This window comes from Adiantum capillus-veneris, chromosome 6 (genome assembly GCF_014529385.1).
Source record: "Adiantum capillus-veneris isolate H3 chromosome 6, ASM1452938v2, whole genome shotgun sequence".
Lineage (NCBI taxonomy): Eukaryota > Viridiplantae > Streptophyta > Polypodiopsida > Polypodiales > Pteridaceae > Adiantum > Adiantum capillus-veneris.
The window spans coordinates 9,264,982-9,330,151 of record NC_140936.1 but is presented as its reverse complement, the minus strand read 5'-3'; the positions used below and the strand labels follow the sequence as shown (position 1 = coordinate 9,330,151).

The following is a 65,170-nucleotide window of genomic DNA, read 5'->3' as shown; positions in this document are numbered from 1 at the left end:
TTGCATATATGTATTTTGATGGAAATGTTTACTTGAAATAGCTTCTGACAATTTTTTCTTGCGTGTGTATGAGGAAAAGAAGCGAGTAGACATCAAACCATCCTGCAAGAAACACTATTTCAAATTCATGCCAATCATATTTCATTTGTACATAAATCATCTCCTTCTCGTTAGGTCTTTCATTCCCGAAGTGTTCTATGTTACCACGGTTAACTCCTACTTTGAAAAAACGACTTGATACAATTTTGAATAGATACAATATATTGCCTTTGATAAGTTTTTCACGTTACATCTGTGTGTGTGTGTGTGTGTGTGTGTGTATTCCCCTCCCTCTCCCCCCCGCCGACACCCCCCCTTCTCTCTCATATTGGGTATGTATTCTTGTTTTAGTTAGTAGCATCACGAACGGCCTCAGACTCGCTGTCTCTTTGTACACATGGTGACGGTCGTCCATGGAAACGTTTGGATGATATCATGTTGATAGTTGAGGTGCATAGCAGGCAATGAATCAGCAAGCGTCACCTCACCTGCCTTTCAGCTTTTGCAAGACGATAGCCAATATGCTGCTCTTCCCGCGTAGTGAATACCTATGTTTTCAATTGAAGAAGGGGGTTATTCATTCCGATGGAATCGTTCACATAGACATTCATGTGGTGGGGTAAGCTGAGTCACCTGCACTTTTCTGTCGAACGGGGTCACGAACAGCTCATATGGGCAACACCTCTCTCTTATGCTGTGCACATGGAGCGTTTGCGAAGCCTGTTCGGTGAAAAAGGGAGCAAAATGCACATCAACAAGTCCCACCACACCCCTTCTCTCAAAGAAAGGACTTGCTATCGCTCATACTGCAATGGACCCCCCCCCCCCCCCCCCCCCCCCCACACACACACACACACACACCCTGCGCCCCCCTTTTTCGTCATCACACTTAGCAAACGTTCGCTACATTTGCATAGCGAGAATTAGCTTGAAGGTGTTGCAGGCTTGAAAAAGCTCCGACACAGCTTATGTGGAGCTCACTGGTTCCCTTCGTGCTTTGCACCTTGAAGGTCATCATGCGTCATCTCGAACTTTGCATGAACAACAGTCATCATGTGTGCAAAGCAACAACCGATTTGAGGACGTTCATGGTACCAACGATCGCACCACAAACGCCTTGTGCATGTTACATCTCTCTCTCTCTCTCTCTCTCTCTCTCTCTCTCTCTCTCTCTCTCTCTCTCTCTCTCTCTCTCTCTCTCTCTCTCCCCCCCCCCCCCCCCAACCCCCCAGGCTACGCACATGCAAGCCATCGACGGGAATTTTTGATGGAAAAGCCTAATGAGCCAACTAGAGACCCGTCACGCCCCTGTCAGAGAGCGATTGACCTCTTGCAATCGGCACATCGCTAGTTTTGCCTTCACGTTCAACGCCGATTGTAGCCGTTTGAGTGGTGGACCAGTTTTGATTCGGCCTAGATCTTTGCAAGTATCTCTCTTCACTTCTCTCACTAAAACGGTAGGCATGTGCGCGTACTATCGATCGATTGCACTCGTTCACCCATGGTATAAGTGACACACAACATTAAGGGGGGGAGGGGGGGGATAAGGGGATCGACGGCCCGAAAATGGACGTGGGAAGTCCGAGGCAGATTAAACCCGGGCGCGCAAGAATCAAGGCAAAATGAGGGCAGGCCAGTGTGAAAAAATGAGCCGTCGTCAACCTGATTTGAACCCAGGACCTCGCTACCTAGATTGAGACGCATGGGCTAACCATCCCACCCATACACACACGTTGTTACCTTGCGTCGTTTTTATTGGGTTCTATTATTAAAACACAGGCGTTGCCCGGGTTTAATTTGTGGCCAGGTTTACTTTTTAAGTTTATATCTACAGCTGCGATCTCCCTGATTTATGCGCGTGAACTTCTCCGCCGTTGATCCCCTCACCACCCCGCCCCCCGTCTTTACTGCTATGTGTTACTTAGTCCTGAGACTCGTTCACCCTCACTGCTACCTCTCATCGTTGCTTGTGCATGTGCTCTCTCTCTCTCTCTCTCTCTCTCATCCCCTTCCCGGTCAGGTCTCAAACAACGTGAAAGATCACGATGGCCTGCAAAGAAAGTGATTTGATATGATCTACATTAACAAAGTCCATCTACTACCATACTAGAATTCCATGATTAGACTTAAATACCCACCGTAAGTACTTCATTAGGATTACTTATTTATCATGTAGGATTACCATAAATAAGTGAACACTTTTCAAACATAGAGTTATTGTGAATTTGCAAAACTGATGGGAGTCATTTGCAACAAATTAAAGTTAATGATTGCATAACATACTTGGAGCCTCTTATACTACATAAGCAGTGGAATAAACAAGGCCACAAACAATTGGATTTGTGCTTACCATACATTTCAATCTACAAATGTACCTTAAAAAAATATAGGTATGATTGAGGTTGATACAAGCTTGGATTTTGACCTTCATAAGCTACATCTATCATATAGAGTCTTCAAGTATGTTTTGGTCTTTTTGTTATTAAACCTCCGGGTTAAAAATCATGTCAAACTAATGCTCACATATCTCACTAATACCACAACCTCCGAACGAGTAGGGGAAGCTTGAAGTCCAAGATTTATGGGTAGTAAGGGTAGCAATGTTGTGTGAGTTACACTACAAAAGGTGCTCTATCTTGATCATCTACAAAGGGAATGTAGTACTCGACTTTGAAAACTAAATATTGTACCAAATGTTGAACATAAATTCATAGCAATGTACATAGCAAAGAAAAATCACAAATGATGAGAAAAAATCATAATAAGTTGTAAACAAAGCTATCCACTCACACAAACAGCAACAGAGATCACACTTTGTGCATGAAAGAAATAATGTTCAGGAGTGCACTAGCTTGTTGCATGTGTTGGAAAAGATGTAGATATGACATTTGCAATACATGACTTGTTTGTAGCAACATCAAAGATGCCACACTTCACTTACATGCCTTATATAGTGAATTGGCAATAAAGTCATTTGACTATGAGCATTATACAAGAAAATGTAAAAATTTGCATTGATGCAAAGTTGTGTCTGCTTTAAAAAACAAAAAGTTTCATGTTCTTAAATCCATGCTTAGAATAACCATATATCTTGGTGCACTAGGTGACTACAAGTTACCAACTCTCCCAACAACATGGTGAGATGACTCAAGGCAACCATAATGTGCATACATATGGATGAGCGACAGACAACGGAGTTGAGGAAGGTCCACAACATTCTTTGCAATCCGAGCTTCCAGGCCAGAAGCATGTTGAAGAGAAGGTGGGGGACATGGTGAGGTAGGCAAGCTTGGAGAGGGATGTGACGTTGGTGTGCCATGCCACTATAGGCAGTAGTTCTAGAACGGCATGAAAGTAGATCAAATCAGCTTAGTCTTGGATGCGGAGGAGGTAGATGTGTACCTAAATGGAGGTAGTGATTGGCCAGAATTGATTGAGAAGCTCTTGGAGACGTAGGCCAATGAAGTATTCAGGGTTGACAAACTCTATTCTATTCTAGCTTGCTTGGCTTGATTCTCATGCTGCAGTATTGCACTACCTTCCCATCACATAGAGAAAGAAGGGAAAATTAGACAGTACTACACTACCTTCTCATGCTGCAGTACTGCACTACCTTCCCATCCAAACAGTGGGCATCAAGCAAAATCCATGGAGGACAAGAATATGCTCTCACACATTCAGATGGAGAGACGCAAGCAATTGGTTGCTCTTATACAATTTCATGAAACCTTGTTACTGTGGCGTTCAGTAAATGCTGAGCGTGCTTATCAAGCTGGTTTTCGGAAGCCCGAAACATGCTCGTTTTTGCCTTTGAGTGCCCTCCCATCAAATATGAATGTGTAGCAATGCGGAAAAGACAACCGTTTTTGGCTTTGAGTAGACTCTCGTCACGCATTGAATGCTCTGCAAGGCGGAACATAGGATATGTCATGGCCCATGTGAGAGGAAAGCAAGCCCATGTCCCCTTACCATACCTCCCGTCTATGAAACACGCCGTGAACGAAGGCGCACATGAGTAGAGCAGCACGTGGAACAACACGCGAAAAAAAGACAATGCACCCTCCTTCACAAAAGGGGGCGCTTGCCTTCATCCACGCGCTGCAGAGGAGCCATACTTGCACCGACCTGCCTCGAAAAGGACGTGCAAATAATAAAACCCTAATCTTAACGCCGCTGCATCCACGTGCCACTCATCCTAGCTGTCGAAAATCAACGACTGCAAAATTGCATGATTTCTCCATGAGCCTCCCCATATATGGCCTCGTCACTATATGGCACGACTCTAGCCAGGGGGGATCTATGGTGCGAAAGAGAAGCGGGAATCACAATGCAATTTCAGTCTTTCGTCAACTTGGTGAACTAGGGGGTGAACTAAGGGTGAACTCGGGCCCCAAATTTGGGAGGGCGAGGCGGCTTTAATCTTAGCCGTCGGATCATGCAGTGAACTAGGGTGTGATCATGTGCCATGCCATATAGTGACGAGGAGGCCAAAAAAATACATGCCAATAGGCTAGCGAGGAAGGGACACGCAACTTGTTGTGCAAGGGAGGGTGCAAAATGCGGGCCACGGCAGCAGCAGCGCGCAGGCTGGTGTCGCACTCGCCGCTTTCTTCCTCCGCATTTAGGTCTCCGTGGGCGCGGCATGCCCATGCAGCGGCGCAGTCTGAACTATCAGAAACATGGAGTTCTACCCGTTCCCCCTCTTCCCGTACTGGTCCCCAATGGATCTTCCTCGGCTGTCCTGGTGTTGGTAAGGGTACCTACGCCAGTCGCCTTGCCAAGTTTCTAGGCGTCCCTCACATTGCCATGGGAGATCTCGTGAGACAAGAGCTCTCCGAACCCACTCCGTCGGGCTTGAAGGTTAGTTCCCTGTGTTTTCTCTGTGTTGACAGTTTTATGCTTGTGTTTGGTCACATAGCCGAATGCACATTGGATACTTAGATCTTCTGCGCTCACTGAAAAATAGGCTTTGCTGCATACTTCCCTTTTTATTGTGGTAAATTTTTTCTTTTGAGATTCTATGGTGTGCCCTTTCTTTATAGTGTTTGTGCTGGTTTTGGCTGACAATTGGGATGTCTGAGCAACTTTATATGAAAGACATTGATTCAATACATTGCTCGATTTCTATCACACGGAGGCATGTAGGCTTTAACATTAGTGTCTTTCTTGCAGCTTAAGCAGCTCATGAATGAGGGTAAACTCCTTCCTGATAATGTAATACTGGAGCTTCTAGCAAAAAGACTTGAAGCGGGAACTGTGGCAGGAGAGACTGGATTTATTCTTGACGGCTTTCCGCGCACAAGAAGTCAAGTGGTATTGTGGCTAGCATGATCTTGCTTCTCTTTTGAAGTTGTATAATCATGCTTTCTATTCTGTTGGGGTGCTGTTAACTCCTTGTTGTTAACTCCTTGGTGCTGGGTTACACTCTAGAGTCCTTTTATTTGACTTGAAAAACTGTCAAGGTATGGGGTTTGCATTCTTGAGTTTCCGGAACCACTAGTAGTTTTTTTATAAGTCTAGTATGTGAGGCAATTCATTTTTAATATAGCTTTCACGGGAATCACTCCAGATTCTCCTTCTCTCTAACCACTTTTATCTTTCTCTCTCTCACCTCCAATGCGTCTATTAGTTTGCATGGTCTCTCTCTCTCTCTCTCTCTCTCTCTCTCTCTCTCTCTTCATACACGTGCTGCAGAAGTTTTGTGTACCATAGAAGCCCTGTGACATGGGTGAGACAATTTACGATGAGATTGCTATGAAGGGTTGTCTTGTGTGTGGTGGTGCTTTGGTGGATCTGTATCCAAAAGAGATGACTTCACCTTTAGAATACCAATAAGCTGTGGAAGCCAGCCAACAGCATCCATGAACTCATGACGACACGCATGACGACACGAGAGGGAGAGAGAGAGAGATAGATAGATAGATAGATTTTATTATCGTCCTCGGAGGTCAAATATGACCTATGGGACCAAAGTTACATGTGATGTAGTATGTGTATGGCTGATGAGTGACTCTCGATGCTCCAAAATTGTAGTGATGAGAGTCGCAATGGAGAGTCCACACTTTGGCTGGGAGAGGAAAGTGTGTAGGTCTAAGTTATGGCTGAAAATGTGAGAGAAGCAAGTTCGGATGTGATCAAAAGCTGAGCACTCTAGTAGTGTGTGGTACTCAGACTCTCGAACTTGCAGTGAGTATAATGTGCACAATCGATTTGACTCTTCTCCATTGCCCCAACGCCCTATCTCGCATCGAAGGAAATGGGAGCTAAGCCGAATTGCTGCGATAGTGCGTATCGCGGACAAGGAAATAGGCTCAAGCATGTAAGTGTGAGTACGGTTTCCTCTCTCAGCGAAGAACATGGTTTTGTAGTTGGGGACAATATAGGTGGTGTAATGTATGAAGCGTGACCCACCGGATTTCTCCCAAGCCGTAATACATTGGCGTTGTAGAAAAGCTTCATTCACTTGAGAGTCAATTGAAGCATCATGTAGCAAGTGTAATGCATCCCATCTCCCAAACCACTTCTTTATGTCTTGCATCCATCCCGTGCTCAAGATCTTGCTTTTATGCGTCTTTTGAACTTTTTTGCTTGCTTCCCATGCAATTGTAGGAAGTCGATGTGAGGGGTTTTGACGCATCTTTATCATGTACTCCACAACCCTTTCCATGCCCATAACCTCAATTGGAAGAGATCCCGACTCAAGAAGTAAGAGCATATATGGTGTTTGTGTCTTAACTTGGAGAAAGTTTGTAAGAAAACGCTTTTGGACATTCTCAAACTCTTTCCAAGTAGACTTTGAGATGCTCCCGTCCTACACTTCAACTCCATAAAGAAGAACCGGTGTCACCAATGCATCAAAAAGATACTTCTTGAGAACCCAACACTTGATGTTTCCCGCATTACACATGTTCTCAAATGCATAATATGCTCTCTTTCCCGCTTTCAAACGACGCATAGCACATTCATGCCACTTGTGATTGGATGGAACCTCAAGGCCAAGGTACTTAAAGCTCTCAACAACTTCAAGCGTCTCGTTGTTGTACACAATGCATGGCTTCTCCTTATGGTTGGTTTTCACAAGCATAACCTTTGTTTTGGATTCATTTACAATCAGCCTACTATGCAAGCAAAAGTTCTCAAGGACAACCATAAGCTTTTGTGCATCTTCTATAGTGTGTGCTAGAAGCACTACATCATCTGCATACAACAAAAGCATGATTACCGCATTGCAAATAGTGACCTCTTCAATGCCTTCTTCTTGCATAAAGTCAAGTACCATTTGTTCCAATTGATCGATGGATAGACCAAAGAGAGTTGGTGACAATGGACATCCTTGTTTAACCCCAATAGTGCTTACAAAAATTTCTGAAATTTCTCTTCCCATGCGCAATTGACAAATCACCTTCTCATAGATTCGAGAAACCGCAAGCTTTCTTAAAGTCCACAAAACAACAATACAATCGCTTGCCTTTCAACCGACTTTCCTCCATGAGAACATGAAGAGTGACAAGATGATCAATGGTGCTATGGCATCGACGAAAACTCGCTTGTCCCTTTGCACGCTTGTCATTCTCTTCAGCCCAATCACTCAATTTCATCTCCATTATGCAACGCACCCAAACAACTTTGCCATAAGAGACCCAATCATTATAGTCCGGTAGTTGCTTACATTCTTTACATCCCCTCCTTTATGCGAAGGCTTAACCCAATTAGTACTCCAATCATAAGGCATACCATGTTGAAGTGCAAGGTTGAACATATCACACATCCAATTACTTCCCATCTTCTTCTCTTCTTTTGAATCAATGCCTTGTATGTATGCAAATGACTTTGATAGTTGTCTTTGTCCATAGTTGCATCAAGCTTTATCAAGGACTTTTGAGCATCTTGACATTCTTTATCAAACCACCTTTTGCGTGATCTATCTTTGTTGATACCATGGAGATGCTTTATGGCAAAGCATTCTTCCGCACAAGAACAAATAGCTTTCTTGAAAGCTTCACATTTAGTTTCCAATGGTACATCACATTGAAGCTTTGTCATCCATAATTTTTGCTCAACCATTTCAATGTACATTGGTGCCCGTTTGAAATCCATACATAGTGATAACTTCTCTTTCCTTTGGCTGAGATTATCATGCTTAGTTGCTTCTCCACATGAAAGGTCAATACATAAGGTGCGATGGTCGGATTCCGGGATCCATTGACCAAACATAAAACTCTTTATGCGATACATGATGGCTTCGGAGAGTAGCATATAGTCAATCACACTATCCCCATTATGTCTCCTACATGTAAATCCATTGGTTCCACTCCACAAAGATACACCGTTGGCAATGAGCATACCCGTGCTATTATACATGTGTAAAAGTAACTTTCCATAGTGATCCGGCTCTTTCTCATTCATTGAAGTACGATCATACAAGTGAACTTCCTCCAACTCCCTTGAAATGTATGACATATCAAATTGTTGAGTATCATGTTGCAATGTTTTTGTGCGAGCATTCATATCCCCAAATACAATAACATCACCTTCACCTTTGAAATAAGCAATGTCCTCTTCCAAATCAGAAAATGGTTGATCTCTATCCATGCAAGCATAAAAGGGAGAATCATGATGAGGAATGTAGCAACCGGCTACAAAAATGGGTGCTCTTTTTGGTGTCATAATTTTCAGCCATACATAACGTTTGTACTTGTCATCTTTCACAATTGATACAAAATCTTCCAATCCTTTCTTAACCATACATGCTAACCCTCCTTGTCCTCTTCGTTGCTTGAGATTCTTTGACCACATCAATGAATGTACATTGTAATCCTCCAAGCCGTTAATCCTTTGTGTATCATGCTCCCAAGTTTCAACAAGAAGTACAACATCGGCTTTGCTTGTTAGTTCATCAATGCCAAGCCCCGCATTCCATGGGTATCCATTACAATTCCAAAAGCATATTTTCAATTGTAACTCGGTCTCATAGGTCACGCATCCCTATTTGCTTGAGAGACTTGCCTCTTCCTTGGGCACATTTTCTTCATGAGAGATCTCCTTGTTTTTATTATTCTTTTCCTCATATGCCTTGCGACGCATGTTTTGTTGCTTAATAGTGCGATCTTCACACAAAACATTTTGTATCCCTCAAATAGATCCAACTATTATCAAGGATAATCTTTCGCTGGTCTCATCCGTCATGGTGCATACAATTGGCCGTTCTCCCGAGCGAGGAGCTCCTTGCTTCCCCACTCTATGTGCTCCATAGACCATAACTCCGGACATGCCAAAGTGGGTTTTGAAGAAATCTTCAATAACAATGGCAAGAGAAAGAGGTGTCTCTAACTTCTCTTCGGGAATTCCACGAATAACAATGTTCTTGGAACGTCGCTCCCGTTCCTTCAACTCCTCCACATCCACATTCTCAACATTCTTTGTTTGAACCATAGCTTGCATGAGTGAGGAATTAGAAACCTCATTGCTACCACATACATCAGCCCAAGACTTGTTTGTGCATACATTTTTCATGTTGCATACATCCCGGCTCATAGTGTCAAATTTCTCCTCTTTCAATACATGGTCATGCTCTACTTTGCTCATCCGCTCCTTCAAAGCATTCAAGTCCACAAAAGAGCGTTTACATTCCTTGACTTGCTCTTCAAGTTGCATCAAACGTGTTGTTTGCATCTCAAGTGTCCTCTTGAGATTCTCATTCTCAACCACAAGTACCCTTAGTGTGCCATTCTCCATTGCAAGTGCTCGTAAGTCTTCGCCTTGTTTGTTTACGGTCTCTTGCAATGATACTAAGTACGCCATGATCATGGTTTCCGATGTCGTTGGTTGGGTGGTTGTGTTGCTATCTCCACACTTAAGAGATTTTGGATCATTTTCCACAATGGTTGTGGACCTTGTTGAAGAAGAACCATTGCGAGTGCTGGAAGACATTGTATGTAAAATAGGAGATGAGAATCAATTTTGTTGAAACTGTTCACTTCGGAAATGCTGCTACAGAAACGCCTTCCATAACTCTGAAAATTTTTGTCTTTACATCAATGCGTAGAGGACTTCGTGCTCTTCGATTGAGGCTATAGATCACCCAAATCGGAGTTCGGATGAAGAAGTTATGATCAAAAGAGTGGACTGTTGTCTACTAGGTCAAAAAACGGCTGCGTTTTTTGAGAGAGAGAGAGAGAGAGAGAGAGAGAGAGAGAGAGAGAGAGAGAGAGAGAGGCTCGATGAGGACGCAAGGAGGTATATTAAGCTGCGGTGCATAGGCAAAGGAGGGAGGAAGTCGTGAGGTATGGGGCACAATAGGAGATGGAGGCTATGGAGCACCAAGAATGCGAGAGCAGGAGGAGAGAGGGAGAGTTCAGACGACGAGGGTACATGCAGCAAGGGAGAGGAGGAGCGATGGAAGCTTTGTGTTAATGGATTTAATCTTATGTGGAGCCAGAGAAGGTGGTTAGAATTTTTGAAAGGGAAAGAGCAGGAGTATCTCCCTAGGAGAATCAAGGGAGATTCTCCTGCGTAGTTGTGTAAATGAAATAACCCGTCGCCATTTTTGTAAAGCAAAGAACCCGCCGCCGAAGAAAACTGCAGTCATGCTCAGTGTGCATGGAGAATTGCATGCGACGTGGTGGGCGACTTGCATGCGGCAGTTCTTTTAAGGTCGTGGCAACTAACACTTCGTCGCACAATCATTAGTTTGATAGTTTTTTATAAGTCTACAAGTGTAGGAAGCCATTAGTTTAGTAGTTTCTACGAGTCTACTAGTGTGTATATATATTGTGTATCCTTTCTTTAGTTAAGTAGTTTTTATGACCAGAAAAATTCTAGTCTTCTATAAAGACTATGCATGCAATGTAGATGAACATATAGACGGAGTGCCAAACCGTTCATCAAACACACGCAAACAATGGAATCAAAACTTGTCTTTCTGATCTAAATCTATCAACTGTGGCAAATCACAATGGAAATGCCGATGCTTGATGCTCAATCCTTCTTGTGCTCTTTCAGATACTGTGTCATGCCAAGGAAGAGACATGGAATGTGAATTCCTTGAATGCAAACATTTCATCTTTTGATGAGTAATCCACATACATCTATGCTCATTCATGAGTGAATTGTGTTCATCGTGCAATATGTCATGCTTATGAAAAAGGATCACATAAGGAAGTTGACTAAAATACAAGAAACCATCACAAATGAAACACCCGAACAATGCGTGCTAACTAATCATGCGAACACATATTACTTACTCTTGAGGTTCTTGGGACCTCGACTCGAGAGCCAAGATTGGTTCTTGGTGATTGATCGAATCTGCAATGAGGTTAGCTTCACTAGAAAAAGCATCAACTAAACCATCATCCTTCTGAACAATCACATCTTTATCCTGCAAATCATCATGCTTATCATTATCATGCAATTCATCATGCTCGTGAATAATCACATGTTGATTATGCAAATCATGCGTGTCGTGCTTTGGAGAAGAAAAGACTGAGAGAGTCTCCTCCTCTTGATTCTTTTCAATCGGTGCCTGCACATTAGAAAATAGTAGGACCAACTGTTGCATGCGTTGGGCACTCTGCGCTTCACGCTCCTTGCGCTCGTGATCTAATTTTGCTATTCTTTCTTCAGCCGCCAAGCGTGCTTGCTCGCGCTCACGCGCTAAGGTTGCCATTCTTTCTTTGTGTTCACGCTCTATGGCTGCCATTCTTTCTGCTTTTCTTTCCTCGCGCTCGCGCTCCAAGGCGGCGCGTTGCGCTTCTTGTCGTTACTTCCTGTCCATCATCAACTTGACCAAAGCCTCCATAGGATTTGGTGCAATCCTTGGCGTAGATGGGAAAAGGGGAGGGTCAGAAAAACCTCCTGGTGAGGAAAAATTCTTCTTTGCCACTCCAAGCTCGCCACTTCCATGCGAAGTATCCATTCCGCTTCGGGTCGCTTCGGGTGATGACCATACATTGAAGTCTTGGGTTCTTAAGTTCACGAGGAACTTGGGTCTTGTGGTTCTTGGGTTCTTGAGGGTCGTCTTTAGCTTGCAATCTGTGTTAGAGAAGAATCTTCTCTTACCTGAGCTCGTCTCTTTCCCGCGGGCGCACCCCTTGGCGGCCTTGCACTTACACCAATTTTGCTTTTTCCCACCTCACGTCGATTGGCGGGCCGATAAGTGCACGGTTCGCTCTCAATGAGTAATCAAGAGAAACAAGGGGAGGCTGAAGAAGACCTTCTTTTTTGGGTTTCCTGTCACTCTTCAAAAACACGATTAGGAATCTACACGCCCAAGTGGACTTGGGTTATGTGCGACCGCAACAAGCAAAAAGAAAATCTGTGGTTCTTTCCTTGAGTGATATAGAAGAGTGCCAAAGCTCTGATACCAATGTAAGGTGCAGCGGATGTGAATGTTGAACCTTGCTCAAGATGAGTGCTCCGAGCTGTGCTCAAGGTTCCTTTTACTTACGGAAGGGAGAGCCTTCCGTTCCTTTAGTGAGAGAGTGCAAATGATCACAAACAAAGTGGCAAACACTGTGAATGAAGGTGCTGAGACTGAGAGATAGAGAGAGAAGAATACGACACCAGAATGCTGTCAATCCCTCCTCTGAAGGCCCCACTCTCTATGACGAGAGTGGTCTTTTATTGATTTCACAAATCTCTACAATGCAATGGACTTGCCAACGATGTCGATGACGACGAGACGGGCTGAAATCTGAAAATGTTAATGGCTGAAATCTGCAAATCTTGTATCTGTTGAATTTTGACTCTATGTCAGTGACGATGGCGATGACGACACGTTGAAAACGCAGATGCTGAAATCTGCGTTTTTCGGGCTAAATCTGCAAACGCGGGTTGATCTGACCTTGCGGCGAGGATCTGCTGCGGGAAGGTGAGATCTGCGAGGTTTGGGGGCTAATCCGGGGAGTCTGTATGCTGAAAACTGAAAACGCTGATGCTCTCTGTTGACTTGTCACCGAGAATCTGCAAAACGCCGAGATGCTCTGCAAGTTACAAAAACGCTAGGATGGATCTGCTGTCTGTAAAAACGCTAGGCTGATCTGTTGATCTGCTAACGCTAGGGCTGATCTGTGGCGGGGGAAATGATGCGGTGAAGATTTGCTATCTCCAGGGTCATGTCGCGATGTCGCAACGTTGAAATCTGCAAAAACGCTAGAGCTTGGGGCTGATCCAAAAACGCTAGGGCAGATTTGGTGTCTGTTGGGGGGTCTTGCTGAGAAGGTGCACTGTCGGACGTCGGGTCCTCGTTGCCTTTTCTACCAGAGAGTGCTAGCGCTAGCTTTTCTTATACACTGACTGAGTCAATTTGCCCTACCCAGTTTCCAAACTAAGTCACTTATTAATAATAAGTGAAAAATGGCTAAAATAGGGAAAATAGGTCTATGCACTGTAAAAACGCTCCTGATGGATTATGATGGTAATCTGATGATTATGCTGTGTGCAACCAGAGGAAATGCAACTATTCTAAGTGTCTGGACATGCACGGTCTGCAAACAGACTCACAAAGGTGCCAGAACACTTCCTAAGCTAACTGAACTAAACTTAACTGAACCCATGTCATGTAGTAGCTTGTCCACATACACATAGGGTTAGATGTGCACGTGACGTCTCTTTGTAATTACGCCAGGTATTACAAGACGTCTTAACATTCTCACCCCCTTAACATAGATCATTGTTCTCAATGATCAATTTGAAGGGTACAATTGGAAAGGAAAAATATTCTAGCAAAATGCCAAAATAAGCAAGAATTAGTTAGGGTCAACGTACCATTTACTAGATCGGTTTCTTGTTTAAAGTTGGACCTCATATTGCCCCTTGCAATATCTACCAACTATATTGCTACAGCGAGGACACTAATGAATGAGTAGTCACCTCATCAGAGATCATAGCTTTTTCTATATGAAGATTTTTTGAATGATCGTAAGGGTCCTGATGTCTGGAGTATTTGTTAGTCTATGACTTTCTGTGGAGTGGAAAAGTTTGTTACTACTGTCTCCACCCCTCAAAAGATGCCTTGTTCGCTATGATTGCTAAAGCTTGAACTTTTGCTTAGCACTTGACAGATGTGTCCCATGCCACACTAAAGCAATGCTCTCAGTGAAGTGAACTCAGCTCTCAAAGATCTCGGTGTGCTTGACCAAAACAAGGAAAATAATAATCCAACGAAAATTCTTATTCAATTGCATAGATACTCGACTATTGCGTCCCATACCACATTGTAAAGCAATCCATGTAGCTAAGTGAACTTGTCTTTCAATAATAGTGGTCTACTTGGTCAAATCACAAAAATGGTGTCATCGCACGAATCTCAATGACTTATTTACTGTATTGAGCTTGTATCCTTTTACTTTTCTTAGACAACTGTGGTCTAGATGAAGAGTCAAACAAAGTTGCTCTATCATCATTATAAAATATACTCTATATGCAAAGACCATGACTCAGTAGGGTCTCCCAAAGTCTGTTTCTATATGATTTTCTTGTTTCTTAGCTATCCTTGCCCATGTACTTCCTTGGCTAACTTCAAAGGAGAACTCTATTAAATGAAACTAATAAAACTCCATTATTTACTTTTCTATGCATATGTGCCTTTACTCGAGACCTCTTGTCCCACATGAGAGTGTAACGAGTTGATATGAAATTGGCCATTCACCTTTCCTTTTTAAAGAGTTGTGACTGTAGATATCGTGCACTAAACTCTTACTCGAGTCAATGACTTTGTGGAACTTTTAAGAAAGAAACCTAAGAACTGAAGAGGTTGGAGATCGGTTTATGGTATGAATTGTTGTCGCAACTGCCTCTTCCTATAAAGACTTTGGCAAGTCTTGATGCTCAAGCTTGGTCCGTGCCATTTCTACCACTGTCCTATTCTTTCGCTCCACAACTCCATTCTCTAAAGGTTATCCGGTATTCGCAAGCTCTCACTTGATGCCATGGTCCGCACAAAATTGAATAAAAGCATTGGAGGTGAACTCCCCGCCTTTGTCCGATCGAACAGTCTTCGACATTTGATTGCTTTCCTTCTCCTCAAGAGAATGCCAATTGTTGAAGAGGCCAAATGCCTCTTAATTGTGTTGTAGAAAGTATACCCAAGTAAAGCGATTGAATTCATCCAACAGTACCATGAAATAGAGAGCTTGCCGAGGGAAGGGGTCTTCATAGGTCCGATGTGAACCAACTCCCGAACGGCAATGGCTCGGCGGGTAGTAGCCTCTGAGTAGATTGTCGATGTTGCTTCCCACGAATGCAAGTAATGCATTTCCCATGCTTACTCCCACATCCCATAAGCTTGTAAGCATTTGCTCACGGAAAGCATCATTGTTCAAATGACCAAATCTGTAATGCCAAAGATTACTTGTAGGTATCTGTGTGGCTGAAGAAAGAGCATGGAGCTTGTAGAGTCCGTTCTCCACTGAGCCCCCTCTGACCTCCTGGCCGGATTGCCAATCCCAAATAGATACCGCATCCTTTGTAAAAATCACCTCCATGCCAAGCTTGCACACCTCATGCACACTGCACAGACATAAGATGAAAACCTAGCTTTGGAGCATAAAGTACCTTGGAGGTATGCATACCTCCTTTGCCATCGGTTATCAACTCCATAGATCCCTCGTTGTGAAAAGGAATTTCAGATTTATTTCCAATGAAGATGGTACCACATCGTCGTTGCATGTTGGACAAAAGATTCTTTGAAGGTGTCATGTGTCGAGAGGCACCACTATCCAGAATCCAATCACGATCATCTCGACTTGCAAGAGTCGACACAACCTCCGATGTCCCTGGAGAGTCCTGAGAGGGGAGAATCTCCAAATGAACAAAGGCTTGTGACTCCAACACTACCACCGAAGAAGTCAAAGCATCTTCAACTTGCTTTGGACACTTCCTCCAATAATGTCTCCTGAGTCCTCTCACCACAATTGTTGCAATGCGGTCCCGCCTTCAAGGCTTCCTTCTCGGCATCACTCTTCTCGTCTTTGGTGTTGTTACTTTTCTTCTTACCCTTCTGCTTCTTGTTGTTGGAAGAACCAATCAAGGCTTGGGAGCGTGAATTCTCCTCCGTATTGAACCGCTCCTCTTGGTTCAATACCATTGGAACAATCTCGTCCCAAGAGATGGTATTCAACCGGCCACTCGTAATCAATGAAGAATAGAAGTTGGTGTAGCAAGGAGGCAATTGGGCCAAAGGCTTGATGGTCATATCCTTTAAACTGATGAGCTTTCCCTTATGAATTTTCTCTTGTTGAAGCTCCTGCATCTTGTTGATGTGATTCTGCATTGAAGATTTCTTCGCATCCAAGGTCCTCAACTGCACCTCAAGGGCTATCCGCTTCATTGGAGAAACTCCATCATAAAGTGAAGAAAGTTGATCCCAATCCAACTTCGCATCTTTCATCAATCATATGTGGCTAGTAAATGGTGGTGTACTGTTGAGGATAATGAAAGAGTGGGTTCGAGCATTGACACACTCCCATAACTTTGCATCCGCAGGGTCCTTTGGCTTTTGAAAGTTGCTTGAGACAAAATCTCCAAGCTCGTAAGAGTGAAAGATCGCCATCATGGTAGCTTTCCAAATGGCATAGGTGTCTCCATTCAATTATTGATCCGAGAGAAAAGTAGAAAGGGCAGGTATCTTGATTGGTTGATCACCTACGCCCGAGTAGAATTGAGACCAATCTCCCCACTCCTCGTTGATGGGTGGTTCACCACCACCGCCGGTAGCATCCCTATGATGTACTTCATCATGGATTGAATTCATGTCGTAATCATCACTCCTCTCGATGGTGTTGGAGAACTTGGGCATGTGATGAGGATTGGTTGAGGTTGAAGTGAGAAAATTTGTTAAATCTGCCACTACAGCCGAAATCAACCCCAAATGAGTGAAAGGTGCAAGAAAAACAACAAACCGTCTCTTTTTGTCACAGAAATTCGACACCAAAAACTTGCACAAATCACCGATCTGATTCAAGAGCACGCCCGTGGCTCTAATACCATGTCAAAGGTGCAACGAAAAAGGGTGAATTGGTGATGAACTTGTTTGCAACCGCGAGCAAACCTCCTCTCCATACCGGGCAGCCAATAGATCTCGGATCTATCGCAATGGATCTCCTTGTCGTCAAGCTCTTAACGCGTACCGCCCATTGAACGAGCACGGGAACTCACTCTAGGCAATCTCACACCGAGAGGGTGTGCACACGGCAAGGGAGAGGTAGCGTTGCACATAGACAAAAAGCTAGCAATGAGAAAACGATAGAGAGCGAGTGTGCCCAAACGCTGAAGCTTTGCAATGATCACAACGCATGCCAAGAGTACAAGGGGAGGGTTTTTATATATATGCAGGTCTTAGATTTACCCTACCTATTCAAAACCCCATGATCCTGATAAATGGCTAATAAATGCTAATAAATAGGTAAACTGTCACCAGGAGGTGTATTTTTCTTGTTGCCTTCCGTAAATAAGTACTAGATATTTTTATTTATTTTTTACTTGTTTTTCCCGGAACCCTTGAAAAGGTGCAAGTGGACATTGCATGGCCAATGTGAAACGGCTGCGGCCGAATAGGTTTCTCACAGCGGGAGTCTAGGTCGGTCAGTCTGGGACTGGTCGGGCCTGTTAGCATTGAATTCTAATGAGTATGGAAGCCTGTGTGCGCCAAATGAAGTCTGGGCCACTCGGAAAGTCACTTATAACTTTATAAGTCAGTGGGAACTAGAAAATTAACTCAAAAGGGGCAAACTGGACACATGGCGGCTTTTGGGGAGTTTGCTACTTCCAGCTGAAGAGGGGGCGCCCAATTTGAGAGAGGAGGCTGATTTTTGATCACAAGTGAGCTACAGTGTGTGTGTGAGTAGTGGGTGCAGGTCTAAAGCTTTAATGGAAAGCTTGCCTTCTCCTCTGTCTCATGTAGCGCGATGATTTGCTCTCGTGCATCTCTCTCTCCCCTTTGGCACATATGGTAATGCCCCACTAGTTGGGCTACTCAAATGAACATGTACAGTTCTGGGGGTTTATGCGCGTTTGCCAAGGCAAGAGCCTTCTGAACAGGAACCGGATTAGCTAATTGCTAATCCCCCAGAGGTACGCACAATTCCATCGCGAAAGATTGCGAGTTCGGAGAGTTTTCTCGCGTGAAAGCTCGTCCAATTCACAGGGGAACTGTCCCATTGCATGCGGGAGCCCTTGGGACACGCGTAGGCGTGTTCGCTCCGCTAAAAACGATCCGAAACAGCGAATTACAGCCTGCTGTGTTTTTCTGCAGGTTTAGGGTTTCACACCTAAACTGCAAGGGAACCTCGGGGGAGCCTCGTGAGAGCCTTGGGATGCGTGTACAGGCTTTTGGGCACCCGGCAGTGAAAAACAGGGAATTACAGCCTGCTGAATTTCTGTGTTAGCTCACTAGAAAGCTTCCAGATAGCGAGGGAATCCGTCCTAGACAGGTGCTTTTGACCTACAGGGGGTTTTTGCGTCGTTATGTTGCCAAAATCAGGTGGAAAACCTGCGTTTTCAGCCCTCGCCAGGTATGGACAGCTTTGTGAAAGCTTGTGCGAAGTGGTCGGATCGTCTACTTTAATTTGAATAAAGAAATACCGAAAGGGGCGCCAGTCTTTGGGGCCTACAAGGTGTGGGTCTTGTGTGCACAGTGACATTCTAGTCGTTGGACGCAACTGTATGTCTCTTCCCTTCTCAGTGCTCTGTGTAAAGTTAACAGGTAATTGAAATAGTACCGCCCTCTACGTTGTACAGGTCGGTTATATGGTCCCATCGACGGGATAGTCACTTTTTCTTCAAAAAGTGCAGCGTGGATTGTTGTGGGTGAAAGCAACACAGAGCTTGTCGATATGGCAGAGAAGAGAGACCAAGTACCTGAAGAGGGATCTTCCTCACATGGCACAGAGAAAATTCCATCAACTCTTCAAGAAGAGGACAGGTTGTTTAGAACTCAACTGCGTTGCTCCATGGACATGTTTCAGCAGTTGGCTAACAACCCAAGGATGCAGGAGTTCTTACAGGCTCCCACATAGGGTTTTCAGCCTCCTACACAGGGCATGCCTGAGCCGTTGCAGGAAAAGGAGATTTCCAATGCGCAGAGAACTCATGATGCTCGATGGAAACCCCATGTGGTTGAGCAACTAGCGGTGTCCAATGATCCAAAGCAACTTGCTTTAGCTGGACAGGAACCGTTTTTGAATGGTCAAGGGAGCAATGAACAGGCTATGCTTCAGACCCTTCCATTACCTAATACTTATCCTGGTTATTTTGGAGGTGGTTCAGTGTTTCAAGCTATGGCTGGACCTTCCACAGGTTATATGCCAGGGAATGTGTTCGGGACAATGCAAACAGGCATGGGTAACCCTATGTACGCGAACATGGGTGTCCAACCAGGTTTTCAGGGTGCCTATAGCCAAGTTTCGAGTGCCTGGAACACAATTTGGTATGGCTGGTTTTTCGTAGCCATACGTACAAAATGCAGATATGACAGGGAAAACAATTGATGCGAGTGCTGGAATGAACACTCATGGAGCACCACTGTTACAGGCACCTGTTTATGATAATGTGGCTCCTTTGAGTTAGCTTAAGGATTACAAGGAAGGTGGGCAGGGAGTGAAGTTTGAAACTTTCAGAGGAACTGAAGACCAATTGAAGGCTTTGACCTTCATACAGCAGTTCGATGCAGCTTATGCTGGAGGAAACTTCACTGAATCTTCGAAGATACGCAAGGCTGCCACTTTCTTGAAAGGGAATGCGCTTCAATGGTGGACCGCATTGTTGAACCAGGGTCAAGCCCCAACAACGTGGGTCCAATTCAAACAGCTTTTTGCGCCTGCATGGCTGACAAACACTTTTGAAGTGGATGTGATGACAGAATGGCACGAGTTGAATGCTAAACAGTGTGCGAATCTGGAAGAGTACAATAAACAGTTTTGGGCCGCACTGTTGCCAGTCACCTCTTACAGGTTTGTGCCATTGTCAGAACAGATTGAGAAGTACTGTTGCGGATTGCCCAAGAGAATCAGGGACTACTGCACAAAGACTACTGTCATGAATATGTTTCAGTTGATAGAGAATGCAAGAGTGGCCAACAATCTGTCGAAGGGAGATTCCGATGGATTTAATAGCCACAAGAAAGGGTCCCAGGGCAAACAGTTTTCAACCAAGGGCAATGTTGCAGCAAAGCCTTCTGAGCCTCCCACAAAGAAGCCCTCCACTGAAGAAGGTGATACGTCCAAGAAGTAGTCTAAGTCTTCTTCGGGACGAGGACAAGAACAAAAGAGACATTTTTCTGGCAAAACTTTTGAAGAACGGAAAGCTCTTAGGGAGGCCAAGAAATGCTACATTTGTGAACAAGAAGGACATTTTGCGAATGAATGCCCACAGAAGAAGTCACAGGATAAGGATGACAAGTCAGACCATAAAGGGAAGAAGCCAAAGCCAAGTGCAGGACTTGTTCCAGATTTTGTTGGAGACCAGCCAAACATAGATGCCACGGAGCTGTGCAGAGCTTGGGGCAAAGTTAGGGACCAGACAGTGCTGGTTTTCTTTGATCCAGGAGCCTGTGCAAATTTCATATCACCAGAATTGGCATCAAAGTTGGGCATTCGTGCAGAGGAGATGGGTATGACAGGGGAAGCAGGTTTGGCATGCCCAGGTCATTCAGAGCCCGTTACTCCCATTTTGGGGAAGCTTCGTCTGCACATTCAGAGCTATGTGGATGCGGAAGAATTTCATATTATGCCACTTGAGGGCTGTGATGTGTTACCGGGTATCCCATGGTGTTACATGTTGCATGCTATGGTGGATACTTACAACAAAAAGATTACCCTTGTACATAGAGGAAAGACTCATGTCCTTGATGTAAAGCTTAAAGGCGAGTCTGTTCCAGTTGTTTCTGCTTCTGCTATTTCATCCGTAATAAAGAATCATCTTTCTGCATACTTGATCTTTGCAAAATAAGTACCTCAAGTTGTATCTAATTTGTCTACCTTAGATAAAGACAGGTCAACTTTTTTGAGTGGTTTCAGTGATTGTTTTTCAGACTCTTTGCCAGGGGAGTTACCTCTTGAGAGACCTGAGGATCATACTATAGATCTTGTGCCAGGTTCTAGTCCACCGAATAGACCACCATACAGGGTTAGTGCAGCCCAACAGAAAGAGATTATGAGTCAGGTCAACGAGCTTTTAGAGAAGGGGCTGATTCAGCCCAGTTCATCCCCTTTTTGTTCGCCTGTACTCTTAGTGCAGAAGAAGGATGGTTCATGGCGCATGTGCATTGACTATTGCGCCTTGAATAAGAATACCATCAAGAACAGGTTCCCCATACCGAGGATAGATGACATTCTTGATCGGCTTGAATGAGCGTCATTGTTTACAAGGATAGACCTAAAGAGTGGCAACCATTAGATACGCATTAGGCCAGAAGAAGTCCATAAGACTGCGTTCAGGACAACATTTGGTCTCTATGAGTTTCTTGTCATGCCATTTGGTCTCACAAATGCTCCTGCCACGTTTAATAGAATGATGGACATAATTTTTAGACCACATAGAAACTTCGTGGGTACCTTCTTTGATGACATGATTGTCTATTCGAAGTCTGAAGAGGAGCATAGGGATCACTTGACTGCAGTTTTCAATGAGTTACGTAAGAACAGACTACTCATTAATGCGAAGAAGAGTGAATTCTTTTTGCAAGAGATTCACTTCCTTGGGCACATTGTTTCAAAGGATGGGGTACGCATGGATCCCGCTAAAGTGGAAGCAATTAGATCATGGCCAGACTTGAAGTCCGTACATGACATTCGAAGCTTTCTAGGCTTATGTTCCTACTACAGAAGGTTCATCCGAAATTTTGCTGAGATTGCTTCTCCACTCCATGCACTAGAAGGAAAAGGAGTTACTTTCAAGTGGACAGCCAAGGAAATTTTAGCGTTCAAACACTTGAAAGAGAAGTTGACTTCAGATTCGGTAATCATTTTGCCAGATCTTTCGAAACCTTTTGTGGTTCAGTGTGATGCGTGTGGCCATAGTCTTGGTGCAGTTCTAATGCAGAATGACCGAGTAGTCGCATATGAGAGCAGAATTCTTTTGAAGACTGAGAGGAACTTGCAAGTCTATGAGAAAGAATTGTTGGCAGTAATTCATGCTCTCACTAGTTGGAAACACTATCTGCTAGGGGCTGATTTTGTTGTCCAAACAGATCATCAAACCTTGCGATATTTTCTTACACAGACGAAGTTGTCTGAGAAGCACAAGCGATGGGCAAACATCTTGTCAATGTTCCATTTTCAGATTGTGCATGTGCAAGGGAAAAAGAACGTGGTGGCTGATGCGTTGTCACGAAAGTCTCAAATTTCAGCAGTGTCAATTCCGTACCATTGTGAACTAGACGAAATGAAGACACAATATGCTGAAGATTCAGATTTTGCAAGGATCTATGACCAGCTTGTTGATGGGCAACATCATGAGCACTATATGCTTAAAAATGACTTTCTCTTGATGCATGGAAAGTTATGCGTTACTAAACAGCTACGGCCAAAGATTTTGATGGAAAGTCATGCTCCACCTTATGCTGGGCATCGTGGAATTGATGCGACAGTGAAAGGGGTTGAGGCATTCTTCTATTGGCCAGCTTTGCGTCAAGATGTTGACACATTTGTAAGATCATGCCTAGTATGCCAAAAAGTCAAATTTGATAGACAAAAGCAACCGGGATTGTTGCAGCCATTGCCGATCCCAGATAGGCCATGGGAAAGCATAGCAATGGACTTTATCTTTGATCTTCCAAGGACGCAAACAGGCAATGATGGGATTTGGACTATCATTTGTAGGTTCATTAAGCAGGCCCATTTCATTCCTGTGAGGAAGAAGATAAAGCCATAACACATGGTCAAGATATTCATGAGCAATATCTTTAAATATCACGGGATGCCTCAGTCAATTGTCAGTGACAGGGATCCACGTATGACGAGTCTTTTCTGGAAGGCATTGTTTGAGAACATGGGCACTACGCTAAAGTTCTCTTCTTCGTTTCATCCCCAAACTGATGGACAGTCAGAAGAAGCAAATTCTACTGTTTTGGACCTGCTCAAATGTTATGTGTCAGAGCACAAGGCAACTTGGGAACACCATCTTCCATTGGTTGAATATGCTTACAATAACACTGTGCATACGTCAACAGGTAAGGCACCATTTGAGATAGTGGAAGGAGGGAAGAAAGTCCCGCCCATTTTGCAGACCAAGGACAAGATTTTTGAGGCAGACAAGTATGTGCAAGATATGGATGAAACATACAGGAAGATAAAGATTGCTCTTGAGAAGACTCAGGCTAAACAAAAGAAAGCTGCTGATTGTCACCGTCGTGAACTTGTATTTTCACTAGGTGATTGGGTGCTTTCGCGCTTTGAAAAGGCTAGGTTAAGGAAAAGGAAAGGCAAGGAACGCTTGTTTCCTAAGCTCAGTATGCGATATTATGGTCCTTTTCAGATTTCAGAAAAGATCAGCGATGTAGCTTACAAGTTGAAGCTACCAGAAGGCTGGAAAATACATAATGCTTTTCATGTCAGCCTTCTAAGACCCTTTGTTGGTGATGTGCCAGAGAATATGCTTGATGAGGAACAACCCGAAGTCAAAGAATTGGATGAAATCCTTGTTCCTGAACAGATATTGGCACATAAAGAAAGAAAGGTTAGAGGAAAGGTTTTTGGTGAAGTTCAAGAACTATCCATCGTTGGATGCCAAATGGATGGAAGAGTCCGAATTGGTTGATTCACCTCAGCTATTGCAATTGTATCTTGAAGCCTTTCAGATGGAACCCACAGTGACTTGATGTATCCTTTTCTGGAGCAAGGCAAGAGCATGGTTCATGATGCTCAAGAGAGTAGTTAAGCAATTGTATCTACTCTTTCCATACAGAATTTAGCTAGAGAAGTTTGTGCTTGAGAGTACACTAGAAGACTTCTATGCTTGATATATGTGTTGTAGCCAGGTTGGTGGGATTGTTTAATCGTCTAACGCTACATTTCCGGAAGCATGTATATCTTTGATTCCCATCATAGAATATATGTGATATCAGGAGATACGGCATGCATTATTGGCATGCAAGCGAGGTCGCTTGCAGTATTTCAAGGGTGGGATGTGTCACCAGGAGGTGTATTTTTCATGTTGCCTTCCGTAAATAAGTACTAGATATTTTGATTTATTTTTTACTTGTTTTTCTCGGAACCCTTGAAAAGGTGCAAGTGGACATTGCATGGCCAGTGTGAAACGGCTACGGCCGAATAGGTTTCTCACAGTGGGAGTCTGGGTCGGTCAATCTGGGACTGGTCGGGCCAGTTAGCACTGAATTCTGATGGGTATGGAAGCCTGTGTGCGCCAAATGAAGTCTGGGCCACTCGGAAAGTCACTGTTTGCTACTTCCAGCTGAAGAGGGGGCGCCCAATTTGAGAGAGGAGGCTGATTTTTGATCACAAGTGAGCTACAGTGTGTGTGTGAGTAGTGGGTGCAGGTCTAAAGCTTTAATGGAAAGCTTGCCTTCTCCTCTGTCTCATGTAGCGCGATGAGTTGCTCTCGTGCCTCTCTCTCTCCCCCCTTTGGCACATATGGTAATGCCCCAATAGTTGGGCTACTCAGATGAACATGTACAGTTCTGGGGGTTTATCCGCGTTTGCCAAGGCAAGAGCCTTCTGAACAGGAACCGGATTAGCTAATTGCTAATCCCCCAGAGGCACACACAGTTCCATCGCGAAAGATGCGAGTTCGGAGAGTTTTCTCGCGTGAAAACTCGTCCAATTCACAAAGGAACTGTCCCATTGCGTGCGGGAGCCCTTGGGACACGCTTAGGCGTGTTCGCTCTGCTAAAAACGATCCGAAACAGCGAATTACAGCCTGCTGTGTTTTTCTGCAGGTTTAGGGTTTCGCACCTAAACTGCAAGGGAACCTCGGGGGAGCCTCGTGAGAGCCTTGGGATGCGTGTACAGGCTTTTGGGCACCCGGCAGTGAGAAACAGGGAATTACAGCCCGCTGAATTTCTGTGACAGCTCACCAGAAACCTTCCAGATAGCGAGGAAATCCGTCCTAGACAGGTGCTTTTGACCTACAGGGGTTTTTGCGCCGTTATGTTGCCAAAATCAGGTCGAAAACCTGCGTTTTCAGCCCTCGCCAGGTTTGGACAGCTCTGTGAAAGCTTGTGCGAAGTGGTCGGATCGTCTACTTTAATTTGAATAAAGAAATACCGAAAGGGGCGCCAGTCTTTGGGGCCTACAGGGTGTGGTTCTTGTGTGCACAGTGACATTCTAGTCGCTGGACGTAACTGTATGTCTCTTCCCTTCTCAGTGCTCTGTGTAAAGTTAACAGGTAATTGAAATAGTACCGCCCTCTATGTTGTACAGGCGGGTTATATAAACTCATTAAAAGTGACCTGACACACATATTTAGTAGCAGAACTATAGAGCACTCGAAACTTTGACCGCGGGAAACTCTAGGAACGGGGGTCTCGCCTCATGCCAACCCACCGGGTGAGCAACACCGTGGAGTGCATTGTCGAGAACATGTACAACTACCTCAGATATCTGGGCACAACCACAAAATAGCCCCACTCCGTAATCTACTTTTGGGAGATATTGGAGCTACGACTAGATAGGAGATTGAATGCTAACACAACGTGTCCTATTTTTGCTAGAAGGATGCCCCTGGCCGGCTGCCAAGAACTATAAAAGAGTACTCTCACTCTCAAGAAGAAGAGGAAAGGCCAGCGTTAGCAAGGAGGAGGGCTTGTTGCAGATTTCAACCGTGAAGTTGACGCTATTACGAGAGGGGCACCACGTGCCAACGGGACAGAACAGACGGAACAACTTTACGCACTTCAAATAACAACTGAACTGAACGAGATAGAGAGTGCAGGACACACGAGACGAGGAGTGGCGGAGTTACACCCCGAGAGAGCACTGGCCCCAATCCTTGGCACCCCTTTCGGTATTTCTTTATATTTTGGCGAGTGAGGGAAACCAAGTCTCGTAGTATCTGGATCCCTACGGGGCTCTTGGGCGTTGTCATGCCCCTAACGGGGTTTGCCAGGGATCCCTTGGATAAACTAACAAGGGTGCAAGTTCTAAAAGATTGAACGGGCTATCCATCCCCAAGGCGGTGTCTAAGGTCGCTAGTTGAGATTAAAATTAGTGACAAAAGCTTCACCTTGTGAGAGTAGATGCCTGGCCCCTCGGCTCACTAAAGTAAAAAAGAGCCCTTCGCTTATATTTAAAGGCCCTTCGCCATGAAAAGCAATTACATGAAAATCTTCAAACTCAAAAGCAACTAGTCCAAAAGCCCGTGCCCAAAAGCTGTCAGCGCAATTTTTAGAAATCCATACAGCCTGTCAGTGCAAAATCCGGGATTGTCCGTACAGTCTGCCACGTCATCATGATTTTCGGGTCTTTTCTACAATTGCCACGTCATCACGTTTTTATGCATCTTCTGTGTGTGAGTGGGTCCTGCTTTATTTGATTAGTCTTGTGTCACTAGGGCCTCATTGAATGGGGTCCCATAAGTTGGTGGGAATTGGTCTTTAAAATAGGCCACTCGGCAAGATTTTGCAAGTTGGTAAAACTTCTTCTGCTACTGCTAGGGTTTAGGCCCCTCGGCCGGGGATTTGCAGGATGGCTCCGTTCTTCAGTGGCCTGACACGTCAACAGTTTGTGACAGACGCCACCGGTGATGCTCATGGCTGCCCCGAGTCTACCAGATGACGCCAAGACCTAGTAGGCGAGTTCCATCACGAAGAAGTGCCTATAAAAAGTGTTTCCATCGCGACAAGCTGCTGTTTTTCCTTGTTTTCAGCCCATAAACGTCGTAGATGGGGCTGATTTACGACAAGGAACCCGGCAGCACACCTCTTCTGTGTGTAGGATTGGAGAGAGGCTTTTGTGTGTAGAGATCTCTTTCGGGGAGTTACTTTTTTGACAAGTGAGTTGCGTTTTGGAGTGTCGAGACTTCAAAGGTAATCTTATCATGTTTTGATTTTTGACTATTTGTTTGCAGGAGTACTTTCTCTTTGCGAGGGAGTAGGAGCAGAAGAAGGTGTAAGCCTTTGTAGGAGAAAAGCGCTTTGAGGAACTAAAGCCATATCAGGCCAAGGAGCCTCCCTCCTTGGAAATAAGGAAGATCAAGCCCTCATTCATGCTGTCAAGCATCTCTCCAGTGTGCAAGATGTATTGATAGGCGCTGCAAAGATTCGAACCAAGCAAGTCCCAATACTCCAAAAAGAAGCTGGGAGTCAAACCATCCTCCCTTGGACAACTACCTTGAGGGAGTCCTCCGAGGGCCGCATGGAGCTCCTCTATCTAGAGAGGAGCTCTAATCTTTGATGCATCTCCTTTGATACAAGGCTAGGCATCTGTGCCCAAACCTGCTGTCTGCATGCATCTTGACGTTGTGACTGAGGCTCAACTGACAGTAAGTCACGATAGAAGCCAGTAGTAACTGGTTACTGCTCGCATATCCTTAGGCTCTGAAGCAACTGACCCATCCTGTCTCCTTAACTGGCTAACAGTGGTGTGTGCATGGCGGGGCCCCACCGTCTCAAAGAACTCCCCAGTAACTCTCTCACCCACATGGGTCCATTGAGATGTCTGTCGATGGAAGGCAAACTGTAAGGTGCAGCGGAATGAATGTTGTATTTTCTCAAGATTAGTGATCTTTATCCTTTTAGTTCTTAGGGAAAGAGAGAGCTTTCCGTCTTGTAGAGTGCTGTGGTCACGAACAAAGTGAGTGGATTGTGTGCGTGCAAGTGAATGAGACTGAGAGAAGGAGAGAGAAGAGATATGACACCCGAGAGGTTGTAAAACCCTCCTCCGAAGGCCCCACTCTCGTCGGCGAGAGTGGTCTTTTCTTTGATTGCACAAAGGTGTACAATGCGTATGCAATGGACTGATGCAATGGGACTATGCCGATGACGACGGCGGTGGTGACGACGACGACTTGATGGCTGAAATCTGGGATCTTCTAATCGCTGAATTCGGGGACTGTTTGGTGGCTGAAAATGACTGTTTTGGCTGCGTTTTTATGGCTGAAAATGGGGGAGCATGTGCAACGGACTTGGGGAGAATCTGCTACTGTGCATAAGGCTGAAAATCTGCGTTTTCTTCAAGGCTGAATTTGCTGATAAAAAACGCTGATTGCTGAAAATAAAACGTTGAGATCTGCTTGTTTTTCCTAGCGTTAGTGTTTGCTGCAAAAACGCTGAGATCTGTTGATGTCTGAGTCCAAAAACGCTGGGCCTGATGCTCTGCTAGCGACCAAAAACGCTAAGGCCTTGGGCTGCTGTAGATGGGTGAAAACGCCAGTGAATGGATCTTGTAGGCGAGGCTGTGGTGGGGAAAACGCCAAGGCTAGGCAAGGATGGCGATGGATCTTGATGGTGAGGGGGTACTGCTGAGAAGTTGCCTATTGAGCGGGAAGCTCCTGTTGCCTCTTCTGCCAGAAAGTGCTAACTTGGGTTTGCTTATATATTAACTTAGCAAAATTGCCGTACCTACTTTTGTTGGAAAGTCACTTAAAAATAATAAGTGAAAATAACCAATAAATAGGAAAATAGGCTAAATGCACTGGAAAATTCCCCTAATTGATGCTAATGGATTTTGATGGGAATTCCGATGATCATGCTGTGTGCAACCGGAGGATATGCATCTATGCTAAGTGACTGGGCATGCACGGTCTGCGAATAGACTCACAAAAGTGCCAGATCACTGCTAATCTAACTGACTAGGCTGACTGAACCTTGCTGTGGTGTAGCTTGTCCACGGACACATAGGGTTGGCGTGACATCCCCTCCTTTTCAAAGTGAGGTACTGGTACCGAACTGTATGGCATCGAGGGAGATCGCCAACAGCATCCGGAATCCTGGAAGGGACTCTTCGCCGGCCCAGTCTGCTGTGTGGGTCGAGCGGTACTTGAACTTCATAAATGTAAGGATTCTAGTCGCTAATCCTTAATTAAGTACTTAAACTCATGATTAAGACTTAAGAAACTGAAACTGAACTTAGAACAAGATTTAGAAGACTTTGTGTTTGATTGATTGATGACTTGTTGAAAACTGAGTACAATAGGCTCCTTATATAGGAGACGAAGAGACGTAAATGAAAAGACATGTCTCTTAGTGAAGAGACATGACTTTAGACGTAAAGACACATCCTTTCGGTGAAGAGCTGCAACCATTGGGCGAAGAGTCGCACCCGTAGAGCGAAGGGGTGTGACCAGTCGTCGAAGGAGTGTGGCTTTTGACAAAGAGGCATGTCTTTTGGGCGAAGGGGTGTGACCATCCAAGCGTAGGGGTTCTGCTTGGCATGGCACTTCGCGTATCTGCAACTAGGAGTAGATGTATTGTTGTTAACATAGTCTCAATCGTGACATTCTCTCCCTCTTTAAATAAAACCCAGGGTAGTTGAAGAAACTCCGGGAGAAGGAAATGTATTGTTGTTGTGCTTCTGCATCCAAAGATCTTTCTGTTAAGTCCCACGTCATGGCACTATTATTGACCATGACTATTTTGCCAAACGGAAAACTGATCATATCTGCAACTTAATAAGTGCCTTTGTCAAAGTCATTTGTAACTTCGAGCTTTGTCCAAGAAAAGATTGAATCTGTATCTGCTTCGAGTGAGCTTATTGGTAAACTGACTTGAGTTTTCTGTTGAATGATGACCATTGGTTGGAAATCTGTAAAGTATTTCATTGGTTTGTCCTGAACAGTAAGATCCTCTTGAAGGGATGTCGTAGACTGAGACAGAGTAGTGTTTGAATGTATATCCATCTGTAAAGGTTTATCTGTGGAACAAGTTGTGTCCAAAGATTCATTTGCAGCAACTAAAGTCGTGCTGCAAGAGTCTGTATCTGCTTTATCCTTTGCACCGCTGAAGGTAAGAACTGAAGTCTTCAAGTTTGAAGAAGAATCTTCATTCACCACGGCATCTGGTATCTGTTCAGAGACAAGGACTTGGTTCTGCAAGGGTGGTGACGAGGCTACTTTTTCTGTCTGGATCACGACCAAAGAAGGGGTTATGTGCTTGTTCGTTGTCACACAAGAATTGAAATCTTCTGAATCTTCAGCTTTCTCAGCGGGTATTAAGGCTTCCAATTGAGAAGGGGGAGATCGAGGGAGTTGTTGCCTCTTAGACCTGTGAAGGATTCTCTTGCACAAGGAAAGGATCAGTAAATCTTCAACTTTACCACCATTAGATAAGAAAGACTTAAATGTAGGGCATGGCTTGCGAGGGGGAACTTGTCCAGCGTCGCGGCGTTCACGACCGAGTACTTGACCAGGGTCGGATATTTGTGCCACTAAGTAAGCCCATCTTGATATTGCTGATGATCTGTTGGAAGCTTCATATTGCTGCTTTTGTTGCTGATGATTCCAATAAGAAGTTTGCTGCTTAGAATTGTAACATTGCCAAGAATATTCATGCTGAGACTTTTGTTGCTCGCATGAAGATACTTTGTGTCTGGTTGTCTCTGAGAAACCATGCTTTGGGTGAGAAAATTTGAGTTCCAAAGGCTTATGTTTGAGTGGTTCTTTCTGGTCGACCACTGGAGCGTCGGAAGAAAATGTTGAAGCATGTGTAGTCCGAGAAACAGTTGGGTGACTCGGAGAAGAGGTTTGCATCTGCATCCAATCGAGTGTGAATCGATGTGAGGCTTGATGAAATTGCTGCCATCTCCTTTTTGAAAGTTGCTATCGGATCTTCGGTAATATATTGTCGTCGCCATCTTGTCTCCATCGCCGATTATGTAGCAATAGCTACTGGGAGAAGAGAGTGTGCTGAACCATTGTTGGGTTTTGCTTGTCTGCAAACCAAGCATCTAAAGCTTTGGTTGGTGAATTGTCAATAGCTGGAGGGTTCGACTCGACTCTGCCCCGTTCTCACTTTCGAAATTGCCAAACCCACGCTGAAGAGGGACACCAGGGGCTGGTTCTTGCGCGTGTAGAAGACTCAGCAAGGTGCGGGCTGCTGATGATCGTGAGTTGAAGAGGTTAACTTGTCCACTGGCTGGAGCTTCACGCTGGCTGGAATTTATTATGCCAAGTGCCCAAAGGGGCCAATCTTTTAAAAGTTTGGTCTTCTTAGATTAAAAGGGCTGCTTGTGGGAAAGCGGCAACAAGAGGGTGCGCCCAATAACAGCCAGCGAATAGAGGAAGAGGGGCAGCCGTAAACATGGAGAGGCGCCAAGGCGGGGCTGAAGAGGTGTAGGGAAGCAATCGCCACCAGCGTGCGCCAAGGTTGGGGTGCCAAGAGGCTCCGAATCTGCAATCGCACGTGGGTTTTTTTTTTAATACGCTGGCTGGGCTTTGTGAACTTACGCTGATGGTTTAATTTAAGATTGCCTCAAAGTGGCCAAAGTTAATAGGGCTGGGACCAAACCTTTTTAGTAAGTGTGTCCACCTTGGTATGAAATGTGCAAAATACACAAGGGTGAAAAGGAAATCACCAACGAAAGGGTATATCCAGCGTGAGAATTTCGAAAGGTATATATCCAGTGAATCAGCAACTTTGGGTGCGATCACTTACAGAGGGTGCGCCCCTTCACCAAGGGGTGCCAGCGGAGAAGGAGAAGAGTGCGGAGCACGCGGGAGAAACGTCTATTGTACAGAGACAAGCGCCCAGCGTCGAGGTCATACCTCCTTTTGCGTCCTCCAAATAAGAGTAGGCGGCCATCCCTTCTCTGTCTTTGTGTCCGGTGCGGGTAAGGGTTTAAATGTGTCATCTCCACATCACCTTTACGTGTTGCCTTTCGGCTTCCTCCATTAAACGCCGGGGAGGGGAGAGGGTGAAGAGGGTAGCGGCAAGGGTGAGAGGCTCACAACCCGCAAGTCCCGGGAAAAAAATTTGCTCTGATACCACTGTAAGGATTCTAGTCGTTAATCCTTAATTTAGTACTTAAACTCATGATTAAGACTTAAGAAACTGAAACTGAACTTAGAACAAGACTTAGAAGACTCTGTGTTTGATTGATTGATGACTTGTTGAAAACTGAGTACAATAGGCTCCTTATATAAGAGACGAAGAGACATAAATGAAAAGACATGTCTCTTAGTGAAGAGACATGACTTTAGACGTAAAGACACATCCTTTCGGCGAAGAGCTGCAACCATTGGGCGAAGAGTCGCACCCGTAGAGCGAAGGGGTGTGACCAGTCGTCGAAGGAGTGTGGCTTTTGACGAAGAGGCACGTCTTTTGGGCGAAGGGGTGTGACCATCCAAGCGTAGGGGTTCTGCTTGGCATGGCACTTCGCGTATCTGCAACTAGGAGTACATGTATTGTTGTTAACATAGTCACAATCGTGACAATAAAGGTCTGCAATGCTTGCTTCTTTGGGCCGCGCCGAAAGCGACACAAAGTCTTCAGAATCTGCTTTCTAGTTTCAACTTTGTCTAGAGTCCTGCTTCTTTCGTCTTCAAGAATCTCCATGGCTGAAAATTTCTGAAACCATCTCCAACACAAAACCATGAACATACCCATTCCATGTAAAGTGAAGGAAAAAAATATTGTCTTTGCTAAAGACTGTGTATGCAATGTAGATGAACATAGAGACGGAGTGACAACCCGTTCATCAAACACATGCAAACAATGCGATCGAATCTTTTCTGTTTGATCGAAATCAATCGATTGTGGCAAATCACAATGGAAATGCCCATGCTTGGTGCTCATACAATCATGTGATCTTTCGGAAACTGTGTCATGCCAAGGAAGAGACATGAAATGTGACTTCCTTACATACAAACTTTTCAGCTTTTCATGGACAATCCGCATACATTCGTGCTCATCCATGAGAGGAACGTGCTCAACATGCAATATGTCATGCCTAGGAAAAGGGATCACATGACGATGTTGACTAAAATACAAGAAACCTTCATGAATGAAACACTCGAACAATGCGTGCCTATCAATCATTCGAACACATAATACTTCCTGTGATGGTTCTTTGGACCAAGGCTCGAGAGCCAAGATCGGTTCGTCCTGAATGATTGAATCGTCTTGTGGGGGTTCTTTGGACCTCGACTCGAAAGCCAAAATCGGATCTTCGTGATTGATCGAATCTACAACGAAGTTAGCTTCGCTAGAAAAAGCATCTACTAACACCTCATCCTAGTGAACAATCACATCTTCTTCATGCAGTTCATCATGCTTGTCTTTTCCATCCAAATCATCATGCAAATCATTATTCTTCAAATCATCATGCTTCACACAATCATGCAAATCCTGTGTGTCATGCTGTGGAGAAAGAGAGACTGAGAGAATCTCCTTATCCCGAATCCTTTCAATCTTGTCCTGCATATTAGCAATGAGAGATGGAGAAGGAGAAGAAGTATCCACTCCATGAAAGACAGTAGGAGAATCACTGTCGGCATTGAGAGTTATAGTGTTAGCCGCAAATTTTATGATAGCATCAGTCTCACGAAACCACTTAATGCCTAAAATCATATCACATCCTGAGAGAGGAGAAACAACAAATTTTCTAGCGAAGGCAGTCTGTTGAATTGCAAACAACACATCAAGGTACTCCTCCGTGATGAGAGCGTCCATACCGAGACGAAAGCCAGAGACCTCGATAGGAGATCTCGGACTAACTTCGAGGCGGGCTCTCTCAACAAGAGAGGAACTGATCACATCATGCATACTACCTGGGTCAAACAATATGACAAAACGGTGCTCCGACGTACGACCATAACATTTAATGAGAGAATCATCGATGGGAGGGTCCTGAGAAACTTTGGGCACAATCGTGTTATCATTCATTGCATTGACAGATGTAGTGGGTGCTGTGGGTTCTTTAGATTCATTCGATTCAAGCTTAGGACACGTTTTTTTTATGTGACCCTTAATGTGACAATGAAAACAACTACCTTCCTTAGAATAAGTGCTTTGTTCTTCCGAAGTGATGTATCCTCCTACAATTCCTTGTGCTACTTTTTCATCTGGAGTAAGCTTAGGTTTAGCAGTTGTGTTAGCCTTACCCTTAGATTCATTGGAAGAATTCTTTGATGAGATACTGTTGGTAGATTGGTTAGAAGAGTTATCATTCTTACCATTCTTACCGTTCTTACCGTTTTAAGGAGTTTGCGAGGTACTTGTGGAAGTCTTATTCTCCTTAGGCTTTCCCTTCTTGTGCTTCATCTCCTGTGCGAGAGCAATCGCTACCGCCTTGTTGAGATCGATTGGATCGAGTACCTCGACATCTTACTTGATATGCTCGTCCAATCCAAAGAGAAAAGCCTCTTTGCGCTCTTCATCCGACATGCGTAGTTGGGTTCCTAGCTGCAAAACACAATTAGAAAAAGACATAACCGGCATACCATTTTGCTTGAGAGCGTGCCAATCGTCTTTCAATCGTGCGAGGTACTGAGGTGGCATAAACCGCGCCTTGAGCTTGTCTTGGAAATCAGCCCAACTAAAAGAGAGGGGCGTGAAATCGTCGGCTGCCTCTAGGTGCGCGGCTAGTTGTGCCTCTTGCCATGCGTGGTACCAATTAATGGCATCGCCTGTCACGGGGACGTGGCAACTGTTAACTATGTCACAAAATGTGGCAACTGTTAACCTTGGTTGTTGGTTTCTTTCCAAAGGGGTTTATTTTATTTGTTTTGAGATCCTCTTTTTGAAGTAGCAAACGGTCGGACATTGTATGGCCAATGTGAATGGTAGTTTCACCCGCAGACGGGAAGTGGTCGGCACTGGAATTCGTATGGTAAGAGGATGTCTAGGCTCAGAGCAAGATCATATAGGTCCCCTCGTCGCACTTAGCAAGTTGGTGGATACTAGGAAGTGAACTCAATTAAGGCGTAAAGTCAAGGTGGGACTACCAACAAAAAGTATGCGACATTTGGGCCACATTGCACTTTTGGATGCGGCCCCAATGAGGATAGATGGTCAGAAGACCAATGGGAGCCCAACGGAAGCATCTCCTAAAATTTAGGGAACTGCTATTTTGGGCCGTGAAATGTGTTCGCGTCATTACCTCTGGTATGACTAGGGGAACATTTACTACTTTGCCGCGAAGTCAACTGGGCAACCGGTCAGGATATTTTTAAGCGGCGAACCCGAAACGGGAAAATGCTTGTAAATGCGCCAAGTGTCACATTTTCACGAACTTTCCTCTTGCAGAAGAATTGGCGCTGAATTTAGAGAAGGGAGAGGCTTCATTTGCAATTTGTCACAGGTTAAGAGCTATGGAGTGCTTCCTTTCCCTCTCATGTACAGTGTGGTGCTAGGAGTGATGCCCTGCACACTATACACTGCTCTCTCTCTCTCCCCTACGTGCAGTTATGTGATGCCCCACAAGAGGGCTACTCATTTGACTAATGTACAGTTTTGTGGGTTCATGCTTTTGTGCTGAGGCAAGAGCCTCCTTGAGCAGGAACAGGGGTAGCTAGCTGCTACTCCAAAGCAGGCACTGGTGAGGGTCATAACCTCACCGTACATGTGCAAAATCAGCGCTGTGTATGCGCTGTAAATTGATTGTGTATCAGCCATACGGACGCCAAGACCATTGGGAATCGTGCCCCATTGGCAGAGGACAGTTAGGGGACTGTTTGGGGTTGAAAACAGGGCAAAAACCAGTAAATACAGCGTGCTGAATTTACTGTTTTTGGGCAGGAATCAGAGGGTGTACGCCAGTAGAAGCGAGTTCCAGCAGGGGAATTGGTTTCGCGCAAGTTTAGGGGTATTTATGTTGCCGAAATTTGGCCAAAACAGGCGCTATCTTGTGGGATACAGTCAAAGGATTCCTAGGACTCTTCTTTGTACTTTAGCCTCCTAAAGAAAAAAGAAATACCGAAAGGGGTGCCAATTTTGGGGCCTACAGGTTGTCGGCGTCTGCTCGGAGCATTCTAGCTTCCGAGCCGTGTATGTGATTAAGTGTTAACTCCCGTTACAGGTCTCCTTTGCAAAGTGCTCTGTGTGTGTGTCTAAAGTAAAGAATGTCGGGTGAAAGCCAACGCCTACCGCCCTACGGGCCGGTTTCATGGTTGCGTCGTCGGGATATCAATCACTTTTTCCTTAAAGAGTGAGCCTGAATTGTTTTGGGATAAAGACACAGAGTGCAGGAACGCGGGGATTACACTATGGCCGACAAGGGGAAGGGAATTATGGAAGAGGGTTCTTCTTCAAAGGATAGGCAGGAGATTCCTATGGTTTTTGAGATTGGCGAGAGCTCACGGCCACGTCAGTCTGTACCTCCTGTCAACGTGAATGTCCCTCCAGTAGTACAGGGCTTTAAGACAGGGCAACTTGAGGATGATGCGTTAAAGACTCAGTTAGTTGCCGCGGTGAATGTCTTTTCGCAGTTGGTGCAGAATCCGAGGTTTATGGAATTCTTGCAAGCGCCACCAATGCAACAACAAAATAGGCAACCTACGCCGCGTACGGAGCTTGTTGATGCTCAAGCCCAGGTACTTCATGTGGCGCAGGAGGAAAGGGAACACTCGCATGTTGCGGAGTCGGGGGCTCCAAAGCAGGTTCCTCCCATGCTTGAACAGGTGGCTAGAACGCCTATTCCACAGGTTATGCCAGTTCAGCCCGCCACCTTTCAGAGCCAGCATGCTGTCTTGATTGGACAGGGAGCTGGATACCAGGCTATGCACTCAGTTTTTCCACCACCCACGGTACATCCTGGGTATTTCGGGGGTGGATCAGTGTTCCAAAGTATGGCTGGTTATGCGCTTGGAAGTCAGCCGTACATGCCAGGAACAGTGTTCGGGGGTATGCAAGGCATCATGCCAAACCCCATGTATGGTAGTATCGGCATGCAGCAAGGTTTCCACTGCAACCAGGGCCAGTTTGGGGTGCCACAGGGTCACTTTGGCATGGCTGGTTTTTCTGGACAGCAGCCAGATATCGCACCTCTGACGCAAAATGTGAATGGCCAAGATGCCGATCTTGCCTACTACAGTGCCCATGTTGCAGACCATTCCGTATGACAACTTGGGGGCACTAGAGAAGCCGAAGGCTTACAAAGAAGGTGGTGCAGCGGTAAAGTTTAGTACCTTCAGTGGTTTCGAAGATAAGACAAAGGCTCTCACTTTCCTCCAGCAGTTTGATACAGCTTATGCGGGAGGGAATTTTACAGAGGCCTCGAAGGTCAGGAACACTGCCACTCTCTTAAAGGACAATGCGTTTACATGGTGGACGACATTGTTAATGCAAGGACAGGCACCCGCCACTTGGGTTTACTTCAAGCAAATGTTTGCATCTGCTTGGCTGTCAAATGAATTTGAAGCCGATGTCATGACAGATTGGCACCAGCTTACTTCAGCTTTGTGCAAGAGCTTGCTAGAGTACAATAGGAGGTTTTGTAAAGCGTTACTCTGTGTGACCTCCTACAGATTTGTGCCATTGACAGAGCAGATAGAGAAGTACTGTTGTGGGCTGCGTAAAGGGCTTCGTGATTACTGTACAAAGAACAGAGTGGCTACCCTCGCTCAGCTTATGGAAGTTGCGAACACTGGTCTTGCCTTGTTGAAAGGAGAGGACATCGGATTTCCGAGCAGTGACAAAGGAGGGCAACAAAAGAAAAATTTAGCGAAGAAGCCCTTTGTGAAAACGGCTCCTGATGCGTCACAGGGGTCAGAAAAGGCCACCAAAGACAAGGATCCAGCCAGGACTTCTGGAGCGCAGGCAAAGAAATAGAAAAGGAAGCCTTTTGTGCGCAAGTCGCTCGAGGAAAAGAAGGTTTTAATGGCTGAGAACAAATGCTTTGTATGCGAGCAGCTTGGTCTCTTTTCTATCAATTGTCCACAAAGGAAAAGGTTAGCTGACTCAGAGGATAAAGAAGACTAGAAAGGCAAGAAGCCAAAACCCATGGCTGGTTTAGTGCCAGACATGGTGGGTGACAAGCCCAGCACAGATGGCAGTGAGTTATGTAGGGCATGGGGTAAAGTTAGGGATCAGACGGCACTCATCTTCTTTGATCCAGGTGCCAAAGCCAACTTTATCTCACCAGAGTTAGCTATGAAGCTGGGCATCAGACCTGAAGAGATGGGGTACATAGCAGAGGTAGGGTTGGCATGTCCTGGCCACTCAGAGTGTGTTACTCCCATCATTGGAAAGCTTCGTCTGCATATTCAGTCGTATGTGGACACTGAAGAGTTTTACATCATGCCGTTGGAAGGTTGTGACGCATTGTTGGGGATCCCGTGGATGTTCCGAGTGCATGGAGTCTTGGATGCCTACAACAAAAAGATCACTCTACAGCATAGGGGCAAAACTCACATCTTGGATGTAAAGCTTAAAGGAGAGTCAGTCCCTATTGTATCTGCTTCGGCTATCACTTTTGTAATAAAGAATCATCTTTCTGTGTACTTGATTTTTGCACGTGATGTCTCAGATAGTGATCAGTCAAATTTATCTATGTTAGATAAAGAAAGGTCAGCATTTTTGCAAAAGTTTAGTGACTGTTTTTTTGATTCATTACCGTCGCAATTGCTGCCAGAGAGACCTGAGGACCATCGGATAGATTTGGTGCCAGGGTGTAACCCACCAAATAGACCTCCCTACAGGGTTAGTGCGGCGCAGCAGAAAGAGATTATGGGCCAGGTGGAGGAGTTATTAGAGAAGGGGATGATTCAGCCTAGTTCTTCTCCCTTTTGCTCCCCAGTGCTCCTAGTGCAGAAGAAGGATGGCTCATGGCGCATGTGTATTGATTACCATGCGTTGAATAAGAATACCATCAAGAATAGGTTCCCTATTCCTAGAATTGATGATATTCTCGATTGTTTAGAGGGTGCTGCAATTTTCAGCAGGATAGACCTTAAGAGTGGGTACCATCAGATTCGTATAAGGCCAGAGGATGTGCACAAGACTACGTTTAGAACGACATTTGGTCTTTATGAGTTTCTAGTGATGCTGTGTGGGCGAACAAATGCTCCTGCCACGTTCAACAGAATGATGGACCGGATTTTCCGCTCGCATCAACAGTTTGTTGGAACGTTCTTCAATGACATGATAGTGTATTCGAAGAATGAAGAGGAGCATAGACGTCACTTGACCATTGTGTTGGAAGAGCTGCGTAGTCATAGGTTACTTGTCAATCCTAAGAAAAGTGAATTCTTCCTCGAAGAGATCCACTTTCTGGGCCACATAGTCTCAAAGGATGGTGTTAGAATGGATCCCGCAAAGGTCGAAGCTATCAAGACATGGCTAGACTTGAAGACTGTGAACGATGTCATAAGTTTCTTGGGATTGTGTTCCTACTATAGAAGGTTTATCAGAAATTTTGCAGAGATAGCATCGCCTCTTCACGCTTTGCAAAAGAAAGAGGTCACTTTCAGATGGACCCAAAAAGAGATTTCAGCTTTTAGTCTCTTGAAGGAAAAGTTGACTTTAGATCCACTTATTGTTTTTCCAGATCTCAGGAAGTCATTTGTGGTCCAGTGTGACGCGTGTGGCAGTAGCATCGGAGCAGTGCTAATGCAAGATGGACGGGTAGTAGCTTATGAAAGCCGAATTTTGCAAGGGCCAGAGAGGACTGTGCAAGTCTATGAGAAAGAGCTCTTGGCTTTGATCTATGCGCTTTCTAGCTGGAAGCACTATCTCTTAGGTGCTGATTTTGTTGTCCAAACAGATCATCAGACCTTGCGATACTTCTTGACAGAGTCAAAGTTATCCGAAAAGCATATGCGATGTGCAAACATTCTTTCCATGTTCCACTTTCAGATTATGCATGTGGAAGGCAGGAAGAATGTTGTGGCTGATGCGTTATCAAGAAAGCCACAAATTTCAGTTGTGTCAATTCCTTATCATCATGAATTAGATGACATGAAGGAACAATATACTGCTGATGAAGATTTTGCAAGGATCTTTGAACAGTTACAAGAGGGGCAACATCACGAGCACTACCTCCTCAGAGATGGTTTTATGATGATGCATGGCAGACTTTGTGTCACTAGGCCACTGCGACATAACGTCTTGGAAGAGAGTCATGTCCCACAGTTAAGGCGGTAGAGACATTCTTCTATTGGCCTACCTTGAGGAAAGATGTGGATGCCTTTGTGCGAGCATGCATAGTTTGCCAAAAGGTCAAGTTTGACATGCAAAAGGCACCAAGGTTGTTACAACCACTGCCGATTCCGGATAAGCCATGGGAAAGCATTGCTATGGACTTTATCTTTGATCTTCCAACGACGCGAACAGGGAATGATGGTATATGGACCATTATCTGCAAGTTCAGCAAGCAGGCCCATTTTATCCGTGTCAGGAAGAAGATAAGATCTGATCAGATGGCACGCTTGTTCATGTACAATGTGTTTAAGTACCATGGTATGCCACAATCGATTATCAGTGATCGTGATCCTCGCATGACCAGCTTGTTCTGGAGAGGATTGTTTGAGAACATGGGCACTACGCTCAAGTTTTCGTCTTCGTTTCATCCACAAACTGATGGACAGTCAGAAGAGGCTAATTCTACTGTTTTAGATCTGCTGAAATGCTATGTGTCAGATAATAAGGGCAAGTGGGAACAGTATTTGCATATGCTTGAGTATGCGTACAATAATACAGTGCATTCGTCTACTGGCAAAGCACCTTTTGAGATTGTTGAAGGCGGCAAAAAGTTCCTCCCATTTTGCATACAAAGGACAAGATCATCAGTGGTGTGTATTTATGACCTTTCTTGTGGATACATGCGATGATAAAAGAGTGTTGATAACACAAGATCATCAGTGGCGTGTATTTGTGGTATGCAATCGAGGACGTTTGAGATTTCAAGAGGGGGGTACGTCACGTGGACGTGGCAACTGTTAACTATGTCACGAAGATGTGGCAATTGTTAACCTTGGTTGTTGGTTTCTTTCCAATGGGGTTTATTTTATTTGTTTTGAGACCCTCTTTTTGAAGTAGCAAACGGTCGGACATTGTATGGCCAATGTGAACTGTAGTTTCACCCGCAGACGGGAAGCAGTCGACAGTGGAATTCGTATGGTAAGAGGATGTCTAGGCTCAGAGCAAGATCATATAGGTCCCCTCGTCGCACTTAGCAAGTTGGTGGATACCAGGAAGTGAACTCAATTAAGGCGTAAAGTCAAGGTGGGACTACCAACAAAAAGTATCCGACATTTGGGCCACATTGCACTTTTGGATGCGGCCCCAATGAGGATAGATGGTCAGAAGACCAGTGGGAGCCCAACGGAAGCATCTCCTAAAATTTAGGGAACTGCTATTTTGGGCCGTGAAATGTGTTCGCATCATTACCTCCGGTATGACTAGGGGAACATTTTACAACTCTGTCGCGAAGTCAATTGGGCGACCGGTCAGGATATTTTTAAGCGGCGTACCCGAAACGGGAAAATGCTTGTAAATGCGCCAAGTGTCACATTTTCATGGACTTTCCTCTTGCATAAGAATTGGCGTTGAATTTAGAGAAGGGAGAGGCTTCATTTGCAATTTGTCACAGGTTAAGAGCTATGGAGTGCTTCCTTTCCCTCTCATGTACAGTGTGGTGCTAGGAGTGATGCCTTGCACACTACACACTGCTCTCTCTCTCCCCTACGTGCAGTTATGTGATGCCTCACAAGAGGGCTACTCATTTGACTGATGTACAGTTGTGTGGGTTCATGCTTTTGTGCTGAGGCAAGAGCCTCCTTGAGCAGGAACAGGGGTAGCTAGCTGCTACTTCAAAGTAGGCATTGGTGAGGGTCATAACCTCACCGTACATGTGCAAAATCAGCGCTGTCTATGCGCTGTAAATTGATTGTTTTTCAGCCATACGGACGCCAGGACCATTGGGAATCGTGCCCCATTGGCAGAGGACAGTTAGGGGACTGTTTGGGGCTGAAAACCGGGCAAAAACCGGTAAATACAGCATGCTGAATTTACTGTTTTTGGGCAGGAATCAGAGGGTATACGCCAGTAGAAGCGAGTTACAGCAGGGGAATTGGTTTCGCGCAAGTTTAGGGGTTGTTATGCTGCCGAAATTTGTCCAAAACAGGCGGTATCTTGTGGGATACAGTCAAAGGATTCCCAGGACTCTTCTTTGTACTTTACCCTCCTAAAGAATAAAGAAATACCGAAAGGGGCGCCAATTTTGGGGCCTACAGGTTGTCGGCGTCTGCTCGGAGCATTCTAGCTTTCGAGCCGTGTGTGTGATTAAGTGTTAATTCCTGTTACAGGTCTCCTTTGCAAAGTGCTCTGTGTGTGTGTCTAAAGTAAAGAATTTCGGATGAAAGCCAACGCCTACCGCCCTACGGGCCGGTTTCATCACCGGCAAGGTACATAGCTGTCGTGAAAACTTTGCTATTGCTTGTCTTCTTAGTTGTCAGAAAATAAGCATTAAATTGATGCAACCAAGAATGAACAACAGTAGCATCCATCTTACCATTATACTTACTGAAAATCAACTTTTTTGTACTGGATGGTTGGAATCCGCATCGTGGCTTACGCCACTTGACGAACTCCCATGATCTTTGGGTGGTTCGGTCTTCGAGGCTAGGACTTTGGCAATAAATTCTTGATTGGGAAGCTCCCTTTGAGCTTCACGCTCGACTTCCCTTTCTGCTTTGCATTCTTTTCGTTCAGCGCGCTCGCGTTCGAGAGCAAGCCGATTTTCTTCTTGTTGTGTGGCCAATCTTGCGTTTCTTTCGTCGCGCTCGCGTTCTAAAGCAAGGCGCTTGTCTTCCTGTTTATCCATCATGGCCATCATTTGCTTCATCATTGCCTCCATAGGGTCTGGCGTAGATGGCGAAGGGGGAGGGTTGAAGAAATCATCTCCGGGTGGGGACGAGTCTCCGTCGCCTCTCTCACGCTCATCACCTGTAAGCGAAGTATCCATGCCGCTTCGGGTGACGACCATGCACTATGCTCTTGGGGTCTTAAGCTCGCGAGGAACTTGGGTTCTTGAGGGTCTTGGTTCTTGGGTTCTTGAGGATCTTGAGGTTCTTGAGGTTTTTTGAGGGTTTGTTTCGCTTGCAAATCACGTTGGAGAAGGATCTTCTCTTCACCCGAGTCCTTCGCTTTTCTGCGGGCACACCCCTTGGCGGCCTTGCGCTCACACCAAGGTTGCTTTTTCCCACCTCATGTCGATTGGCCGGCCGCTAAGTGCATGGTCCGCTCTCAATGAGTGAAAAGAGACACAAGGGGAGGCTGGACAAGCCCTTCTTTCTTGGGATTCTTGTCACTCTTCAACAAAACACGATTAGGAATCGCCACGCCAAGGAAACTTGGGTTCGTGCGACGGCAACAAGCAAAAAAAAATTCTTGTGGTTCTTTCCTTGAGTAATGGAAAACACTTCCAAAGCTCTGATACCAATGTAAGGTGCAGCGGAATGAATGTTGTATTTTCTCAAGATTAGTGATCTTCATTGCTCAAGGTTCCTTTTAGTTCTTAGGGAAAGAGAGAGCTTTCCGTCTTGTAGAGTGCTGTGGTCACGAACAAAGTGAGTGGATTGTGTGCGTGCAAGTGAATGAGACTGAGAGAAGGAGAGAGAAGAGATATGACACCCGAGAGGTTGTAAAACCCTCCTCCGAAGGCCCCACTCTCGTCGGCGAGAGTGGTCTTTTCTTTGATTGCACAAAGGTGTACAATGCGTATGCAATGGACTGATGCAATGGGACTATGCCGATGACGACGACGACTTGATGGCTGAAATCTGGGATCTTCTAATCGCTGAATTCGGGGACTGTTTGGTGGCTGAAAATGACTGTTTTGGCTGCGTTTTTATGGCTGAAAATGGGGGAGCATGTGCAACGGACTTGGGGAGAATCTGCTACTGTGCATAAGGCTGAAAATCTGCGTTTTCTTCAAGGCTGAATTTGCTGATAAAAAACGCTGATTGCTGAAAATAAAACGTTGAGATCTGCTTGTTTTTCCTAGCGTTAGTGTTTGCTGCAAAAACGCTGAGATCTGTTGATGTCTGAGTCCAAAAACGCTGGGCCTGATGCTCTGCTAGCGACCAAAAACGCTAAGGCCTTGGGCTGCTGTAGATGGGTGAAAACGCCAGTGAATGGATCTTGTAGGCGAGGCTGTGGTGGGGAAAACGCCAAGGCTAGGCAAGGATGGCGATGGATCTTGATGGTGAGGGGGTACTGCTGAGAAGTTGCCTATTGAGCGGGAAGCTCCTGTTGCCTCTTCTGCCAGAAAGTGCTAACTTGGGTTTGCTTATATATTAACTTAGCAAAATTGCCGTACCTACTTTTGTTGGAAAGTCACTTAAAAATAATAAGTGAAAATAACCAATAAATAGGAAAATAGGCTAAATGCACTGGAAAATTCCCCTAATTGATGCTAATGGATTTTGATGGGAATTCCGATGATCATGCTGTGTGCAACCGGAGGATATGCATCTATGCTAAGTGACTGGGCATGCACGGTCTGCGAATAGACTCACAAAAGTGCCAGATCACTGCTAATCTAACTGACTAGACTGACTGAACCTTGCTGTGGTGTAGCTTGTCCACGGACACATAGGGTTAGCGTGACATCCCCTCCTTTTCAAAGTGAGGTATTGGTACCGAACTGTATGGCATCGAGGGAGATCGCCAACAGCATCCGGAATCTTGGAAGGGACTCTTCGCCAGCCCAGTCTATTGTGTGGGTCGAGCGGTACTTGAACTTCATAAATGTAAGGATTCTAGTCGCTAATCCTTAATTAAGTACTTAAACTCATGATTAAGACTTAAGAAACTGAAACTGAACTTAGAACAAGATTTAGAAGACTCTGTGTTTGATTGATTGATGACTTGTTGAAAACTGAGTACAATAGGCTCCTTATATAGGAGACGAAGAGACGTAAATGAAAAGACATGTCTCTTAGTGAATGAGACTGAGAGAAGGAGAGAGAAGACATACGACACCCGAGAAGTTGTAAAACCCTCCTCCGAAGGCCCCACTCTCGTCGACGAGAGTGGTCTATTCTTTGATTGCACAAAGGTGTAGAATGCGTATGCAATGGACTGATGCAATGGGACTATGCCGATGACGACGACGGTGGTGACGATGACGACTTGATGGCTAAAATCTGGGATCTTCTAATCGCTGAATTCGGGGACTGTTTGGTGGCTGAAAATGACTGTTTTGGCTGCGTTTTTATGGCTGAAAATGGGGGAGCATGTGCAACCGACTTGGGGAGAATCTGCTACTGTGCATAAGGCTGAAAATCTGCGTTTTCTTCAAGGCTGAATTTGCTGATCAAAAACGCTGATTGCTGAAAAGAAAACGCAGAGATCTGTTGGTTTTCCCTAGCGTTAGTGTTTGCTGCAAAAACGCTGAGATCTGGTGATGTCTGAGTCCAAAAACGTTGGGCCTTATGCTCTGCTAGCGACCAAAAACGCTAAGGCCGTGGGCTGCTGTAGATGGGCGAAAATGCCAGTGAATGGATCTGGTAGGTGAGGCTGTGGTGAGGAAAACGCCAAGGCTAGGCAAGGATGGCGATGGATCTTGATGGTGAGGGGGTACTGCTGAGAAGTTGCCTGTTGAGCGGGAAGCTCCTGCTGCCTCTTCTGCCAGAAAGTGCTAACTTGGGTTTGCTTATATATTAACTTAGCAAAATTGCCCTACCTACTTTTGTTGGAAAGTCACTTAAAAATAATAAGTGAAAATAACCAATAAATAGGAAAATAGGCTAAATGCACTGGAAAATTCCCCTAACCGATGCTAATGGATTCTGATGGGAATTCCGATGATCATGCTGTGTGCAACCGGAGGATATGCATCTATGCTAAGTGACTGGGCATGCACGGTATACGAATAGACTCACAAAAGTGCCAGATCAGTGCTAATCTAACTGACTGAATTGACTGAACCCTGCATTTTCTCTCTCATTAAGTAAGAAAGGCTTTCCCTTCCTCTTAAGTAAAAGGAACCTTGAGCTCTCATTGATCTCTCATCGTGAGCTTACACCATCATTCACTTCCGTTGCACATTACATTGGTATCAAAGCTCTATGGCAGCAATGGGTATCATCACTCAAGGAAAGAAGCACAAAGAAGGGTGACGACTCTACAGCAGAGGGACACAACTATTGGCCTAGAGTCATGTCTTTTGACCTATGGTCATGTCTCTTGATCGTGTCTCTTCAGTTTCTATATAAGAACGCCCTTGTAACACATTTCAATCAATGAATCAATGAAGCAATCAAACACAGAGTCTTCTGAGTCTTATCTTTGAGTCAAGTTCAAGTTTCAAGTCTCAATCATGAGTTTAAGTACTTAAAATAAGGATTTGTCACGATTGTGACTATGTTGCAGTATTACATACACTCCTAGTTGTAGATACGCAAAGTGCCATGCCAAGGAGAACCCTTATGCTTGGATGGTCACGACCCTTCGCTCAAGAGACGTGCCTCTTTGCCAAAAGCCACACTCCTTAGATGACTGGTCACACCCCTTCGCTCTACGGGTGCGACTCCTCGTCCAATGATTGCAGCTCTTTGCCGAAAGGATGTGTCTTTACGTCTTAAGTCGCGTCTATTCACCATGAGACGTGTCTTTTCATTTGTCTCTTCGTCTCCTATATAAGGAGCCTATTGTACTCAGTTTTAAAAAGCATTCATTCAATCATTTAAACAACAAGTGTTCTTGTCTCTTAAGTCTCGGTTTGATCTTAAGTATGAAGTTTTAGTCTTAATTATAGGATTAGCACCACTAATCCTCACAGTGGTATCAAAGCAAAAATTTTCCCGAGAGCCAAAGGTTGTGAGTCTCTCACTTTCGCCGCTACACTCTACCCCTCCTCTCGGCGTTGCATAGAAGCAGAAGAAAGTAGTACACACATGCATACGACCACGAGGTAACTTGAAATTTGTTGTTTCAATGTTATGAATAAAAGAGAGAACACAGATGCGTGCCTATGGCGTATCCGATGAATTTCTGTTGGTGGCTATTCGTGTATTCCTTTTCTCGGGAGACACCTTTTTGAACCTGCTCTCGAACCCCTTCACGCGAAAGGGCACAAGACGGCAAGAAACACATTGTCACCAAGTGCTTGCATCCCGACTTTCCCCTTGCTCGCACCCTTTCGTGAATGAAGCAATATCTGGTGCCGAAGCAGTAATTCTGCAAGGTATGAAATGTGTCATTTTGGAAAATCGATCCACTATCACCAATATCTGATTATTGCCTTTGGAAGATTTGGGCAATGTTGTAATGAAGTCCATGCTGATGCTTTCCTAGCGTCCTATTGGAATTTGTAAAGGCTGTAACAATCCTTGTGATAATTGTCGTGACACCTTCATAGTTTGGCAAGAGTGACAAGCTTTGACAAAGTTCACCACGTCTTGCTTCATTTGAGGCCAATAATAAACAGCTATCAATAGTTTGTACGTTTTGTTGATGCCGGGATGAGCAGCATAAGGTACTTCATGATGTTCTTGAATAATCATTTTTCACAAACGCGAATTATGTGGTACACAAATTCTGTCCTCATAATACAAAAGATTATCCTGCATTGTATAAGCTGCAACCAAGTTCATTTCTGCCTGTGTACGAGTGTTTGTTCGAAGCACTCGAAAAATTTCAGCAAAATCTCGATCAATTAAGTATTCATCCTTAAAACAATCAGGAATATCGAATGTAATTGTAGAAATTGCCATATTCGTAGCTTGAGGCATTCTACTAAGTGCATCTGCTACCGAATTTTGAAGTCCTGGCACATATTCAATGACCATGTGGAAATTTGCCAAAAATTCCACCCAACGTCCTTGTCGAGGATTTATAACTGGTTGTGTAAAAATATACTGCAATGATTGATGATCCGTCTTGACAACAGAGTCAGCTCCCAAAAGGTAATGTTTCCATGTACGATATGCATTAACAATGGCTATAAAGTCTTTGTCATAGACTGGATAACGGATCTGTATAGTAGTAAACTTCTTGCTATCAAATGCAATAACCCTGTCATTTTGCATTAATACACCACTAGAAGCACGATCTGAAGCATCTGTCATCACAAAAAATGGTTTTGTAGGATCCGCAATGGCCATGTTGGAGTAGTTGTTAAGGCGTGTTTGAGATCATTAAAAGGCTTTTCTGCTTGTGAAGACCGGGTAAGCTTGTCAAACTTCGTCAGCTCTGATAGAGGAGCAACAATATTTGAAAATTTATAAACCTTGGTATGATAGAAATTTGCTAACCCCAAGAATGAGCGAACATCAGATATTGTTATTGGAAAAGGCCACTCCATAATGACTTTGATTTTTTGAGGGTCAACTGCTATGCCATCAGTTGATATAACATGACCAAGATACTCGATCCGATCCTTGAAAAACTCGCTCTTCTTCTTGTTGACATAAAGTACATTAGTTAGTAATACCAAAAACACCAAACGAAGATGCTCTTTGTGTTCAACAATATCTTTGCTAAAAACCAGAATGTTATCCAAGTAGATGATGACAAATTTATCCAGATATGGACCAAAAATTTCATTCATTAAGGTCATAAATGATGCAAGAGCATTGGTTAATGCGAAAGGTATTACCAGAAATTCAGAAGGTCCATATTCATAATGACCCAACAATGCTATGGCAAGTTTGTTTTCGTTGCTACGTCCATAGCCAAAGAGGTTGGAGCTCTTGCCATGAAGCCCCCGCCGAGGCCAAGGTCAGGTTGTCGACTGGAACCTCGGACTCGAAGACTCATTAATGCGTGCAAGAAAGCCTGGAATAAGGTGAGGAACAAATCTGCGAATACTATGGCTGGCCGGCAAGCGGTTAGAGAGTACAAGGCAATAGCACTTCGTGCGAAGGCGGCTATCCGAGACAGTAATAAAAGATCCTTCGAGCCCTTCGTGGAAAAAGGGAATGAGCTCCTGAGGGAGGGTCAAATGAAGAAATTCTTTACCCACCTCAAGAAAATAGTTGGGAAGGGGCAAGGAACTATTGCCAATCAACCTTTGAATGCAAATGGGGAGTTAGTGACGGAACTAGAGAGGCAATTACAAGTATGGAAGGGTCACTACTCGAAGGTATTCGCCGATACGGACGGTACTAGCAAGGATCCGCTTGCATGGTATGACAAACACGTGCACATTTGGCCTGGTATGCCTGAGGTATGTGACCTGCTGAACTGGTACGAAGTATGGGAGGCCTGTCAGCGATTGAAGAGGCACAAGGCAGCGGGCGGAGATGGTTTACCACCCGAATTCTTTAAGCTGCTTGTGGAGGATAAGGGGCTAAGATCGGATCCGCGTAAGCCACGAACGGAAATGGGCAAGGCATACTTGCACATGATCGAGGGTATCCCGGCCGGCGCTAGCGACGCAGTGATTGTGTCAATCCCCAAGAAGGGTGATTTGATCAACACTGATAACTATCGCGGGATCGCGTTAATCTTCGTTGCCATTAAAATCCTCACTACGGTCGTGATTAGGCGGATCACTAAGATACTTGAAAAGAGGAACTTCTTCAATCCCGACCAAGCAGGATTCCGTACTCAGGAGGAATGCATAGGGCAAGTTGCATGCTTGAAGGAGATCGTGAAACTCCGTCATAAGGATGGAAAACCAACTTATGCGGCCTACATTGATTTCAAGAAGGCACATGACATAGTACCGCATGAGGCGTTGTTCCTAAAGCTAGCTGCGGCTGGCCTGCAAGGTCGAGCACTTAGATTTTTCCAAGCGCTCTACAGGTCCACCTCTGTTAAAGTCCGACGCATGGAACAACTGTTGGATTCGATTCCGGTGCAGCGTGGAGTCCGCCAAGGATGCCCGGGATCGCCCTGTCTATTCAATATATATATTAACGATATTCTAGACGCAAATGGGGAAACATGGGGCCTGGAAGTACCTAATCTCCTCAAGAGAATTAAAGAACTCCTTTTTACCGACGACTTGGTTCTACTTGCTGACTCTCTTGAAAGCCTACAAACGAGCCTTGACAAGGTAAGTGAATGGGCAAAGACTTGGGGCATGACCTTTGGAATTGAAAAATGCATGGTCACGGTGTTCCACGGAGACCTGCAGGATCTCTCTATGAGGATCTTTCTTTTGGGTGGTGGGATGGTTGCAGTAGGCGAAACGTACAAGTACCTTGGCATCGATGTAGACTCCACCTTTTCCATTGAACGCATCGTCAAGGAGCGAGCAGACAAGGGGAGGAAAAGCCTATTCGCATGTCAGCACCTGTTGGCAAACCGAGCCATCCCAATATGGTCTCGACTGATTGTTTTTCAAGCGTGCGTGTACCCAATGATTTGTTATGGCGCGAGAATTATGGGGGCCCACGATCAGCGTGTCCTCCACTCTCTACAGCGCCTCATCGCCACTGGGATGCGAATGTTACTCGGAAAGGGAGCAAGGTCAACCTTTGTAGGGACGTCAACTCTACATCACGAGTTTAACATCCCACCCGTACTTGCCTTTTGTGGGGGACAACGAGGAAGGGCTTTTGACAAGTACTGCTTGGTTTCATCTACCTGGATAGAGTCCTTGGTAAACAAGAAGCCTAAGAACCAACGGTTCAAGAAGTGGACTTGGACGACAACAACTTAGAATTGGATAAATAAGTATATCCCAGCTGCTGACTTTAGCTCAGTTCGCTACCACGCATGGGACAAGTGGGACAAGAGGCATTCGTGCCTGGCGATGGAGCCGTATAAGACGGCCGGCTTTGAACAAACTCGTGGATACTTGCTGCAGCGCAATAAGAGCACTATAGTGAATAGGAAAGAGGAGAGAATGCTGGTGGGCTCAAACTGGCTGATAGCTATATGCGCGGACACAGCGTTTGCTTCTTGTGCTCCTAGTTAGAGGGTCGTTCGCTTTTGCATTTGCTGACGAATTGTTTGGCGGTTGATGATTCTAGGGAGCGCTGGCTAAACCAATTCAACTCCACCTTCAACGCAATCGACCCTTCGTTGGACCCCGAAGAAAGGACTGTTATCCTCCTTGGTGGGGAGGCTCGCGGGAAGCGGATGCCCTTCTGGGTACATCGTGATCGGCACTCGAGGGACGGAACCGGAGGGCACGTGCCTGTGGCGAAGTTCCTCGGTGAAGTTGTGCCCGGTTACTCCGGTGCTTTGCATCGGCAGATGGGGAGATAATGCTCCCCTTCGTATGCTGTTATTTTGAATCCGGTCCCTTCCGAGGGAAATGACGTAATTCTCCCCTAGCGAAGCCAAATGAGCTACAAGAGCCTTCCCCCCCCCCCCCGGGGGGGGGGTGGGGGGGGGTCAACTTCACCTAAAAGGGGTTGGGAGGTGCAAAAGGGAGACACCACCAACCTCAGCGGACGTCACCTGTGAGCCGACGCCCTGCCAAGCGGGTATGGCATTTCCTAGGGGAAAACCGCCGGGTTACAAAGGCAGTTTAGTGAGGTGAGAGATAAGTTACCCGGAGGAGGCAACTCCAAAGGGAAGACCGAAGCAAGTCCCGCAGTACCTGGGCCTCTGAACAAAGGTACTTGGTCGCTGTCACGCCCATATCAAGTTAGCGAAATGGGTCTCTCAAGGGAATGGGTCATGGCCCTAAGAGTGTAGATAATTCTGGCCTCTCGTAGTCCAAAGGAAACTAGTGACAAAAGCGTCTGCCTTAGGATTCTGGGTGCATAGTCCTGGTCGATCTTCTTGTGCACTTTTCCGGTGTATAAGGAGAGCGGTCGGGAGTGCCCTACCCGACTCCTAAAACAAAACAAAACAAAAAAAATATTTTGTTTTGGATGCTGTTTTATACTCATCACCTGCTTTGATTCTGATTTGATGATAACCAGACTTCAAGTCCATCTTCGAAAATACTTTAGCACCCAAAAGTTGGTTAAACAGTTCATCAATCCGTGGAAGAGGAAATTTGTTTTTAATTGTTAATTTGTTTAATGCGCGGTAGTCAATACACAAGCGCATCAAACCATCTTTTTTTTTTAACCAACCAGACTGAAGCACCAAAAGGACTTTTACTTGGACGAATGTGGCCTTTATCTAGCAATTTTGCTAGTTGTCTTTGAATTTCCTGAGATTCAGAATATGAGACTCGATACGAGCTCGTGTTGGTGGAGCACTATTAGATCAATCGGATGATTCACTGGTCTACGAGGAGGTAAGGTGCTCGGCAAGTCATCAGGAAAAAGATCCAAGTACGGTTTATAGAATGGTTGCTCAAGGTAAGCTGTTGCCTTTGGTGCTGGTTTAGATTAAACTGTATCAGTTGCAACGTTGTCGATGCCATGTATCATTAAAAGTGCTGTAAAGTTATCGGGTTTTCGTACCATTTGTTTAACTTGCAATGCAGAAACGACAGTCATCGGTTGTAAGCGAAATAAGCCATTCAAAGTTATAAGTTGACCACCTTTGCAAAGGGTTATAGTATGTCCTCGGAAACTGATCAAAGGATCATATTGGTATAACCAGCATTGGCCAAGAATCATAAGTGGATAATGGCATTACTTTGAAAGTGAGACTGTCTTGATATTCTTGAACGTCAAAGGGCAACTGTTGAACAATTGTGTTGCACGTTAAAAATGACCCATCTGCTAACTCAACATCGTACGGTTGAGTACTTTGGACAATAGGCAATTTTAGTCGATGTACAATGTTGCTGCTCACAAAATTATTGGAACATCCGTTATCAACCAAAATGTTATTTGGTTTGCCATGAATGAAGCCAAGGAGACTTAAGACTTGATTAGACAAGCTGCTCAGTATGGGCATAGTATTCTTGGCATTTTTCTTAAAAAATGTAGCCACCTTGGAAACACGTATTGTGTTAACAATACGTTTGTCTCTGTCTTGCTGTGAAGTAGAATTGGCAGGTTGGTCAGAATTAAAAGGTAATACTACCGGTGTCTTTGCATTAGCGTTGCGTCGCAGATTAGACGGTTGAGGCCGTTTATCACATTGGAACCAACGATGAGGTCCACCACAAAGGGTACATAATACATCTTTGGATGGTTGTGGACTGGATTGTTGTGGAGGAGCGGCATAAGTTGACGCTTGATTTCCATATGAACGTCTGTCCGAATAAGAATTTTGCCGAAAAGATTGTTGGCCTCGGTGACGTCGATTAAAATTAGACCGATCATTCTGAAAATTTGTTCTACTATTCTGCGCTCCCGAACTTCAAACACTAGATCGGGACAAGGAACTAGTAGTTGATTGGGACTGTGAAACATTAGAACCAATATGAGATCTGCTGCCTGAATAAGAGACGTCACGTTGGTTTTGAAAAGGGGCACGGGATTTGGGACCAAATGGGCGATCGCCGGCTCGATCAAGCGAAAAGTGGTCTCTGCGAAAGTCACCTAACCGTTCCACATATGAAATGGCGTCCTCAACTGTAGGGGGGTTTGCCTTGTGTGCATCATCGCGAAGGGTAGGCTTAAGTCCGTCGACAAAAAAATGCAATTTATCGTCGGGAGTAATGGTCATTATCTCCAAGTTCAATCGTTGGAACTGAGATATGTAAACAGCCACAGAGCCTATTTGCTTTAAGTGGCGCAACGCAGAATGCGCATGAAAAACAGCACTTGGTAGCACAAAGGCTTTACACATTGTGTGCTTGAATTTTGCTCACGTCGGCGTTTGTTTTCCTAAGGCAACCCGATTTTGCCATCAAAGAAAGGAAGTGTCTTTCAACAGGCTAGCAACCAAAGCTACTTTTTTTGGTTCCGTTATGTCTAGGTTATTAAAATAATTGTCCATCTTGAATATCCATCAATCACCCGTTTATTGCGTCGACCATCATAAGGTTCGGGGGGTTTTATGTCCACTTTTTTAAAATTAGATTCTGTGATTAATCGAAATAAATATTTAAGTTTAGGATTGTTAACCTCATCAGGTGGATCTGGCTTGGCTTGATCTTCGTCGCGTACGGATGATGCAGAAGTGCCATCTTGCTGAGGTGTCGGCTGTGTCAGGGCTTTCACTTCATTTGACAAGGACTGGAGCATGGACTCGAACTCGGCCTGTCGTGAAGCTTGGGCCTCAAACTGTTGCTGAATAGCGGCAAGAGTGCGGCTCCGTCCACCTATCCGTCCCCGAGTCCGACATGACGAGCTCACAGCTCGTAGCGAGGCGAGGCTAGAAAAGACCAACTTGTAGGCAAAGTAGGCGGTGTGTGTAGTGGCTCCGTGAACTCAGCGAATGCCGGGTCGTCCTCTGTGAAATCCTGGATCTCGTTGAGCTCTGGAGTCAGTGGAGTGTAATCTAGCACGACTTTCTCTACATGAAAATGAACCAATGTGTGGGAAGTCTGGATCTCGGAGAGGTTATCTACGTAACAAGCCGGAATGTGGTGTGCGATAAATGGGAAACTAGTCAAAAGGAACTCGTACTGTGGAAACTCTGCTTGCTCACACCGAATGGTAATCCGCCAAACTGACCACCTCTGGAACCCGAAACGACGTGGCGAGATGTGTACCAGGTATTCTCTTTCTAGCGGGTTAGGAGGTTCAGGAGAGTACGTGGGAGACAGAATCCCCACGGGTACTTTCGGAACTCCCTGCTCTCGGATGGGTGCAGGAATAGGTACTGGTGCAAGAATCTCTGCAATTTCCGGCTCTGGGGAATGTGGAATAAGTATGTTGTCGGGTTCCGGCGAATCAGAAATAATGATAATCTCGTGGCTGGGAAGAGGTTTTGGTGCAGGAGCCGGTAAAGGCAAAGGAGGATTTTCGGGAATGATTTCTTCTGGCACGTCGTACTCATCGTCATCCATGAGGAGGTAAAACAGGCACGTCGTACTCATCGTCATCCATGAGGAGGTAAAATCCGGGACGCGTGATGTGCGGCCAGAAGAACTGCTCGCAAGAAGGCCAGCGTTGGAGATTTTCGTTGTAAGGTTGGTTCGTATAATTGGTTGCGTGGAGTAATTTTCAGCCATGCTTAGGTGATGTGGTTTTTTTTTTAATAAAACACCTCTCTTGGCCGGTCACTTTAAATAAATTATAATATAAGGCTTATGAAGATCAGCCAGCCAGCGTAAAAAAAACCTCAGCGTAAGAACTCAGCAGCCTTAAAATCGAACGCTGCTGTCGCTTGGTGATGCTGCTCTATTGCTTAGGAAAAAGGTGCGGCGAAAGGGCACAACGCTCCATGTACTGGCTGTACACACGAGCCTTCGGGTACACGCCGTGCACAACTCTCCGGGTATGCCACACACATGCTTTGGGTACGCCACACTCACACACACTGCTGTCCGTCCTCTTTATATTCTTTTTTCTATGATCATAGAATTAATTAGAACAGGTAAAAGTTACCTCATACACGTAGGCAATTGGGCACCATCTTTCCTCTGTTGCCATACAACTCACGAGGTGAGGATTGCGGGAAGGGTAGGCAACGACGAAGTTAGGTAGACGCCAAGTCCAAAGGCCCAGTAAATTTTTTGTTTATTCATACTCAAACTTAGATGAAAACTGAACTCTAAACAGAACTTGAGAACAAGAGACTCAGAGACTAAATATGTTTGATTGATTCAAATGTGTTACAAGGGCGTTTTTATATAGAATTTGAAGAGACACGATGAAGAGACATGACCTTAGGTCAAAAGACATGACCCTAGGCCAATAGTCGTGTCCCTCTACTGTAGAGTCGTGACCATTCGGTGTGGAGGTGCAATCATGCGCCGAATTGGTGCGACTCTTGGGCAAGAGGCACATCCTTTCGAGAAAAGGGGTCTTTGATATGGTACGTCTTCGTATCTGCAAGAGAACCAAGCGAGAAAGGTAATACAATCATGAAGAACACGTCACAATCGTGACACCGCCAGACTCGACAGGATGTAGACACATTGTGGTACACTTCTTTGTTGACACACAGAGCTCACCATGCTATGTATACATACATGAGGACTCTTGGAAAAAGGAGGTTTCCCTGCGCACGACACACTCTTTGTGGGCATGGGCCGGACAGCCTTTACAATCACGCCTATCTCGGCGACGCTCGGATGTGGATTACTCCCCATCCAAGCCAGCCTTGAAGATAGCGCGGTTAGCTGCTGCTGTAGCATCAGTTCTCTCTCGTTCCCCATGAGGATTGTCTCATGGAATGTGCAGGGATTAGGTGGATCCCAGTTTCAGCGCCAGCAGGGTGGATTGCGTCTGGAGCTTTAGCGCTGCCTTGTGGGCGGAGAGATTGACCCTCTTATTCTACAGGAGCTGTCAAGTCACTAAAGAATGGATCGTCTAATACGGCTCTCACAAAGATGGTGCCCCATGGCATAGCAGGTTTGGCTTCTGGTCCTTCGGCTGATACGAGCTCTTTCCACAGCTCGACAATACACTTGGGGTGCTGCAGCCTAGTCCACTCTCACAGCCCTTGCGCTCCATTTTGAGTTGGCTTCCACCAGCAGGATGATTGTGATCCAGGGGGGTCGAGCTACACTCCAGCTTACCACAGAGCTTACCCCCTAGGAGTGGTGCAGTGAGAGAGCCTAGAGGTGTGTTGGGAGCTCGTGTGTGGCCTGACACTCTAGTTCATTTGGCGGGTCTGTTGCTTCCGCATCTTCGAGGCTCGCCCTGTCCCATCGGCAGAGACTGTTCGAAACTTTTGGCTGGAGCTGATTCACACTCTTAGGGGTCAGTTCAAGAGACTTTAGGGCAGCTCCGACCGCATGGGGAGCGCAGAGAGGCTTTCCTACGATTCTGGCGCCCAGGGCCTTCACCATGGTCCAGGGTCTGCCTAGATGGCACTACCGGCCACCTGTGTGGATTTTTCCTCCTCCCATTATGTGATTTAGCCATTGTACATATTTTGTTTACTCAAAGGGAGTCTTCCCATGCTTTTGATGTAGCCCTCTTTATCAGAGGTGGTTTGTAGCCCTATGGGCAGATCTATTAACTAATGGAAGGATCTTTTTCTCGGGGAAAAAAAGTCACTCATCCCATGGAGATCTAAATTTAAAGTTTTTTCTTGGCTTTTAGTCAGCTCTTTATCCCAGCAGAGTTGTTTTTCGTATTGTAACTTATGGTTGCTTTCTGCTCTCTTAACAGGAAGCATTGGACAAAGTAACAGACATCGAGCTGGTTTTGAATTTGAGGTTAAGAGAAGATGTTTTAGTTATGAAATGCTTGGGTAGAAGGATATGCAGCGGTTGTGGGACAAACTATAATATAGCAAACATTGATGTGGGAGGAGAGAATGGAGCACCAAGGATTTTCATGCCACCTTTATTACCTCCTCCCTCGTGTGCCAACAAGTTGATAATTCGAGCAGACGATACAGAGGAGGTTGTCAGAGCTCGATTAAATTTTTATGCTGAGGAGGTAAGCTTTCGATTAAATTGCAGGGCGGCTTTTTAAATCTACTGTTGTCATGGTTTGTGAGCAGGTTGCTGTTAGATTTGAGGTTTGTATAAGATTTTGGGTTATCGGACCTACTACGGCTGTTTGCATGCACACTTAGTGCATGGATGTCCCGTGCAATGATGAGCTGCCTGGCTTAGTTTATGTATTAGCTGGTTTTCTGTTGGCACTCTGTTAATTATTTAATTGGTGTAGGCTGATTTCCTACTTGTTTCAAAATTGAGAACTGCAGGCTATGTCATAGTAGTAAAGGGAGTGTTGTTGTTCTTCGTTTGTCTTTTCCGTTTTCCCTTGGAGTCCAGTCCTCTGATTAGTTTGTGGGCCTGCTGTGGCAGGCTAACATTTTACTCTGCAATGTGTGGTTAGTGGCTTACTTGAAGCTCTGTTGTGGGTGGGATGATAAATGCTAAGTGTTCATAGCTATGGTATGGAATTACGGTGCTCACTAGTTTTGGGCGTGCGCACAATGCTTAGGAAACGGTACATGTCAAAGATACTTTGCTTAGTGTTGCTTATATTTTTTTGCTGCTTCTGATGTGACAGAGCAAACCGGTGGAAAACTATTATCGGGCGCAAGAGAAACTTATGGATTTTGATGTGATTGGCGGAATCCCTGAGACATGGCCAAAGCTGCTTGATGTCGTCAGACCCTTCATGCCTGAAGAGTCTTTATCTGTTGCAGCAGCTTAGGGTACTGTACGTATGATTCGACCTTTGCACATTGCAAGGTTGGTATCTTTTTCGATTTATATGTTAGTTTAAGTTTTATGCTTGCTGTGAAAATAGCAGGCCGGCTTAGATTCTGGCATGTAACATTTTTATGAGGAGAATCAACATTGATTTATGTCGGAAAGGACGTGGAATATAGACTACTCAATAACGCCAATTGTTGGCCTTAAGAGTAAATAAATGGGAACTACTCTTTACCTCATTTAGACATGATAGTGCAAATTTCTAATATAATTTGCTGTTTTGATATGAGCTCTTGGAGGTGATTGCCATCTTTGTTTTTTTTGCCACGTCCTGTTTACGTCTTGAGCGTTGAATACATCTTGTTTTGAACATGTCCTGTTATATGCCTAATGTGAATAATTAGCAGGGTGCTTAGTTTCTGGCATGTAACATTTCATGGTAAGGTCAATATTGGTGTTTGGATTATGGGTTTGCATATGTTTGCGATTATCTGGCGAGCTGTTTGGTTGAAAGCAATTAACCTGTTACTATTCAATCGCATTTTGATCTGGATCATCAGCTATTAAATTGCTGATGCAAAAACATACTTATTCGACTCTTTATGGTCAGTGTGTATTTTTAGTTTTCGTTTTTAAGAGTGTGCATGTAGCTTGTGATTGCGAGTGCTTTGACATCTGAAATGTGTAGCCAAGGGAAGGTGGGACCCGCATCACGCGGTCGGAACCTGTTAACACATTCGTAGGGCATGGCATCGATTATTCAAAAATAGAAAGAGATTGCATGGCCCTGTCGCATATATTTAACAAAGGCTGTGGGGGATCTCACATTGTTGCAGACGGCAGTGTTGTCCGTAGGGGAAAGGAGGGCTCCTGTACATCAGGGAGATTCCTGTATCGTTTAATATTAATGTAAAAAGACTATGGCTATGTGATTTTTCTTTGAGTTGTTTACTTTCCATTTGTCCAAGATGGTCGATGTTTATATCTACTGCAGTTATTTCATTTGATTGTATGCATATTGGTACTCTTTACTGGTTTGTGCATCATAATTTAGCTGTTGTAGTAAGTGTAAAGCATTTACTCTTGCACATCCCTTGCTTCAATCACCCTCTTCACTCTTGTCAAAAGGCTACCTGTGGTGACCTTCGATGCTCTTCTTCCAACATTAGAGGCACAACCTTCTCCACATGATGGAGATGCTCCTCCACGTATTTGAGGTAACCATAGACATCAAGGCTACCACTCAGCTACAAAGAGAAGGCAAAGGTAAAAGACAAGGTGGTGTCAATTGAGTATGCCAAAGGACTGAGATGGTAGAGAAGATTTTTTAAAACAACAAGAGGCCTCTAAGGCCCTCATTCTCTTAGTAGACGCCCCACCATAGGAGGAGCTAGAGAGGATGCTCGAAGGGGATGGGGTTTTGGAGATATCTATTTGATCTTTTTGTATTGCACCCCAAGTCAATGGGGGCTACTTATGGATGAGTCTTTGTCCATCCTTGCAATCTATGCTGGTCTTTAGGACTTGGAGAACCCCTTGGCACTAAATGACATGCATACCATTCCATTGATAACTCTTCGACAAATGCTCCATGTTGGCAACTGCGACAGTCTTTAGAGAGCCTTGTAGCCTTGTCGGTTGCCATCTTTCTATGATGCATACCATTCCATTGACAACTCTTTAACAAATGCTCCATATTGGCAACTGTGACAGTCTTTAGAGAGCCTTGTAGCCTTGTCGGTTGCCCTCTTTCTATGATGCATACCATTCCATTGATAACTCTTCAACAAATGCTCCATATTGGCAATTGCGACAGCGTTTAGAGAGCCTTGTAGCCTTGTCAGTTGCCATCTTTTCTATGAGTATGTGAGTGGCCTATACTACGCATGACTTGCTCACTAGAAGGACCACACGACTTTGAAAAAGTATATTCAATATATACTTAGTACAAGGAAACTCTAATGAGAAGAAGATGCATATATATATATATATATATATATATATATATATATATATATATATATATATATATATATATATATATATATATATAGAGAGAGAGAGAGAGAGAGAGAGAGAGAGAGAGATTGTATTATCGTCCCCGGAGGTCCAAAAACAAATATTACAACGGTTGCGTCTTAAGCAGACGATGAAGATATATATCAGTTAAGGACCAAGGGGCCATAGGCAAGATGAGGGAAGACAAAAAACCTAAGAGGGACCAAATGTTGGGAGAGCCGGTTTGGGGTTTTGAAATTCTTGGATGATAGCTTTACGACCTCGGTAGACTGCCCATTTACCTTGTTTGCAAGCTTCATGTACCTTTTTGAGCTCTTCACTTTTGCGTTTGAGTTGTAGCGGAGTGAGTTCTTCTGCGATCCAAAGCTTGGTGTCTTTGAGAAGATGTGATTGTTGGAGAAGCTTGAGCCGACCTTCCCTGCTTCCCAATTCGAGGATGACATGCCCATGTGGTATAGGCTTGTTAGGGCCTCTCGAGGTGATACAATCTATTCGGCTGGAGAGTTTCGTTGAGGAAGTTGATGTGCTTCGAGAAATCACTCTTGATCGTTTTCCATGCTTGAGGTAGCCCACCAATGCAGATCTTGAGGGTATTTTCTTCTTGGAGTCGTTGCTCTCGAAGCTCTACTGTCACACATGTCTTCACCTTCGCAAGTGTTGCCGAATGGGTTTTGATGACCTTGGCTTCGGCTTCTTTCACTTTGTTGGTGGCAAGATCGACCATGGAATCAAATCGTGCTTCAAGCTTGCTAAGGCGAGCTTTGAGGTCGCGATTCTCTTCCATGACCCGATTGAGATCTGCTTGAAGACGCTCGATTTGGTCGGATTTGTTCGGACTTGCTAAAACGGCAGCAAAACTCGGTCGTGTTCTCGACTTCGGAGTAATTTGTTTGGTCTTCATGAGCTTCTCCTTGTCGAGTACCCACACACAAAAAAACAAATTTTTGTGGCATGTGGGAACCCTTGCTTAAGGGCTCTTGATAGGGTCGACAGGGTTGCTCTTGGCAAGGGCCGACAAAACCGGTCTTGAGCAAGGCTAACGAGGCCTTGGAGAGCCGGCAGCGATAGGGGCTTGAGCTTGAGGGGATCGACAAGGTTGAGCTTCAACAGGGCTAATGAAGTCGTGGAGAGCCGGAAGCAAACAGGGGCTTGAGCCCCCCCTCAGGGCTATCCCTCGCCCATGGGGAGACCGTGGGAGAGGAAGGGAGGCTAGGGTTAGCGTTGCGCGCACGCGCGCGCGTGCACACACACACACACACACACACACACACACACACACACACACACACACAGAGAGAGAGAGAGAGAGAGAGAGAGAGAGAGAGAGAGAGAGGGGGAGAGAGAGCAATACTGGTGTCAAATGACTCCGATATTGTATGCATACTTGACCACCTTTTTACACTGATATGGAAAGTCTTTTGGCTTTCCACTTTCATGAGGCTTTTTATTTCTCAAAATCATCACCCTTCAATTTGCATTCGAGATGTTTTGAATGCTTTTTGTTTCCCCGACCTAATTGTAAAGTTCAGAAATAAAAACCTATTAGGTGTTTAAAACTAACTTAGCACTCAAATGGTCCCAATAACATGATGCATGAGTGAGATGTGAGGGCCCTTAGTAGACAAAGAAACCTCCCTGTGGCTTTAACTCTCAAGTTTAAATCATGAAACCATCATCGTGAGTACATTGAAAAAGCTCGTGCTAAGCTCTATTAAGTTACAACATTCAGTAGAGTTTTGGCAAATGATTTATAAAAGAATGCCTAAAAATGTGTTTAACAAATACCTTATGTAGCTTTTGCTGTAATATTCGAAGGGGTCTTTGGGATCATTGTGCCTTCACAAAAATTAGGGAAATAGTAGATGATGGCAGTTACTTGAGCTTCTAAAGAAGCTCCAAGTTGGAAAATATATTGTAATATTGCTGTTAGCAAAGACATTTTCTCGATTGTTTGCAAAGGTCAATTCTTTCTAATATGAACTTGAAAAAGAGTAAAGGTAGTTCGACCATTGCATGTGCCTATGGGGTTTTTTGGTTGAGGCACTAGGTCAAATTGGGAGGTTGTGGAAAAGATGTTGTCAATGCCTTATATAGCAAGCCCAATGGTGACTTGAGCAACAAAGGGCAGCAAATGCTGTATATATCGATCAATTTTGGGGCAATTAAGAGAAAGCTAGGAAATTGGGAGGGCTTGTTTGTGTGCCAAATGGCACTAGATCTTTGTGGAAACAATCCACAATAGCCACAAAACTTGTTTATATTGATTGCTTTCATACTTAGATTGTATGTATTCAAAAAGTGTGTACAATTTACCTCATGTAGTAGCTTGTTCGAGGCTTTGAGCATCTCCCCTCAAAGCTTTTTCCAACACCTCTACAATCTTGCCACATGATTGAAATTTGGAGTTAGCTGGTGTGCGAATGAAGTAATTTGAAGTAACGCGCACGCGCACGCACACACTTGGTCACTCCATCTGGCTATGAACGTTTCACCCAAATAGACACTTAAACTTGAGCTACCTAGATAGCTACTGATTATTTTGTCTTAGGAGGGGCTATCTTATGCCTGAATCCTGGAGGAATATGGTGGAAGCATAATGATGCCAATAAATATACGGTTCCATCTCCCTTGGGTGTTATCCCTCGGCATGATTGGATGGCTTAGATAAATACGCCTATTAAAGGCTGAATGGTACATTGTTTGGAGTATACATATACATATATCTTCTCGCAATATAGCTTACTAATCTCATAATCATGAGGTAGGATATTGTGGCTTAATTATGGCCTATCCTTTACTTGCTAACCCCTTGTTCAAAACTCCTAATTTACAGTAGCAATCATGACTTGGCCCTATCTGATGGTGGACCTTACACTTAAAACTTAAAACTTGTGGCTCTCCTGTGTTCGGACCCTTTTCGGCTTATCCTTTGGTTTGTATGCATCATGTGGAATATACCCCTAAGCACACTTGGATTGGGTTACTACTCTTGTGTTGGTGTGAATACTCCCCTAAAAAGCTTACTCTCAAGGGGTATAATTACCCTGGCATAAATTTGTACAGATCCTTTAAGGCGACCCCCCTCTCAAGCGTGCTGGGCCACGTTATTATGGTTTTTTCTCACCACTGTGCGGGGTTGTCCTTGTGTAATTGTTACGCCTCTACTTTGGTATGGCATCTTGATCGACGTCGGTTCTCCTCCCGAGGGTAAAGCGATTGGGGATCTGAAGTTCATCAGCCTTGTATATTGCTCTGCAACACCACCGAGTCTCTCTCTCTCTCCCCCCCCCCCCCCCCCCCCTTCCCCCCCAACACCCTTCTCTGCACCTTGACCATAAATATAGGCTCTGCCGTGTGATGATGATGCACCACATGATCATCCTGATTCTGTGGGGATTCTTGGGAGTAGAGCTTGCAAGCACTGTCAGTCATATTCAAATGTTGGAATTTTCTATATAAAGGTGAGGGATCCTCTCATCCCTCACTTAGTCTTGCATGATGTGAAGTGAGGGTCGTGGTTTGCTCATTGGCTCACTGTTTGCAAAATGGAAATCATTGAGAATGTTGAAACCTCTCAGGTTGGTGCTGGTATTAATTTTTAATGGTAAGTTTTAGACTGTTGCAGCTCGGATTGGTTGATGGTAGCTTAAAGACGCACTGTTTTTCTCTTGCAGGGTAGAAAAAATGTAAATCCTTTCCACTTGGAGATTCATGCCTCGACTGGTTGATATTTTTGTTATGCTAGTGGCAGGGTGGAATTTTGTTTAGCGTACTTTGGGCTGATTTCTCTCCAAATGTGTTGGGATCATAGTGGCGGGGTGGCATTTTTTTAGCTTACTTTTGGGCTGCTTTCTGTCCAAATGCTATTGAGATCATTGATACTGTTTTAACTTTGTCTTGAATATATGTGGTAATCTATAGGAATTAGCATGGTCATCTTTAACTATGTAGTCGTAAGCCCCTGAGGAGATTTACTTAATGGCTGTTGTAATTATGGTTCTAATGGTTATCTCTTGCATTTTTGTGTATATCTGATATCAACATGGTTGAAACACTTTGGGAATCTCAGAGTTGGTAAATGTGTGGGCCATTTTGGTAATATGGTTAACTTTAGTTTACATAATGGTTGTTATTGGTTTTACCTGCGAAAATGACTTGGCTATCTTATGTTGCTTACTTTGATGATGATCATTTCATAACTTGCCTAATGCTCGATTTTCTTTGGGAATTTGCGAGGTGCATTAGGTCCCTAGAACAAACTAGGTGAAGCACTATTGCATAAGTAAAACAATGGATTACTTACATTGTTTAGTTTTGAAATCTACTCGTTTGATGTAAAAGAGAGATATTTTTTTCTCAAGTTTTGTTGACAATTGTAAAGCTGTACTCTATCAAACACTCCCTTCTTGGATTGGTTGTAATGAACATGCTTCTATGGTTATTACTTATGATGCTTAGGATCATTGCCTAGATATTATTTCCCATGCTGATGTTTATGATATTGGCAATGCTTGGGCATCTACTGGCTTAGAATGCCTAGCTGATGTAGTGCTATTAAGCTTTCCTACTTTTGAGCCTTGAAATTCTATACCCTATGATAGGTATAGTTTGGGTTTTCTTGGACGATCTTAGTTAAGTTGTGATACCTGGCTGTCGACAAGTTTTTCATATTAAGTGACTTGTTTACAAAAACCACTATAAACTATACGGGGTTTGGCTATAAGGCTTATTAGAAGCAATGCTTGCTGGATGTTAGCATATGGTTTTACTAACTCTAATAGGGAAATTCTACCTCAAATGTAGGCTCTGCTTGGCATAAGATGTCACCTAAATTACTGGTTAATGGTTAGCTTATCTTTCTGAACACTATGATTGGACCTCAGGTGATGGCTTTTTGATCATAATTTATTTTAATTAAGATGTATAATTTTCTTCAGAAAATGGATTAACTTCTTACTTCTACAACCTATTATAAAGATACAATTTCGATTAGAAGGGGTGATGGCCTTCGAATCACAAGCCTAAAATGAATTCTATAAAACCTTTTTGAAACACACAATTTACTTGATAAGGAGTAGCAATGGCCTCCAAGTCTCACTGTGACAACCTCATCACATTTTTTCTAGAAATGGATACTTGGTGAATTTAACTCTTCAAGGATGGTAGGTATAAGTTTAAAAGGGCTTTAAGTAGGACATGGATAACAACTGATAGGTTCAATGACACCTGTAGTACGT

The 65,170-nt window shown here is 44.6% G+C and overlaps 1 protein-coding gene across 1 annotated transcript; it reads left to right on the top strand.

Moving 5' to 3' along the window:
* The first annotated feature begins 4,545 nt into the window (after nucleotides 1-4,545).
* Nucleotides 4,546-58,198, top strand: LOC147455123 (adenylate kinase 1, chloroplastic-like). Its single transcript, XM_086513958.1, has 4 exons — nucleotides 4,546-4,899; nucleotides 5,212-5,352; nucleotides 56,911-57,183; nucleotides 57,766-58,198. The coding sequence occupies exons 1-4, from the start codon at nucleotides 4,597-4,599 to the stop codon at nucleotides 57,910-57,912; spliced, it is 864 nt and encodes a 287-aa protein (XP_086370084.1). The 5' UTR covers nucleotides 4,546-4,596; the 3' UTR covers nucleotides 57,913-58,198.
* Nucleotides 58,199-65,170: the final 6,972 nt, after the last annotated feature.

What these genes read in the sequence shown, in the direction of transcription:
- LOC147455123 (XM_086513958.1), top strand. Translation starts at nt 4,597, where the DNA reads ATGCGGGCCACGGCAGCAGCAGCGCGCAGGCTGGTGTCGCACTCGCCG. An exon ending in CGCGCACAAGAAGTCAAGTG is followed by an intron (nt 5,353 to 56,910) that starts GTATTGTGGCTA and finishes CTCTCTTAACAG; the next exon opens with GAAGCATTGGACAAAGTAAC. An exon ending in TAAATTTTTATGCTGAGGAG is followed by an intron (nt 57,184 to 57,765) that starts GTAAGCTTTCGA and finishes CTGATGTGACAG; the next exon opens with AGCAAACCGGTGGAAAACTA.